This window comes from Bactrocera oleae, chromosome 3 (genome assembly GCF_042242935.1).
Source record: "Bactrocera oleae isolate idBacOlea1 chromosome 3, idBacOlea1, whole genome shotgun sequence".
NCBI classification, from domain to species: domain Eukaryota; kingdom Metazoa; phylum Arthropoda; class Insecta; order Diptera; family Tephritidae; genus Bactrocera; species Bactrocera oleae.
In genome coordinates this window covers 25,158,486-25,228,351 of record NC_091537.1, presented here as the reverse complement: position 1 = coordinate 25,228,351, position 69,866 = coordinate 25,158,486, and the positions used below count along the sequence as shown (strand labels likewise).

The 69,866-nt window shown below is 36.3% G+C and overlaps 3 pseudogenes; all 3 read left to right on the top strand.

The window, feature by feature from the left end:
- The first annotated feature begins 24,986 nt into the window (after nucleotides 1-24,986).
- On the top strand, nucleotides 24,987-26,361 carry LOC138855916 (uncharacterized; annotated as a pseudogene).
- A 4,357-nt stretch (nucleotides 26,362-30,718) lies between these two features.
- On the top strand, nucleotides 30,719-31,644 carry LOC138855915 (putative nuclease HARBI1; annotated as a pseudogene).
- A 1,479-nt stretch (nucleotides 31,645-33,123) lies between these two features.
- On the top strand, nucleotides 33,124-37,397 carry LOC118683119 (uncharacterized; annotated as a pseudogene).
- The last annotated feature ends 32,469 nt before the right edge of the window (nucleotides 37,398-69,866 follow it).

The window sequence follows — 69,866 nt, the reverse complement described above, 5'->3', positions numbered from 1 at the left end:
AGTTGAAAACCGCAATAGTGGTGATAACCGATCTATTTTTATTGTCTCGTCCATAAAAGTGTCATTTCATCTAGAGTTGTATGTATGTATATACTGATGTAGATCAACCAAAACTATGCTTCAGGAACGAACGGCATTTCATAACAAAGTTACGCCTACCTATTCAAATCAGGTTTATTATTTGTACTTTCAATAATATTTCCATTTTGTTTTTCAAAACTCGAAACTAGAAGTCTTGTTGTTTGTCTTGGACAAAAGCCTAATAAAAGGATTTTGCAGTTATCGATATCTCTATTCAACGTCATTTTAATCTTAACTTCATTGGAATGTTTTACTCACATTTTGCTCTATTATATGCTGATACTTTTATTGTGTAGCAACTCTGATTTAAGATTAACTGAAATCGAACTATACGTTTTCAAGCCCTAGATACAAAATATGGGAAGTTCCGAATGTGTGGTCGATTTTCTACCGAAATAATTAGTAAATTCGTGAGATACTGAACAGATTTGTTCTACTCGTATTCTTTATTTTATTAACAAGTTAAAATTTTTTCTCGGGTATGAATAAAGTCCTATGGATATATAATTGCAACCAAGGCAAGCTCTAGCCACTTGCAGTAATTTCTTTTCCATTTCTCCATAACACAGCAGTAGGCTGAAGCAATTGTTGCTGTTGACAAATCTCTTTATAAGCAAAATTTTAAAATTATTTCATAATACTTCATTTGAGTAGAGAATAAACTGTTTTACACACCTATATCACAACTAAAACTGCTACAAAAATACTAGAAATATATATCAGACTTTCTTTTCATTTTTCAAGCAAAATATACGACTTAAACCATACCACATTTCCAACCACCAGAGGCTACAAATTTGGTAACAAATATAAACTCAAACAAAGGTTGTTTTTGTAACCACAAAAACAACACTTACATCGATATATACTTCCGTTTCATTGGCATTTGATTCGTGTACAGCGACGTGACAATATTTTTAAAAATCTCCCACAAGAATTCCGATACTCAGGTAAACACGTGGATGACAAGCCACACACTGATAAGTATGGGGTAACAGGCAAAATGGAAGAATATACGAGGTTTGTTCAAAAAGTATTGCAAACTTTGAATTTTCGCGGGCTCTGAATGTTTGGTTAATTTTTGACAGCCGTTTTGCTCGGACGCGTTTAGGTTCGTCATCGATTTTTGGAATAAAAGGAATCAAAGAATTTCTATAAGATTTTGTGGGAAAAACAAAAAAAGTGTGCGAATGCATTCCGAATGTTGACTGTGGCATATGGTGAATCTGTTTTGGACAAAAGCAACGTTTATTGGTCCACAAAATGTTCTCAGAGGGTCGAGTAGATGTGAACGACGAAAAGCGTGCTGGGCGCCCAAGCACATCAACAACAGACGAGAATATTAATGAAGTGCAAAAAATAGTATTGGCCAATCGTCGAATCCCCATTAGAGACACATATCGATTGGTTCATGCCATTCGATTTTAACCAATGTTTTGGGTATGAGTCGGGTTGCCGCGTTTTTGCCAAAATTGCTCAATTTCGACCAAAAACAGCGTCGCGTTGACATTGCTCAGAAGATATTGGACTCAGTCCGCGACGGCCCAGATCTGCTGCAGAGGGTCATAACTGGTGACGAATCATGGGTTTATGGTTAGGACGTTATCACACTAAATTTTACACGAATTCTTTGATCCATTTTTTGGAACAAGCAAAAATCGAAGACGAACCAAAACGCATCCAAGCAAACCACAAACAAACCTCGTATAGAATATTCATACCCATTGTGGAAAGTTATGCGAATTCCCATTGCAGAAATCAGAATATTTCCTTTAAAAAATACACAAAACTAGTAAAAATGTCGGAGGGTATTAAGTTATCATTTGTATTGCTTGTGGCGTGAAGAAAATCATAAAATACATCTACAAGTAAACAAAGTTCCGCAGCCATGTAGGCACACACCGAATACAACACCCTGTGGCATATTTACTATTTTCATTTTATTGCACACAAGACTATTGGTCCCGCAGGCATATTCGAAAGAACTTTAAACTCACTATAGGCTACCGGATGTTATAAGGTTAGCTGGGTGTATTGTTATGTCAATTTACATGTTTACACATTGGTTACCATGTGATTTTCCTTGTTTTGTATATCTCACACCAAAATATTTCGTTCACAAAAGATAGCAAATCAATGAATACAAACTGGATTTTAACACTGACCAAGAATAAAACAAGGAACTTCGGTAGACAATGGTGATGGAAATTTCAGTGTCCTCTTGTTATCAAGTGCTGCATTGTAAAGTTTGGTTTCATTCACTGACTACTAGTCAAATAATGTACTCAAGGCTAATATTAACTTCAAATACTCAACTTGCTTAAGAAACAGAAAATGAAATTACAGAATTTTCGCCTACGGGAATATAAATATTTGTAATCTGTAATCTATATCCATATGTATATCTACAGGTTAGTTGGAATGTTTCTGCTCTCACTAAGAAATAGCACTACTAGCTCCAAATTTTTTTTTCTCAAGTGGGTACATCTGTCGTGAGAACACATGCAAAGTTACAAGTCATTCTGTCAATTAATTATTTGTTTACAACTCAATTGAATATCGCGCCGTGGTTGGATTCTTTGTTTTGAAAGGTTTAAAAGAAGAGGAAATTTATGAACAATTGTTAGAAGTGTATAAGGAGTCCTCACCTTCCAAACGCAGCGTTGAATTTTGGGTTGGTGCATTTAAACTTGGTCGTACTAAGGTTGAACAGGTCCCAAGATATCTGATTTCATCTAAAAGTGCGCGGTACCTCGCCTTTCGTATAATTTTGACCGCGGCTCCTATAAATCCTCGCATATCACCTTGAGAGTAATTTAGTGTCTCTGACTTATTTAGTTGTTGATTTATCGCGTTTTAAGTATTTTTTAACAGTACCGTTATATCGGGAAATGTGCGGGGCTATCATCAGATTTCATCATACTTAAAGAATATGTTCTGGCCGAATTCGGTTATTTTAGCTTGATCGGTTTGGGAGATATATACATTTAACCTTTTAGAAGGTTGGACCACGCCCATTTGTAGCACAGGAGGTACCCCGTTATACTACAATCCTATGTGCCAAATAACAGTTCAATGGCTTCATATAGTGCTAGTGCTAGTGGCATTTTATGGGGGTGGAAGTGGTCCGTTTACGCCCACCTACGAGCTCGTCTTCCTCACACGTGTACCAAGTTTCATCACGATAACTCAATTTTTACTCAAGTTACAGCTTGCAAAAGATACAGTAATAATAATATGAATCTGAAATGCATTTTATGAGTGTAATTGTTGTAAAAAAGTTTCGTTTTGAAGACGAGCCGACATATGTAGTTCATCGAACTCTGTCAAATTTGCAGAGAAGTATCTCACTTGTAAATCTCACTGATGACAAACAAGATGCAGGTAATAATAATATATTTACGAATTAGTTTACGTAGAATTGCTCTCTACAATGAATAATAATGAAGTAGACAGGCTTGATATCAGCGAAACTAGTGGACTACATTGTGCCGATGGTTAAGTAAAATTATTCAACTGGTAATACCACCAGATCCGTTACGCTCTTTAGTTTCGGGAGTGAATGAAATTAATGACTCTAAACACTTCTTCGCTAACGTCCAAAAATATAACAGTTGCAAATCACGACAAACCTCATTTAGGCAACTACACTGAAACAACATGTTGCATGAGTATAATAAAAATACGAAACTTGAATTTTATACAAAGGGTTACAGTGGATTATGGAGAGTGGAGTGCACGTCTTCGAAATTGTCAAAAAATTTTAATAATACTTGTAATAACACTAATTACCCTCTGCCTGCTCAACCAGGCTGAAGTGCGCACTCCGCGTAATATCATTAACATTAAAAGAACTGTGGATGAATGCTGAAATGATAATTAAAACCATGATATATGCGTCGAAATAGTTAGTTTAGTTCAAAATTGGTTGCTCACTTTGATAAACAAGCTGAGAGCTCATAGTGTACTTCAGACAAGAGATACGACCTTATTCATTGTGAATTTTACAAAGAACTTAATAAAAAAGAATTCCCCCTCAGTTAGTGTTATGGAGCTTTTTAGGTTTTAAACGACTAGTGGAAGTTTTTAAAGTTTGAAGTTCTCACAATTCTGGAATGTTTCCATGCCACTAAATCGTAAAATTAGTATGTCATTTTAAAACATGAGCTTAAAACGGGAAGTAGCCACCACCACCTCCAATGTGGTGGTTTTGTTTCGGTATACTAAAAGTGTAAAGACTTTTTTTTTGTCACATGAAAACTGATATAAAATTTTTAATGTACTATGGCCATGAAAAAAAAATTGACACATCAGGTTTTCTTGTGACATCAAATCCTATATTATATTTTCTTAAAATCTACAAACATTTAAAGAAATTATTGCTTAATACAGCTTGACACCACTCACGAATGATCAGTCAAAAAAAGATTATTGAAAAAAGTACCTCTACTTGGATTACTTGTTTATCTGCCAGCATTTCTGTGCTCCATTTCCCTTGATAGCACTTCTACATTAAAGAAATGTCCTGATTGAAGCTCTCGACTTGCTCGTCACTCACAGCACCCAAATCTGCCGGAAAGAAATTCAAATAAGAGTCTAGCATATCGATTTTTAAGGACATACAAGTATGACGTCCCAAAGTTTTATATGACAATATAAGTTCATTTGAAAAGTCTTTGTTATTTTCCGATTTATGGTTTCCTAAAAAAATTTGATAAAAGTTCACAAAACATTTCCAGGCGAGTTTTCCTTCAAATATTCCCTCTTTAATTTTCGCATTTAGATATACAAATCCATTGCCATAACTGGGCATAGCTTTTACAACATTTTTTATGTTGTTCTTTATTTCGTTAGAACACTGTCGTGGCATGCTTACGATGTTACAAACGTATATAGTATTATATATAGGTTAGTCGAATGCAATAGTTATATAGACGTAAAAATGAAGTAATTTCAAAAGAGACACCTATGTGTATAAGGTCAGATATGAATATTTTTTTGATGATTGAAACAAAACTATTATATAATATATTCTTAATAAGATAAAAAAAAAAACCCCATAAAGACAAAAAACAGTGTTTACCAGCGTAATGGGTGTGATAACATCCATTTCTAGGGTAAATTTAAGACATCACAAACAATTTTATCAATCTGACCCAAATTTGACACTTACTATTATTATTTATTATTCTACTAGAATTTGAAAATAAGCTAAATCCGTGTTAATCGACATCCTTCACATTATTTTGTTTTTTCGTATATCAAATATAATTAATTCAATCTCTTTAATTAGCTCAAATCATACATATCAGTTAAAGTAAACGAAATGGTTCGCTTGACAAAACTTGATATGGTAATGAAAATGTGTGATAGCGAACCACACTTTTAACGCAATGTAACAGAAAGTAAGATGAAATTATCTTTTGAAAAACAAGGTGCTGCATGTATCCAGCGTTTTATTCATAGCTAAGATTGTATTTTATTTCGAAAGAGTTCATACCACACTTTTTAGCCCATGCAATATAATGTAGGCCACTTCAATTTGCCTTGAATGACATTTAAGTGAAAGTGTTTGAATCTATCTTGCATTACAAAATTGATGGTGGAGCTCAAATTTTTACTAACATTTCGCTTCTAACACCAAATCCTTCCCTTACTTATTTTACGTCCAAAACAATATAACCCCACCGAGTCCGCTGGTTCTAGAAATGTTTATGGCTACATTTGGAACGGTTTGTGTCATTCCTTTTCGGGATTTTTGTCATAATTCCAAATTTATGCACGCATATGCTTGCCCATTCAATATTTATGAGCATGCCACTGTGGATGCTCATGAGGCCGAGGCGGTGTGCTGCAGGATGTGTGCTACGCTTTTTATGGTCGTCAACGTGCGCCAATTTATTTATCAAATGCATATGCATGTGCGAAAATTAACATGACCCTCTGTGTACCTAATTGTGAATGTTTGTATGTGGGACGTATGAAGGCATGCAGGAATTTTAGACTTCAATTTTATATGTGAACTACAATTGTATATACTACATGCAAACAGATGCATACAAGTATATCTATGTGTGTGAGTAAGAAGCGTTTTAAATACGCATTTATGATCATGCATTTAGATAAAATATAAGATTTGTTTTCAATTGCTAAGCTACTAAAATGTTTATACGCTATAAGCATTAAGTGCTATCATAGATACATATTATTTAAGCGAGAATCGAGCTTTCAATAAAAATTTAATAATAATTTCACTTAAAAAATGGAAAAAAAAACATCTGTTTGATGGGTTCTATTAGCATTGGGAAGTAAAAAACCCATTTATTTTTATTAACTCCGAGGGTTTGACCTTTGGTTTGCACACGAAAGATTTTTATTTCTTTACAAATAAAAAATTTCTTACAGCTGATTTAATCGGTATTTAAAATAATACGAATATAAAATCAAATATCTCGTAAATTGTTAGAATGGAAAGAGTGCTAAATATATCAAGACATTTGCAAAAATATATTACAACAACTAACGAAGAGTTAAGTTCGTGTGTCAGACCACAGTCTAAACCAATTTCATTCATATTCTGCGCTAAACCAGAATATTTTTAGAAAATGTTTTAACCTAATTTCATTAAAATATCACACATATTGACAGAAATAAATAATATTTCTTAGATACGGACTTATGTATGCGGTATAAAGTCAAATGATAGTTCGAAAATATTTATATTAGGTACCGTTATACACGGAGTGACCAGGGACCGGATCAACGGGATTTCAACTCATCTCGTCATCCTGATCATTTATTATATATTGTATATAACGCCATATCTATCCCCATTAGTTTTAGGTGATACAAACAACCATTTAGTGAACTTTTAAAACTATTATACTCTGTACCAATATGTTGCACGAGTATAAAAATGTTGCGAAAGTATTCAACATTCATTGTTCGACGAAATCGTGAATGGAATACAATCAAATTTGTAACTGACTAACTTAGTTTTATAACTAGATTAGATTAGATTTGCAAATGAGGTATGCACTGCGACCTAGGGTCTATTGTGCCCTCTCCTCCATCACATGCATTCCCAAAGTCCCAGCACCCTGAAAAACTCCAGATACTTGCTGGGTGCTATTGAGGCAATGTGATCCCTGGTCACAAAAATGGAACCGAGGGCCTTGAACCTGCGTCTACAAATTGCGGTGCAATCTAGGATTAGGTGTTCTGGTGTTTCCGGTCCCATGTCGCAGAATCGGCAGTTGCCACAAGAAGCTAAGCCCATGTTTGATAGGTGCTTCTTGAGCCTGCAGTGCCCAGTGTAGAGCGCGACAAGGAGACGGAGTTTGTCTCTCGGGAGGTTAATAATTGCTCTGAACCTGGCTAGGTTGAACCCTCCCAGTAGCAGTTTGGCCTGACGCATCCCTGCTGTCTGTTGCCAGTGACTGTCTCTGCTCGATCTCTCCTCCGTGCGGAGCAGTTCCTTTATTGTATGGGGCCCTACCGCAATGTATGGTTCTGGCCCCATCATTCTTGTAGTCGCAGCAGAGCGGGCAAGTTCGTCTGCCAGCTCGTTGCCGGCTACCCCTTTATGCCCCGGCACCCAGATCAGGTGTACACGGTTGCAAGCTGCTAGGCGGTTAAGCCTTCCTATACACTCCTCCACTAATAGCGATCGTATCTCATAGGCCGATATCGCTTTTAGCGCCGCTTGGCTATCGCTGAGTATTGCGATACTCTTATTCCGATAGTTGCGTTGGAGATTTATTACTGCGCACTGACTTATGGCAAATACTTCTGCCTGAAAAATGCTTGGAAAACTGCCCATGGGAATGGAAAGCTTGGTGTGCGGTCCCGCAATGCCAGCGCCAATTCCTTCTGGTGTTTTCGAGCCGTCAGTGTACCACTGAATAGTGCTACCTCTCAGCAGTTGGTCAAGTGTGGAATCGCTCCAGTTCGCCTTACTGCCGAGAGTAACTTTAAACTTTTTCGTAAAGTTTACTCTCTTCGTTATACCGTCTCTTGGAAGGAGGGCCAGTGGCGTGTTATCTTCTAAGGCCCTCATTTGTTGAGACGAGATTAACTTCCCTTTACCATACCCCTCTGCTGTCATAAGCAGCATGGTATGCTTCGCAGTCTGATTGATAACCAAATGGAGTGGTGTGAGCTCTAGCATGACCTCAAGTGCTGCGGTGGGGCAGGTGCGCATTGCCCCAGTGGCGCAGACGCAAGCAAGTCTCTGCAGCTTCGATAGCTGAAGGCCTATCGAAGTCTGCTTTGCTTTCGATGCCCAAATAACCGCTCCATAAGTAACAATAGGTCTCACGATCATGGTGTACAGCCACCTGATGATACTAGGTTTGCAGCCCCAGGATCTGCCGGCGAGGCGCCTGCACACCATGAGCGCCTTTGTGGCCTTGGAAAGCGTTAGCTCCACGTGCCTATTCCACCGCAAGGTGGAGTCTAGTGTGAGGCCTAAGTATTTTACTTCCCTCGACACTTCTAGCTCTCTGCCCCCAAGGGATAGTATTCTAAGGCCCGGAAGAGATCTTCTTTTTGTGAAAGGGATGACGGTTGTTTTTAACGGGTTAATGTTTAGCCCTACCGTGTCGCACCATCCCTTTGCTAGGTTTAGGCCCCTTTGGACTATGTCGCAGAGAGTGTTCTCAAATTTCCCTCTTGCCACTATGACGATGTCGTCGGCGTACCCCTGGCACCGGATTCCATTGTTCGTTAGCAACTCAAGGAGTTCATCTACTACGAGGCTCCATAGAAGGGGTGACAATACCCCACCCTGGGGGCAGCCTCTCGTAGTACCAAGACGTATCTTGCTCTCCCCCACCGTAGTTTCTGCAATCCTAGTGTGCAGTACGGCCTTAATCCATCTGCATATAGGAGCTTCCACGTTCCTCTTCTCCAGTGCCCTGATCACGCTTGCGTGAGACGCATTATCAAAAGCACCTTCAATGTCTAGGAAAGCACATATCGCAACCTCATTATTCTCCAGCGATTTCTGGATCTCAGCCGTTAATTGGTACAGAGCAGTGTTAGTAGACCTACCTACCCTGTACGCGTGCTGATTTGCATGCAGAGGTGCGACTTTTAGTGCTTTCGATCTTATATGGTTGTCTATAATCTTTTCCATACCTTTTAGCATGAAGGAGGTGAGACTAATAGGCCTGAAGGATTTGGCTAGTGAATAGTCCTTCCTTCCTACCTTAGGTATGAAGATTACCCTACCTATTCTCCACGTTGATGGGATGTACGACAACGCAAGGCTATCCCTCATCAGCCCAACAAGGAACGGCAATAGAGCTTGCCCTCCTTGCTGTAGAAGTGCTGGGAAGATGCCGTCGGCCCCTGGTGACTTGTATCTCGAGAAGGAAGCCAGTGCCCACTTGATTGAGTCTGCATTGAATAGATTCCTTGCAGCTGTCCAATCTGAGCGATCTGGCTTATGTGCGACCACTGGTGGAATTTGGTCGTCCCGAATAGTCTCCGGGAAGTGCTCAAGCAAGAGTGCCATGGCCCTCTCGTCTGCGTTGGTCGTATAGGTCCCATCGGATCTTTTAATGGCTAATGCTGTGTCAGTCTTACCTCTTGCCAGAGCCTTATGCAGTCTTGCAGCCTCTGGAGTAGAGGAGACATTTTCACAGAATTTTCTGAAACTACTCGTTTTTGCAGACCTAATTTCCTTATTGTAGGTTGTTAGGTGTTGCCTATATTCCTCCCAGTTGCCGGTTCTTTTGGCTTTGTTAAAAAGCCTGCGAACTGATTTTCTAATCACTGAGAGTTTACTTGTCCACCAAGGACAGCCTTGTCTTTTGGTGGTTGACTTTAATGGGCAAGCGCAATGGTACGCGTCTGTTATGAACTGGTTAGTCGCAGCCAGCCTGCTCTCTAGTCCTATCGGCGTAGCCTCGCTTCCTACCTGCCTCACTCTACTAATATTTAACTCTAGGGTCTCTCTGAAAACATTCCATTTTGTGTTTCTGGGAATACGGACTGGCAGGAGATCCTTGACCTCCACTTTCATTGCGAACCGTAAGATCCTGTGATCTGACATGGAGGGCTCTTTCGAAACTCTCCATTGTGAGATCAGCCCGGACATTAGCTCATTGCACAAAGTTATGTCGAGGACCTCCCTTCTGGTACTGGTAATGAAGGTGGGTTCGCACCCCACATTCTCAATGCTTAAGTTATTACTAATAATGAATTCAAGAAGAGACTCACCCCTTGCATTGCAGTCAGTGCTGCCCCACTCCGTGTGGTGCGCATTTGCATCGCACCCCAGTACGAGGGGGAGCTTATTTCTTCTGCAGTATTCCATTAGATGGTGAATTTCGTTGGGGGGTGCTGTGGTTGTCTCCCCTGGGAAATATGCCGCTGCAAGGACGAAGTCTGCACCTTCCTTGTCCTTCACCTGCACCGCGACCAGATCCTGCGTTAGGAACTCTGAAATACAGAAGAAATCAATATCGTTCCTAACCACTACACAAGACCGGGGTCTCTTAGATGAGAGATCCCAGATTACCTTGCTTGCTTTTGTATTGAGGCCCCTGACCTCCCCTCTATACACCCACGGCTCCTGGATTAATAGGATACCCAGGTTATCCGAAAGGAACCTACTCGCGATAACAGCCGAGGCTGCTGTAGCGTGGTGTAGGTTCACCTGGGCAACTTCTATGTTGGTAGTGGCGGTCACAGGACTGGTTCCAGGAGGGACAGATCATCGTCATCGCTGTCCTTGTTGTTACCCTGCTGGTCCTGCTCCTTCAGCCCCTCTAGGAGCTCCTGTGTGGAGGGTAGCTCCCCTTCACACTCCTTAGCACATATGTTCGGTGCTCCTTCTGCGGCATCTGTAGCATCCTGCACCACCGTAGCAGTAGCAACCTGCCCGAGTGTGCCGGTACTGGACTGAGTGGGCGCCTCATCCACCACCATTGCTTCTTCCGCCGTTCCTTCCGCCGGTGTGGTTTTGGGCCTCCAAGGCCTCATTACCACACTGCTGAACCTGAAGTTCAGCCTGAATCCCTCCTTCCGGATGAATTTGTAGGACTCGTCATCTATGGTGATGTTGAGCCTCCATCCAGCGTCCTCAATGTTGCTGTCCACTACCCTCCAAGCCGATGTACCGAGCCCATCGTTTTGGTTTCGTATGAGACCAAGTGCAAACTCGTAGGGTTTACCTGCGCTCCTGGGAAGGAATACCGTCATGCAGTGCATAGGCGGTATGTCTTCACCCCTCTTCGCGCATAGGACCGGGCCTCTCCATCCGTTTAGCTTCGGAGCGATCTCCGCAAGCCAGGTGGTCGTCCTTTCGTCTTTACAGTCGACTAGCAGCATTCCTGACCTGAAGTACACACCATGGAATGAGCCGGTGTACCCACACCCATTGTAAACCTCATCCATGATGCTATCTTGCAGTGCTGTTAGTTCCTCTGGCCCCAAGACCTCCGCCGGATAATTGCGAGGCAGCACGGCCATCCGGATGCCTTTAAGGGCTTCCGAGTATTTGCGCTGACCGCCATCACCCGGGTTGGGATTTGGAGCAGGACGTTGTCCTCCGATCGCCGGTGGCTGATTCCCCTTTTGCCTTTTTGAACTTGGGGGTTCTTGAGGCGTTATCTGCCCGCTCTTCCTTTTCGCGGATTGTTCTGTGGCGTTCCGTGGTTCCGCCTTTCCGCACCCTTGTTTCCCAGGCTGGGTTGCGTTTCCTCGGCTGAACGTCTGGTTCCCGCGTCCCGCGACGGACGCGGCGTTTGCATGCTTCTTCGCAGCCGGAGATGGGTTGCTGCCCCTGCTCCTGCTTGTGGCGAGTCTACATGCTTCTTCTGGGGATTTGCCATCCTGCAAGTGCCTGAGGTACCATTTTAGGGTGGCACCGCTCATGCCTCTCCTGCGTGGATCATCTGGGCCACCCGGGCATCCCGCTGCTGGTTCAGGGGGCATTCTCCCCCCCCGCTTCCTCTTCCTTTTGCGCACTTCTGCCCCATCCCGTTTGGATTCGTCCTCCTCCGAGCAGCTGAGCCTGCTTGAGGAGGTTGCTGCGGGTTCTACCTTATCTGCACTCGTCGCAGTAGCCGCCTTTCGAGTACCGCTGCTAGAGGGCACGTCGTCATCATCACGTGCGTGCTCCTCAAACAGTGCGCGCTCTTCTGGCGAAAGAGCGTCCAGGAAGCTGAACTTGCGCCTAGCTCCTGGGCCACTCTTACCTGCAACGGTCGCTTTGCAGTTTGATGTTGTTGTCATTGTCAATTTGGTGATTGCTGGTGTCGTCGTCGTTGTTGTTTCATTGTTTAGGGTTTTTTGTGTTGGTTTGTTGTTGTTGTCGCTCATTCTGTTTCGTACGACCCTTAGCTCAGCAGGGTGAGCATCCGGGTCTATTCTGTTAAAGGGGGAACGGAAATGTCCGCCGCGCCAGAGCCCCTTGACGCGGTAAGGCCACAGTTACTTCCCAAGGCGGCCCGGTGTTGGGAAGGCTCCGTTAAAATACAGCCGAATTTACCTCCTGGCTGCAAATCGTCCAATGGGCACGGGAGTCGCATAACACCCTGGATTAGGAGGTGGCAGCTCTTGGTTGTCGCACGCATGCGGCTTCTAGCAACCCGTGTGAGAGGTGCTGGTGCTAGACAACACTTCTCACCCCGGTTGGGAGATGCCGAGAATGCCTTGCGACCTAAGCCCCTGCACCACGGCAAGGTGCCTGCCATTCGCAGGAGAACATATTTTGAAGCAATTTTATATATATGGTATATATGAAATACTCACTGACAGATATATTCGGCATAAATGTTATGTTGTTAGAATAATAAATCATTAGAAGTAGTCTATGTGATTGGGGTTTAAGGGCCGTATACGGTATTGACCCGATTGAATCCGTTTTTGACATACATGCAGCCATGCTATTATCACAAAAGCATTCTCTCCGAATTTCAATTATATATCGCACGCATTGGCCAATATTTGCAATAAAAAGTCGATTATAGTCATTGCAATCCACATATTCGGTACCTCGGGTCGCGAACTGGTTTGGTCATAAGATGGCCAACTATAAGCGCATTATTTGTGCAAAGTCTTATCCCGATATATTCATTGATGTTTGATTTACAAAATGGAAAGTGAAAGAATCAGATAGAATTTAAAATTGTGTTATATTGAAATTAGTCATAGTTGTAGTCCGATTGTGACAAGAATGTCAGAAGAATGTTATATACCGAGTTTGGTTGAAATAGGCTGAGTAGAACCGTAGATATGTGATTTCACTTAAGCGTGGGCGGAGCCACGCTCATCGTCCAATTTGACCGTGGCTCCAATAAAGTCGTCTCATACCATCTCGGGGGTAAAATTTTATGTCCCTGGATTATTTATTGTAGTTATTGATTTACCGCGCTTTAAGTAGTCTTTAACAGTTCCTTTATATGGAGAGGGATCGGGGCTATCATCAGATTTCATCCAGTTTTACACTGTCGGTAGGGCTACTTATAGGATTTGTTCTGGGCGAAATTGGATATTTTAACTTGGATGGTTTAGGAGATATGTAAACTAAACCTTTTTGAGGGCGGGATCACGCCTATTTTTCCAAAAATTTTACCTCACAGGTACACCCTTACTACTGCGATCCCCTGTGTCTAATTAGATTTCTATGGCTTAATATGTATAGTATAGTAGCCAATCTACGAACTAGCCCTTAGTTCTTTGCCAAGGGATATGAGCACCAAGTTTTGTTACGATATCTCAATTTTTAATCAAGTTACAGCTTACGCAGACAGACGGACAGACGGACGAACAAACAGATATCCGGATTTCAACTCGTCACATCTCGTCATCCTGTTCATTCATATACATATATCCATCTCAATTATTTTTAGGTGATACATATAATCGAATAGCGCAGCAGGTGATTGCCAAATATCAAATTTAAATCGGTCAGTGAGCTTTAACCTTTGATTGCTATGTAATGTATAATTATAAATATTAGAAATACGAATGCATTTGTAGGTAAAATCAAAAATTTTAATGCGAGATTACGTGCCTCTATGACATGAGCAATGAGCAGGAAATTTAGATAAGCACCAATGCTAATGACGTTCACAGGAACTATCACACACTCACCTTTATTTATAACAAACAACAGGTGTGCGAGATATAATATGCGTCATTGCTCTCTTGTTCTGTCGTACCAAGTTTAGTTAATATGCAGCATCGCATCAATTCGATAATAAGTGCCAGAGATATCACTCACAACTAATATTGGTTTACGCTCACAGTGACCCGAATTTCGACACTTAATTAGATTTGACAAGGTAATGTAGATTTGCACATATGTACATTAAAGCGAGTCCCTGTAATCAAAAAAAAAAAAAAAAAAAAACAAAGGAAAAATCGGATATGCGGAAAATGTCCAACGGAGCGACTTTGCTTAAGAATCTATGGGCCTAAAAACGGTTTCGAGCCAGCGATTTTTAAAGCGAAGTTTAACTTTAGGGATTATAAAATTTGTTCGTCAGTTCTCTAATGTATAAGTGCATTATTATTCTATTGATGATTTGTCAAAATCGAATACCTAGCTTATGGTCTTAATTAATACTCGTATTTTTTTCGTTTTACTTCTTATGATCCTGTAAGAAGTTTGGCTACCGAAATGATGTCGTAATGGGTGAGTTTTGAATATTTTCCTTTGAAAATATGTACCTTTGGAATAATAAAAAGTTTATATAAAATATTTCATTATATATGGGCAATAAAAAAAAGTTATTGAAAATAGGCCGCTTTTTGCGCCAGGCAACCCATAAAACGCTTTAAATGTCCCAAAATTAACAAAATAATGAACCTAAAATATCGCTGAAGGTATTAATTTTTTTGCATTTAAAAGTTATATGCCCCTCAGAAGCATCTAGAGGTTAGGCTAGATATGTATATTGATGTTTTTATTTTTTAAGTAAAAATAGAGTTATAAATAATGTCAGAGGACCAGGAACTTCAGTGTTTTTCTTTACCCAATGATCACTTATTTGACTCGATGTGAAAGTTGAAATAACCTGACAATTTGACATACTCTTGCGAGAAATGAGCTAGATACCGCAACAAACTAAATTAGCATTTTACGTTTTATCTTCAATATACTCTTTCTATTCAGCGATTGGTTTCGAAACGTGTTCAGAAACTTTGGAAATAAACAAAAACAAAAAAAAATATGTATATTCCTTTTTCAATAATATGGATATTAAAATAATAATTTGAATAATCCGAAAACATAAAAAATAAAATAATTTAGGAGACTTAAGAAAGCATTATAGTATTAATAGACTGTGCAATACAAACTTTGTACTATCACGATTTAATTCTCTCAGAGTATGTTATAGTAATTACTATTTCTGATCAGCTCTTTTATAGAATGTATAAGTATATTATATACATATTAAATTGATTTTAAGCACAGCTGATAATTAACTTTGAATAATTATCGCTCTTTCTTCAATGAAACCAAGCTAATCAGCTTTGTTTGAGCACCATAAACAAAACAGCCACCATACCACAATCGGTTAACCACAAGTTAATTTATGCAATTGCACCCTCTACTCGTACGTTGTACATCTCAGTCTTCTTCTATAAAGTAGTACCCGCTGTCATTATAATACGCACTAGTGGATGACAAAGAACGTCTATGTACATGTTCAAATTAAGAGTAGAAATTTTAGCCCCTGTTTGTATAACTTTTAAATACAGTATTACATAAACCAAATAGTTAAAGTCTACAAAAATATGCACACTACTGATTGTGGTGCTATAATTCTGGAAAAGCGTTTTTGTTCCAGACCATATTAGGATCAATCTACATATTCCATAATATCGAGCTATATCATCCTAACAATGCGACAATACAACGATCGGATCTATGTAACCAAAATACCTAATTTATATTCCGCCAAGGACTGCCAAATCCACAGAATACAAACTTATTTAAACAATTTACACCAAAAATCGTACAGGATATGTACATTACCTGTAAGTTACCCTTCGAAAATGGATAAAATCGGATCATATACCAAAAATAATATAATAATAACCGTATTAACTTTTATTAATTTCTAATTTTATTATATTGTATAGCAAATTTTATGTTATATAACTATTTATTTTTAAAAATTATGGACCGTTATTTAAAGTATTCAATTATCAAATTAATGGACTGCTTCAATTCAGTCATATTTCTGGGTATTGTTTTGTACACCTTTTGCTTGACACGACCCCATAAAAAAAGGTCTGCTGCAGTCAGGTTAGATGACCTTGGGTCCGAGCGGAAAGTGAAGTTTCTTGATATTAATTGGTTTTAAAATTTTCGTTGAAGCTCCTCAATAACCGGTGTGGCTATGTGCGCAGCTGCTCCATCTTGCTAATACCAAACGCTATTGAAAGGGACATTTCTCTTTATAAAAGCTCATTAAACATCTCTAAATAACGGTGCCCATTAACAGTTACTGTTATACCGTTTTCTTCAAAGAAGTATGGCCCGACAATACATCTTGATGAAACTGCGCACCACACAGTGACTCGTTCTGGGTAAAGTACCATCTCATGGACTATTTCTGGATTTGATTCACTCCATATATGGTAGCTTTGCTTGTTTACATTTCCGTTTAGATCAAAATGAGCCTAATCAGACATAAACATGTAATTTTTCAAGTTATTGTCTTCTTGGGCCATTTCAATTACTTTGTGTCAAAATTTATGGCGAAAAGCAAATCTGGAGGGTTTAACCGACTTGTTATTTGAACTTTGTACGAAAACACGTTTAAGTCATCATGAATTATCCGTTATAATGACTGTTTGCTAACTCCAAGGTGCCCCGATAAGTTGCGAGTCGAAATTCTTGATTCTGCCTGAATTGATTGTTTCTTTAACACGAACATACGAATCTCGATGGTACGGTCTTCTTGCAATACTTTCAGGCTCGAAAAATATGTTTACCATTCTCATTATTACGGTTTGTTTTTGTAGCACGATTCGTGCGCCACCCTGTACTTTCGATTAATCTTATGGCTTTTATTGTAGAGACAGAGAGCATTTTCCCAAAAAATTTGTGGAAATTTGGACATTTGGACAAATCAGTCCCTTTAATTTTGTGTATTCCTATTTTGCCATGATTTTTATACCACTCACATCACACCACAGTTTGCAGACAACACGCAATAAATTTCATTAAAGCTAATAAAGTAGATCGCTTAAAAACATCCCCTTAACCACAACATGGTTGATAAGTAAAGGTACTAAAGTTGATTGTTTGCTTATTGTAAAATATAACTATATTCGTATTGATTAATAGGTTTTGTCGAGGTGATAAATTAATATGTAAAATCCTAGGCGTCAGATTGTTATGGGCTGTATTCAAAAACAAGTAAACTGTTTACATGGTGACGATAGATCCATTGTCAAAAAAAAAAACTGTTTAACTGGTATTAGGTGCACCCCGTTTCCCCTGCAGGTCAAGAACTACCGAAAACTGTCAAGCAAAGAGAAAGTTCCAAAAATTCGTATCACATAAGCATCGCATTTACTGTGTGATATATAATTTCTTGAGATGGTTTGGGTATGAATGTGCAGCCATCGAAGTAACAGTTCTGATCATGAAAAGAAACTAAGTTCGATCAAATGTTAAATTTGTGTTTACATTTTTCTAAAAAAATCTAAAATCTAAACAGGGTCCGGTGTATCGTCAAAATAACAGCCGTTGGCCGAATAAAATCCGGGTCAAATCCGGTTACATAGAACTGGTATTTTCTCAAGTATACACATGGAATACATAATTAGTTCCTATCACAAACGCATGGATTTATTAAATAGGGCAATTCGCGTAAAGCAAAACAAAAAACAAGTTTCAAATTGTAGATCACAATAACGCCTTAGTTTCCGTATTCACTATACTCTTGTGGATTTTTCGTTTCCTAACCTAAGAAAGATTATTTGAGGCAAGTAACCAAGGCAAGTACAGCGTTTCGTATTCACTTATTTTAAAAGGTGTTTTTTTTTAGACAAAGGGTTTTGAAAAAGAAATAAAACGTATATGATTTAATGTTATGAACAAGAACTTAGCTTTAATCCGCGACGCGAGATTATGCGCTCACCAAAAGTTTTCTTCAATAAATTGATTGTTTCATTGGCTGCATGACAAGTAGCGCCGTATTTTTAGAACAAAAATGAACATGGGCATAAAAAAGTGATTAATCATTGCTCTAGCTCTCGCAACTTGTTGCTACAGAGTATAATAGTTTTGTTCACCTACGGTTGTTTGTAACACCTAAAACTAATCGAGTTACATATAGGGTTATATGTATATATAATATATAAATGATCAGGATGAAGAGACGAACTGAAATCCGGGTGACCGTCTGTCCGTCCGTCTGTGCAAGCTGTAACTTCAGTAAAAATAGAGATATCTTTATGAAACTTGGTACACATGTTTCTTGGTACCGTAAGACGGTTGGTGTTGCAGATGGGCGTAATCGGACTACTGCCACGCCCACAAAACGCCATTAATCAAAAACAAATAAATTGCAATACCTAACCTCCGCAACAAGATACAAGACTGTTATTTAGTACACAGGATCACATTAGGGAGGGGCAAATGTTTTTAGCACCTCTACCCACAGGGTGAATATGGGTGAAATTAGTTGACAACCCCGCCAACTCCCCATATAACGGTATTGTTAAAAACTACTAAATGCGCCATAAAGTAAGCACTAAACACGCCAGAGATATTAAATGGCTCCGCCCACGCTTAGGTGAAATCACATATCTACGGCTCTACCCAGAAATTTTCAACCAAACTCGGTATATAACATTCTTCTGACTTTCTTATCAAAACTGGCGAAATCGGACTACAACCACGCATATTTCCATATAACACCATTTTAAATTTCATTTGATTTTTTCTCTTTCCAGTATGCAAATCAAGCAACAATGATTATATCGGGGTAAAACTTTTCGTGAATAATACGTTTAAAGTATGCCACCTTGTAATCAAAACTTGTCGAAATCGAACAAAAACTGTTCAAGCCCCTAAGTACTAAATATGTGGACCCCAGTGCCTATAGTTGACCTTCTACCGAAAATATCGGTCAATCCACAAAGAAAGCTCAACCGAGTATACCATTTGACTTTGTGAGAGTATAAAATTTTCGGTTACATCCGAACTTAGGCCTTCCTTACTTGTTTTTATTAACTAACAAAATCGAGATCAGTAGCCATCGTGTTTTTGGCCCATTCATTGAACGCGAATTACGTATTTGATTCTGTTGCTTGATTAAAAAAACTGCAGAAAAGTACCGTACTGTGCGGCTTACCGTCTACCTTATTAATAATTTTTCCACGTATTATAAAATAACATTTTGCTTAATTTACTTGGAGCCGTTGTGCTGATTCGAAGTTTCTCAACATCAACGACTCGGCATAATTTAAAAAATATTCCTTATGTGGTAATATGATATTAAATGTATATAATAATCAATATGAAATATATATATATATATATATATTGTATATGAATATGTATATATACCCAACGGTGGCATCGAATTTCATAATGCTATTGTAATATCATATTACAATGTGTAGTGCCTAAACAAGTTGGTATGAAACATATAAAAAACAAGAAAAAACGTTAACTTCGGTTACACCGAAGCTATAATACCCTTCACAGATACAAAGGTTCCTTACAATAACTTGATTCAGATCTAATTTCGTGAATCGGCAAAAAAAAATAAAGTTTTTTTCCATGCAGGCACTTTACTCCGATCGGTTAGTTTATATGATAGCTATATGACATAGCGATCCGATCTAAACAATTTTTTCGGAGATTCCATTGTTGCCTTAAATAATAATCCATGCCAAATTTCGGAAAGATACCTCGTCAAATGAAAAAGTTGTTCATACAAGAACTTTACTCCGATCGTTCAGTTAATATGGCAACTATATGTTATAGTCATCCGATCTGTTCAAGTTTTTCGGAGATTACGGTGTTGCCTCAAATAATAACTCATGCCTACTTTCGTGAAGATACCTCGTCAAATGAAAGAGTTTTCCATAGAAGCACTTAATTCCGATTGTTCAGTTTGTATGGCAGCTATATGTTATATTGATCCGTTTCGACAAATGAGCAGCTTCTTAGTGAGAAAAGGGCACGTACAAAATTTCAGATCGATAGCTTAAAAACTGAGGGACTAGTTTACATATAAACAGACGGACGGACAGGCGGACATGGCTAAATCAACTCAGCTCATCATACTGATCATTTATACATATATTTTATAGGGTCTCCGACGTTTCCTTCCGGGTGTTACAAACTTCGTGGCAAACTTAATATACCCTGTTCAGGGTATCAAAAATACTTATTTTAGGATGGACTCAATCGCGCCGTCTTCGATACCCGCCTCCACAGCAACAATAACATCTTCGGGGCGCACTGCATGGCGTCCCTGATGATACGCATTATCCACTAGTATAATGCGAAACCAAACCATTGCTTTCGTAATAAATTTGCATGATTTGCAAACGTTGTTTCGGAGTAGGTTTTATTATGAAAAGGCAAACCAGATTGAGTATAAGTCAAGTAACAATTGTCAAAATTACCAACTCCAAAAAGAGAATTCAGAGCATTGCTTATTTATACACACTCTTACAAATAACAATAACTACAATTATTATCTTGAAAAATATAAAACATTATAATTTCCTCTCATTATCCCATTCCAATCTAAGTTATTTTAAAATTACCGAATTACCCATTACCATTACGTATTCATTGACATACTTCGACGTAGCATGGATTAAAATGCATTTTGGCTTAATAACAATATGTAATAAGAATAATAGTGGACCATAACGATACAGAAAGTTGAAAACTCTAATAAACATGTACACATACCTACTTAAATGTACATCCATGCTTCCTCATCCGAATCCGGTCATGTACATACATATGAACATAAACTCATAGTTTTGCTGAAAAGTAATTCAAAATTCAAATTGTTTGTAACTGTGGTACAAATGTATAACGTCCCTAACATACGAGTACACATATGCACTAGGCGGTCCCACCGCAAAACTAAATGAATATCAGCACACACGCATTTTAATGTCACTCTAACATATTAAATAAGTTTACGTTTGTTTTTTCAGCTTAAAATTTTAATGGCCGCTCACGATAGCAGAAACACAACGCTAAGTGGGCATGTGGGTCTGCAGTCCCAAAAAGACAAGCGTATGTACTCAGAAGTGGCATATGTACATATTTGGAATTTTAAAAGAGATTAGGTTCAGATTTGATATAAGATTTAATTAAAAAACGAGCATTTACTAAACAGCGCAAGTTAGACCCCTACTAGGAAAGCAGACAATTCAAACTAGGTTTATTCGTATTCAATAATAATTTTGACTCTCGAAAATTTTTCCTGAAGAGTATATATGACATAGTTGCTAACGTCGGTGCCACCCCGAATATGACCACCTTTTTACATTTTGATTACATACTTAGTACAAATTGTCAGGACTCAGTCTCGACGATTCGCTCTTCTTTGTAGCTAAACTTTCTTTCCAGAAAGCATTATTTTGAGGTCTAAGAAACACTATATAAAGGAGTAGTAGTAATAGGAGTATATTAGTTGTAACAGCCAAAAGAAAACGTCGGAGATCCTGCTAAGTATATACATAAATTGTCTAGCTGTCCGCCTGTCTATCCGTCTGTCCTTTTCTCACAAAAAAACTGCACATTTGTCGAAACCGTCGGCATCGGACAACTATAGCATATAGCTGCTATACAAACTGAACAATCGGAATCCGAATGAAGATATTTTGATACCTTTTTATGCTCTAAAAGATTCACCTTTATTATGATTTTATAAATTTTCTTTTTACAATAGCAAAGCTAGTGTCACTCCAAGTGCTACGACGGAAGAACCAAACTTCTAATCGCTAATAAATATACCGCCGTTGAAAAATACTTAAATAAGAACGATTTACTAGAGTTAAAATTTAATGTTGCCGTATGCGAAAGAACATTTACCAGTGATTTGGAGACTTCATTGTCTTGTTGAACCAATCCAATCCGAACCATTCTCCTTGTGTTGCAAAAAATTTTTTTGAAAACAATGTGATCACTCTTCTATACTGGACATCGTCGATTGCAGATTTAAATCCAATCGAGAATCTTTTAAGTTACGTAAAAAATACGCCTTCTGCTCATATACGGTTTTTTAGAAAATATTTCTTTAGTCAACGCATATAAATTATTATTGAATATAATCAAATTGGATGAGAACTGAACTAAAAGGATGGAATGACGAAGATTTGTTGGATAAGTAATATCACCTCAAAGTAAGCTCTCATTTCTGCTACTACATATATACATTTTATATACATATTACGCATACTCCTGTATTCTTAAATTAAAATCAAACTATTTTAAGACACAATAAAGTGCAAATGCAATTGTTCTTCTTTCATATACGGAATTTATATTTTGATACATTTTGTTGTTTTTCAATGCAATAGATCTGAATCTGAAATCCATGTTGCCACTGGAAATACGTAGTTGTTGTTTTTCCATCGACTGTAAATTAATGAATGTCCAGAAAACTTTTGCGTACTTCACATAAAATTTTATTCATACTACATCTTACGCGCACGTTAGTATACATCTGTACTATAAACTACCTATGTATAATTTTACCGTACATATTCGACGAGTATGGGCGAGAATGAACTTTCATTGGCATCATTAACGGTCCGATGTCAGTCAGTGCATTTCAATGCAACATGAAGGCAATAATTATACTCAGAGAAAATGCATTACTCTAATTGCTTTTATTGATTCAAATAGAGCAATGCACGGTAATGCAGCCGAAACGAGCCGATTGCTGATAATACCCAGTCGACATCATTGAAAATATGAAATGCAAATAAGTATGTAATCCCTGTAGCAAGCTTAAGAACGGTATCGACCAATGAATACTTTCATGTGTATAGTCCTTTTACATTATTCATTCAATTGAGGCCAGCGTTTTTGAGTAAATAAAAATCGTAGAGACACAGTATGCATTATTGTCTCGTGCAAGTCCTCTTCTTTAAAAGATCATACAGTTTTTTCCTGAAACCGTGGCTTACTTGTTCAGTACAAGTTTGATATACAGCCATTAGAGTATACAAAATAATGTTATTACCAGTTGTATGTATAAATCGATTATTAACTCGCTTTCATGCAAAGAGTGCAATTTTTTTATTTCATAGTAAATTAAACTTCATAAAAAAAACATTCGATTATTAAATTAATTGATTAACAGTAGCGTACAATAAATCATTTATATTTTGAATTTTATTCAAACTGAAGAATAACACAATTAATTTCAGTTTGTTACATTAGTTTCTTTGTTGGAGTTTTTTTTATTGATTACTACACTGGAGCTACACCAAAAATAGGAGAGCATTTAATATTATAAGATTATAATAAGGATAAATTAAAAAAATAATGGAAATTTTCTATTTATAATTTAGAGTAGTAGTAGTACAACAATAAAAAATCAACCAGCAACGCTCGAGAAGCTTTAAGAAAACATTCAGCGCACTATTGCCAAATTCCAGCCGAAATGATGCACCGGGTCAAGGAAAATTTACGCAAACGGTGGCAATTTGGCCGACATTTTATTCAAATCCTAAATGGCATAAAATTTTCTTCATAAAAAAAAAACCACAACAAAACAAAACAGATTTTGACCAAATTTGAATAATTTATTTCATTTTAATATCACGTCGTTCTTGTTGGTAGACCCTTTACGAGTACAAGTATAATAGGAGAGTCTCGACATGCGGCAACACCAATCGACAGAAAAATAGTCACTACCGTTCATTCTTAATATTCGGCTTAAATCCGACAATAATAAAGTGATATGTTTTGAGAATCTCTAAAAGTGTTCGCACTCCAAGCTTTTGAGGAGGATACAAAAAAAAAATAAAAAGATAATTTAAAAATACATAATAATAATGAAATAATCGAAACAGTGATATTATTTGATTTTTATGTGTGGCTCGTCCATTCGTATGCCTGTGCAAGCGATAACTTGTGTATAAATGAGTGCAAATGGACAAAATCGTACTCAGAGACAAAGAGATGCAGAGAGTTGTCATTGGATATTGAGAGCGTAACTGACTTTAGTAGTTGATAGCATAAACACAACACTGGTGACGGCGAATATTCGTCGTACTCGGCGATGCTGTCGGTGATTCGAACACACGATTACATATGAAGATTAACACAATACGCGACGGCGGCGAATTTCGCCCACCATGACGATTTTTGAGATAGAACTATTTCTAATTTTATCGCCGACCGCGGCGGCAAAAACGGCATCACCATATCAAAGAAAGATTCTTTTCAGTAAAAATATTAAGGATTTTCAAAAAAAATGTAAGAAAATTTCTTTGTTGGCAATATAAAGATTGTTTATGCTGAATATACACTAGCTTCGAAGAAAATCGTCCGTATTGTGTTTTACACGGCGGCAACACTCGGCGAAAATCCGGCGTCGCTAAGTGCGACGAATATTCGTCGTCGCCCGTATTGTGTTTAAGCTATGATACGATCATGTACAAGAATCGGCACGAGCACGACTCTCACAAAATTACATGTACAAATACATGCGTTTACAGTGTGATACAAAAGCTTAAACACAATACGGGCGACGACGAATATTCGTCGTACTCGGCGACGCCGTCGGACGGATTTACGCCGAGTGTTGCGGCCATGTAAAACACAATACGCACGATTTTCGCCGCAATTGTCAGTGCTTGTCAACTGCTAGTGCTTGTGAGTTTAAGAAAATATGAATCCGCGTATTTTTCGATTAATTAAAGTTTTAAAAATGTTAAATATAATGCTAACCATGTGCGAGATATATAAAAATTTTAAATCGCGTTCAAGAAGAAGATGGATACGACCAGTGAATTTAACAAAAAAGGAATTAGGGTTTTATGGTACTTGTTTTAAACCGCTTAAATCTTTGGATGAAGAGCACTTTTTCCAAGCAACAATGATGAGTGTCCACAAATTTAATGCTCTTCTTAGTTTATTAAAAGACAAGCTCCATCGCTGTTTGAGAAGAGAACCGATAAATAAAGAAACACGTTTGGGAATTACATTGATGTAATTATTATTTATAATTTATATTGGAATTGTAAATACCACGAAGTTATGTTTAGGTATTTGTCTCAAGAATGCTGTCTTAAATTTCTGGCATGGTCTAACAAAATTGGACTTTCTACGGTAAGGAAAATTATTTACGAAACTTGCGCTGCAATTTGGAATGAATTAACCACAGTGTATGTTGCTCAACCAAACCAATGCAAATGGAAAAACAATTCTGAAAGGTGCGCTTTACATTTTTGCTAAAGAATAAAAATTGATTCTATAAACTAATTTTTTTTATATTTGTAGATTTTATATAAAAACCGGAATGCCGCACTGCCTGGGTGCTATTGATGGCAAACATATTAACATAGTTTGCCCGAGACGTAGTGGTTCACTTTTTTATAATTACAAAAGAACATTCAGTATTGTTCTAATGGCAGCTTGTGACTCCGACTATACATTTACTTTTGTTGATGTTGGAGCAGTAGGAAGTCAAAGCGATGGCGGAATTTTCGCCAAAAGTGCTTTTGGGAAGATGATATTAAGAGGAAACATCGTATTGCCTCGTCTCGATCACCTTCCGGGTAATCAAATAATCTGAATTTTGGAAATAACTTAATTTTTTATGATTGCAATTATTTTCCTTATTTAGGTACAAATAAAGACTTCCAGTATTTATTTGTGGGGGACAATGCTTTTCCACTTAAGGAAAACCTTATGCGTCCATATCCTGGCCGCAACTTGTCTCCTCTGAAGCAACACTACAATAAAAAGCTATCTTCCGCCAGAGTGTACATCGAAAATGCGTTTGGTATATTAGCGAATAAGTGAAGAAAATTACATAGCAATATTCATGCAGCACAAAAAATATTGATAAAATAGTGTTAGCAACAGTTGTGCTGCATAATTATCTCATGCTAAATAGGAGCTCGGGATATTTTACTGAAGAGTTGGTGGACCATTCGGAAAATGGTGCTTTCGTTCCTGGAACTTGGAGGCAAACCACTTCGCAAAGTCTAATTTTTCGAATTTCGCAAGCCAACCGTTCAACGACGGAGGCGTTTGCATCGAGAGACGAATTGGCGGAGTATTTATTTAATAATTTGTGAAATTTTATTAATTTTTTATTAAATTTCTTTTTAATTCAGTAAATATCATATAAAATAACAAAAAGCTTTATTTCAAAATAACAATTGCACGACACAGTAACAAAAAACAATTCATAAGAAATATGTAAATGCTTGTATAATGTGTAAAAATTCAAATTAAATACGAAGCAGACTAACGCATTGCACTAAAAAATTAAAAAATAATACATAAATAAGAAATTATTGCGGTCAAACACATGTAATTTCTAGTTTCCTAATTCACTCTACACCAAGCTACCACTTTTGCTGCAATTTATCTTATGCGTTGAGGGGTTAGGTAAGCCTCACTTATGTTCCTCGTCCAGCTTTTAAATAACAGTGACGTTGCATCCTCGTGTTCTGTGGGAACGGCTGCAAACCCTTTCACTGTATCCACGCACTCCTTCATCATGTCAGTGAACACATCTCTAACCACATTTATTTTGCTTAGCCCTTCCTTACTTGTTAGTAGTATATTTGAAATATTCTTAAAATAACTCAAAATCTCAGTCGAACACACTATAACTAGGTAAACTATATTTAAAAGTTGGATTTTAGTTTTGAGCTTTTACATTATGAAAAATTATAACTAACAATTAAGGAAGGGGTAAGTTCGGATGTAACCGAACATTTTTTACTCTCGCAAAGTCAAATGGTATACTCGTTTGAGATTTCTTTGTGGATTGACTGATATTTTCGGTAGAAGGTCAACTACAGGCACTGGGGTCCACATATTTAGTACTTAGGGGTTTGAACAGTTTTGGTTCGATTTAGACAATTTTTGGCCGCAAGGTGGCATACTTTAATTGCATTATTCACGCAAAGTTTTACCCCGATATAATCATTGTTACCTGATTTGCATAGTGGAAAGTGAAAGAATCAGATGGAATTGAAAATGGTGTTACATGGGAAGTAAGCGTGGTTGTAGTCCGATTTCGCCCATTTTCACACTATGACATAGAAACATGAAAAGAACGTTATGCACCGAATTTGGATGAAATCGGTTGAGCAGATCTCAAGATATGGGTTTTCACCTAAAAGTGGGCTGTGCCACGCCCACTGTCTAATTTTGAACGCGATTCCTATAAAGTCATCTTATACCATCTCAGAGATAAAATTTAATGTCTCTGGCGTGTTTAGTGCTTGATTTATCGCGCTTTTAGTAGTTTTTAACAATACCGTTATATGGGGAGTGGGCAGAGTTGCCACCCGATTTCAACTGTTTTCACACCGTCAATAGAAGTGCTAAAAGCATTTGTTTCTAGTGAATTTTGTTATTATAGCATTAGCGGTTTAGGAGATATGCACATTAAACCTATTAGAGGCTGGACCACGCCCACTTTTTAAAAAAAAGTTTTAACTGCAGATGACCCTTCCTAATGTGATCCTGTGTAGTCTTGTATCTTATTGCGGAGCTTTGTTATGGCAAGTTATTTGTTTTTGATAAATGGCGTTTTGTGGGCGTGGCAGTGGTCCGATTACGCCCATCTGCAATACCAACCGTCTCACGGTACCAAGAAACATGTCTACCAAGTTTCATAAAGATATCTCAATTTTTACTCAAGTTAGAGCTTGCACGGACGGACGGACGGACGGACGGACGGACAGACAGTCACCCGGATTTCAACTCGTCTCTTCATCCTGATCATTTATATATATAATATATAACCCTATATCTAACTCGATTAGTTTTAGGTGATACAAACAACCGTTAGGTGAACAAAACTATTATACTCTGTAGCAACAGGTTGCGAGAGTATAAAAACTACATGTGTGAAAAATCGTGTATTCAAATAGAACAATGACAAGATTGGTGAAATGAAAACAAAAACAAGAAAAAACGTTAACTTCGGTTGCACCGAAGCTATAATACCCTTCACAGATACAAAGGTTCCTTACAATAACTTGATACCCTTCACAGGTGCAAAGGATCCTTACAATAACTTGATTCAGATCTAATTTCGTGAATCGGCAATAAAAAATAAAATTTTTTTCCAAGCAGACACTTTACTCCGATCGTTCCGTTTATATATAATAATAGCTGTATGACATAGCGTTCCGATCTAAACAATTTTTTCGGCGATTATATTCTTGCCAAATTTCGTGAAGATACCTCGTTAAATGAAAAAGATTTCCATACAAGCACTTTACTCCGATCGTTCAGTTTGTATAGCAGCTATATGCTATAGTTATCCGATCTACAATTTCTTCGGAGATAGCATTGTTGCCTTATTTAATAACTCATGCCTAATTTCGTGAAGATCCCTCGTCAAATGAAAGAGTTTTCCACGCAGCACTTGATTCCGATTGTTCAGTTTGTATGGTAGCTATATGCTATAGTGGTCCGATATCGGCCGTTCCGACAAATGAGCAGCTTCTTGGTGAGAAAAGGGCAGGTGCCAAATTTCAGAGCGATAGCTTAAAAACTGAGGGACTAGTTTGCATATATACAGACGGACGGACGGACGGAAGGGAGGAATGTCGGTGGCTGTTTGTGCTATGAATGTATGTAATGTATCAAAACTAGTATGATTTTAGGTTAAGTGGCGATTAGATTATAGTTGGACGATTTGGCATTTAATAAAGAGACTATATGAAATTTTATCCCAGAAGAATTTATTTAGTTTCATCCGTAAAATATACATACACCTCCGTCCGAACCAACCAGTTCAGTCAACTGCTGATTGCAAACTGACTTCATCGTCGCTTTGTCGCATCGTAATAATAATAACCCAACGATTACCCTCCTCCCGCCCAACCGAAGCGAGGGGCGCAATCCGCATACGTGCGGAATTAGCCGAGTCAGAAAAGGCAAGAGAGTTTTTTAAGTGTTGAGATCTAAAACTGCTCAGCTACAGAAACAAAAATTTCAACAGCCAAGATTTAAAGTTACAATATAATAAATTGTTACATTTTCATTTATTAAGAGAAAACAATAAAGTATTTTTAATTTTGAAAAGTGAGAATTAAAATCATGACTTATACGGCGGAATGGCTCGTTTAGTTCAAAATTTGATCTACAGGATTTTAGCAGTAAAGGTCTAAACTGCCTCGAAAGGCGAAGCGGGATATTAAATTTAATTTCAGACAGAAGAAAAGAACTGCAAACTGTTCCATTCAAAATTTTCACTAAGATTATTATGCCAAGCATTTCCCTACGACTAGAAAGTGTAGTTAAATTAATAAGTTTTAAACGACTAGTGTATGGAGGTAGACTTACCCTAGAATCCCATCGGAAATGCGCTTAGGCGAAAAGTAAAAATTGTTTTTGAACAGACTCTAACTTGTCAGAATGGATTTGGTAGCTAGGGTTCCATACAACAGAGCCATATTCCAATATAGGTCTAACCAAAGTTGTATAAAGTGTTTTAGTAATATACGGATCTCTAAATTCTTTAGACCAACGTTTAACAAAACTGAGGACAGCTTTTGCTTTCAAGACCATGGTGTCAATATGAAGACTAAAATTAAGCTTAGGGTTCATATTAACTCCCAAATCAACATAATTAAAAACTTGCTCTAGAATATGGTGTTTTATTACATAAGAAGAGTGGTGCACAGATCTACGGGAAAAGCACATCATCTTGCATTTATTGAAATTCAATGGTAAATCATTTCTATCACACCATGCAACCAAATTGTTTAAGTCTGTTTGCAACAGACGCCTTTTTTCAGTTGAAGTGTATGATTTAAAAAGCTTTACGTCGTCAGCGTATAATAAAATTTTTGAGAATTCTATTACTGAAGAGATATCGTTAATAAACAACAAGAACAAAATCGGGCCAAGATGACTACCTTGCGGAACACCTGAAGAAACATTAATTGTATCTGAAGGTCTATCCTCAAATATCACTCGTTGTGTTCTATTATAAAGATAGGAAGCTACCCATTGAAGGAATCTTGGCTGAAAGCCCAGCAGATCAAGCTTATGTATGAGAATCGAGAGATTTGCTTTATCGAAAGCTTTGCTAAAGTCTGTGTATAATGCATCAAACAGCCACCGACATTCCTCCTTTCCGTATTTACTGCCCGTATTAAACAAAATGTGTCAAAAGTTATGCCCGTAGTGGCAACGTAGAAATCAGTTGTTCTCTTTTCTTCACAACCAAAACAATTGTTGTTGCATACAAGGGTGCCCCCAGAGGTATTTCACTTGCTTCTGAACTTAGTAAGGAAATCATTACAGAAGCCAAATCAGCGGATTGGTCCCGAGGAAAGGATTGTTGGTGTTGCTGTAAGTTGATTGGTAGTGTATTCTAAAATAATATACATATACTTACTTTGATGTGCTTTTCTTATTATTTATTATTAGCTATTTGTCACAAAGAATATTGGTGCAATGAAGTATTGAATGGAGTTATAAATTAAGTAAGACTAGAGACGTGTGATTTCTCCAGTTTATATAATATAAGCGAGCCAACAGAGTTTCAATTCAAGGAAATCACAGATTTTTTTAATATGTGGAACATTCCGATTTGTGTCTGTGCAATTCTTGACCAGCACGTTACTATTAAGTACTCGGCTAAATCCAATTCGATGTTCTACAATTATAAAAAGTTCTATAGCATGGTTTTGATAGCTGCATGTGATGCGTAATATACGTTCACATCAGTTAGTATTGGCAGGTATGGAAGTCAAAGTGACGCTGGTACAGTCTACAAAATTCTATTCTATACGAGTATAATGAACTTCCATTAGTAAGTATTTATATAGGAATTTTTTAATATACTCCATTTGGTCTTGCGTGAATGGAACACTCTCTACCTTTGCCACACTTTTCCACACTGTTTCGTTGGAGATGCTGCATTCCCGTTACGGAGTAATTTAATGCGCCCTTATTTCGAATTAAATCCGACCGTCACGCACTCGCAGAGTTATAGAAAATTCGTTTGGAATATTGACTGCTCGATGGAGAATTTTGAGAAACGATTGAATGTAATCCTGAAAAAATAGTGTTGGCTTGCATAACTTTGCATAATTTTATAATGTTAAACGATCACGATCGTTGGTACTGGCCGGAAAACTTTGTGGATCTAGTAGAACGAGATAGAATTTTCAAGTAGGTGATTGGCGAACTTCAGTGCATAGAGGTCTTTCAAATGCGTTTAACATACCAGACAGGCTCGCAACCTCTTTTATCAATGAATGATCTTTACCATACCAGGACAACATAGACATTGCGATAGGTGGACCATATGCATAATAGTATTAAAAAATCACTTACTCATTACTTCTTGAATTTAATGCTTTATTTTTTCTTTATTTATTTTAAAACATAAATATCACATACATATATAGAAATACTATTAAATAAAAAGTAATAATAGAGACATAAATAATTAAATTAACTATTAAAAATAGAAAAATAAATTAACTCACTTCAAAACAAACACATTGACTATTACATAAAAATTTATACTAATGACACAAATATTTAAATTAACTTAAAAAAAAATGTTTACGATCTACTCTGGCTCCTGCTGGACCTCGAAAGCTACTTCTAACATTCCTGGCATAGCGTGACTGCTTTTCGCCGTTTTACGTGGATTTAACCTAAATAAATAGATAAGTACAAATTTGTATTATATAAAAAATCATTTGGGTCGGCTTTAGTATACCATCCCACCAATTCAGATGGATATGGTTGGATAGAGGAGATACTCCAGATCACGAATATACAAGTATATATATATATTATATATATATAGATATTTGCATTTTAAGTTGAAACTTTCACAAATTTTATCTTACAATTTCTCGATTTATGGTTAACTTTTCTTTTGTATTATGCACATATTATACAGTAACCGTATTCATTTTATATTAATTATTTAAATATTTGCTTTAAATAAGCATTTTATTTTTACACAATTTTCGTTATATGCACAATAACAAATGGGTTCCATGTTGACAGATAACAAGTGTTGCCATATCTATTATATAATATATATATATATATATATATTTATATTTTGTAAACGAATTAAAGTGAATAATATAAGTAGAGTATACCCCAAATACATGAACCATAATTTTGTTCATTCCCTTCTCTTGACAAAATATGGTATTGGACCGACCAGGGTTATTTTTTTGAAGCGCGAACGAAGGCCGACAGTGCAAATAGGAAATCTAACCAAAAAAAAGTAATGTCAAAGAGGGTATGTAACTCTCTTTAAACTTCAATTCTTATAACGGAATTTTCTTCTTAACTGAACAAGGTACCGTTTCCTTTTTGGTCCGTTTTGTCATTATTTTCATATTCAAATTGAATTGGTAAATATTGTGCATAAAAGTTATTCCGCAAGTTTTTATATTTTTTGTGATAATTTTTGAAAAAAATTAGTGCAAGTTCATCAGGTATGTTATTATAAACTTAAAATTGTTACAAATATTACTTAAGACTTTTAAATAGATTTTAACGAACCGTCAACCAGGCGTGGTGTGGTAATAAAAACCAATGTTCTCACAGTGTCCGAAATCAAGGAAATGTGGAATTTCGCTAAAATAATCCAAAATTTCGACACTAGTGAGAAATGGTTATCGTTTGCAGACGAGAAGGGCTTATTATAAAGCAAAGTATGCCGTACGCATAGCATACCTCTGTTGGTATCGATATCCGATAACAGCACGGTTGGCGTATTTCGATGCCAGAAAGGTGCCTGCAGTAAACGAACTGCGGTGTCGAGGTCGAATGGGACATGGTTCGAAAACGATAAAATACCACTGGCTCAAATTGTTTATTTAATGTATGCGTTTGCATCGCACTGGTCGCATGCGGATGTGCGAAAGAACAGTTTTAGTAGGGAGCCGATTTTATCCAGCGCTACCATATGTGACTGGTACAATTACTTCCACGAAGCGGTAGTTTTATACCAGGTTGATCACCAGGCAGCGGTAGGTAAAATTGGCGGCCCAGGTAAAATTGTTCAAATAGACGAGAGCGAATTCGGGAAACGAAAATATAACAAAGGTAATAATAATTATTACTTATTTTTGTTTATTTTTCATATTATTTTATTTTTAATTTTTTTCTATTTAAGGACGGAGAGTGGAAGGCCACTGGGTTCTAGGGATGGTAGCGGATGGGAGTGACGACCTTCGGCTGGAAATGTGTCCTGAAAATGTGGGGTCTGCTGAAGTGCACATACACTTAATTCAGAGACACGTTGCACAAGGAACCATAATACGTACTGAATGTTGGAAGGCGTACGACTGCCTGTCCAGTCACGGGTATGAGCACCGACGCGTTAATCATAGCGACCCAGACAATCCGTTTGTTGCCGAGGATGGAACACATACGCAAAGAATAGAGTCCTAGTGGCGCGTTATCAAACGGATTTTAATTAAGGATAATTATAATAACAGTGAAGATTTTTCAAATTTGATATATGAAAACATATGGCGTAAAAACATAGCAAATCAGCATCAGGATCCATTTCTGAAATTATTAGATGCAGTAAAACATACGCATAAGCCATAAAACATTTTTTCTTTAATTAAAATGGAAAATTTAGTTCATAATATTTTGAAGAGGGTAATTGGGTTTTTTATTTATTTTGATTGCTTTCATTCGTTTGGATATGGCAACACTTGTTATCGGTCAACATGGAACCCATTTGTTATTGTGCATATAACGAAAATTGTGTAAAAATAATATGCTAGCTTAAAGCAAATATTTAAATAATTAGTATAAAATAAATTAGTAGAAACATTGCAGTGAAGTGTTAGTGTATAATAAGTGCATAATACAAAAGAAAAGTTAACCATAACATGAAAAGTTGTAAGATAAAATTTGAGAAATTTTCAACTTAAAATGCAAATATCTTTCCAATATTTATATATATTCGTGATCTGGAGAATCTACTCTATCCAACCATACCCCTCTTAAACCTGAAATCGTGGGATGGTTTTCTAAAGTTTCCCCAATCATTTGCATTTACCTTCTTCTTTGTTTAAAAGAATTTTTTTAATTTTTAGTTATATTTACCATTTCCCTTAATCTTTCGCTGTTATTCACATAAAACGTGGACTTTATCAATCTACCATTTTGTTTTGATTAAACAGCTGTTCCCCGCCTCGTTTTCTCCATTTCGTTTTGCTTTTGGTTGTGGCGTTGCCAACCATTCAAACCGTAAGTAAGGTTTTAGCGTTAGGGTTTAAACATACCCATTGACAGGTGTACCTAAAGTGTTCTAAGGCTGAGGTATGACCTCTGAGAATAATATGGGGCGTACACCAGAGAATCCTTTTCGGAGGAGTTTCAAAATTTTGAGAACACCACCTAATGGAAGAAATGAGAAATCCACCGCTGTTGGATAAACGTTTAATAGTAAAATTACTGACCAGGCTGAAGAAAAATAGTGAAACTTCTGATTATTTAAAAAAACTGGGTAGTAAACTAAAAGAGTTGGAAAATATAATGGCTGGTCAAAGGCACGTTAACCAAGCTGTGCGAGATCTACTGAGTAGCATATTGAGCCTGTATAACAAAGCCGAGAAACTGCAGAATAAACCGAAAAAACTCATGGTTGGGAAAGCAACCCAAGCGTCTTCCATTTATAAAGAGATAAATACCCCTAAACGGCTGCGGGAGACTTCGTTGTACTTACCCCCACAAAAAAACCAAAAAAAAAGCTGTTGAAAAAGTGCAGCCAACAACAGAAAAAAATAAGAACTAAACCGGACGCCATCATAATAACCAAAAAGAAGGGCGCGTCATATGCTGACATTCTGCGGAAAATAAAAAGCGACAGCGGTCTTGAAGGGTTGGGCGTGACCTACATACGGAAAACTATGAAAGGATACCTACTGATTGAATGAAAAAATCAGGCAGACAAGAAAGCCAAATCGTTCCAAAGCGTCTTAGAGGGAGCGGTGGGTGAAATGGCGGTGATACAACCAAAATCCCACAACGTTACAATAGTGTGTAAGGACCTAGACGAAATTACAACTCGTGAAGAAATCTGCGAGGCACTACAAAAGGAGTGTGGGATCCAAAACCTGGAAAAAACAAGCGTCAAAAGTATGAAAAAAAACTCTTAATGTCCCACTCTTGTATGCCTGCGTGCTCAGAATGCCAAGGCTGCACTAAAACTGGACAAAATTAGGATAGGGTGGTCGATCTGTCGTCTCCGGGAATACTTGCCTATACCGAGTTGTTTTAAGTGTTTCAACCTTGGACATATGGCACAAAAATGTTGCAACCCGACTGACACGCCTTCTCTTTGCACGCGTTGTGGAACTTTGATGACTTTCTCCTGGAACTGTCCACGTTAATGAATAGCGACACGAAAAATTCCTACAAAAAGGGAAATAAAGGTTCTTTAATAGACCTAATGTTTACTAATGACACTCTGAGCAGACACATTAAGTGGGAGGTGTGAGACATCTACACAAATAGCGATCACTCTGCTAATATGGTCAACACACCGTAATAAACGAAGGCCAGTATATTGGTGGAACGAACAAAAATCCACGCTCAGGAAACTTTGTCACTCATCCAGATGTCGCCTACAGCGTAACCAGAGTGGTTTAAACGAAATTGAGTTCAGGGAAACGTTTAAAAGGCACAAGAAGCTCCTGAAGTCAGCGATTACCCGCAGCAAAAGAAACAGTTTCGAAAAGCTCTGTAATGAAGCGAACATAGACCCATGGGGAACTGCGTATAAAATTTCCATGTCCAAATTTAAAAAGTCCTAGCAGCCTAAAAGCGCATTCTTTGTGAAGAGTAGTCGGATCATTATTTCCGACACACCACCCTATCTCATACGCTAAGCCACGAAACAATGCTGCAGAACCACCATTGTTGGTCACTGAAGATGAAATATTGACCATAGCTAAAAAAATAAGAAACAACAAAGCGCATGTAATAGATGACATACCCAACAGCGCCCTAAAGGACGACATGACTATAAATACCAGTTCGTTTGCAAAAATGTACAACACGTGTATAATAGAAGAGGTGTTCCCGACCGCTGGATTATACAGCGTTTTGTACTACTTCTAAAGCCAAAAAAGCCACCGGGCAAACCTTCATCATATCGACCATTGTGCATGCTCGACACGATTGGTACAGTGTACGATAGCTATCCAAAAAGCCGGCTGATTATCAGAAAGACAATACGGCTTTATAAAGAAGTGGTCCACTATTGACGCCCTAAGAGAAGTCGTGATACTGTGAAATGTGCAGTAAGTGGCAAAAGATGGAAAGGTGGCACAAAAAAGTATTGCACGCTAATTACTCTGGACGTGAGGAATGCGTTCAACTCCGCAACTAGACTCCAAATTTAAATTTAAGGAACACCTGGCGTATACTTTCGGTAAAGCAAACAAAATTTATAACGCCCTATCGAGAATGATGGCCAATAAAGTCTGCGTGCGTTCCAGCCGGCGGTTTTTAATAGCAAAAGCAATGAGTTCCGTGATATTATATACAGCACCAATATAAATACAAGCGCTAGATATAATATAAAATCATATGCTAGATCAATAAACGCAGTGCATAGGGGGACGAATTCGCGCGTCTGTACTAGCTTTCAGTGCCGTCTTCAAAAGTTGAAAAAAAGGAGAGAACCAACAGCCTAACAATGTGGCAGCAGTGGTGGCAAACTTCATCTAAAGGACGATGGATCCACAGACTGATTCCGGACATTCATTCGTGGATAGACAGACGAAATAGGGACCTGAATTTCTACCTAACCCAAATACTGAGTGGGCATGGATGCTTTAGAAAGTATCTCTTCAAAATTCAGAATGATGTTAGTCCGTATTGTCCAACGTGTATAGAGTGCATAGAAGACTCTGAGCACGTATTTTTTTAATGCCCCCGTTTTTTAAATATTAGGAAAAAGATAAAATCTACATTTGACGGTAGTCTAACGGTGGAAACTTTGACAGCATATATGTGTCAGTCCTCTGATAAATGGAAAGCTGTCAGCGAAGCGGCAGTTCTAATTATGACAAAACTGAGATACTCAGATACTTACAACAAATTAGGAGTCAGTCAGTCCGTACCGTAGAGGAGGCTTAAATGTCCTTTTCTCTCCCATGAAGTGGTTCCGTGGGAGAGACATGAGTTGGGAGTAGGTTAGATTGAGCGGATTAAAGTTCCGCACTTCGGCTTTCGATGCTTCCCCCTACTATACACAAAAAAAAAAACTTGTGTGCATCTCCTTTCCGATTTGTTCTCACAACTTGTCCTTCTTTAACAAAAATCTATAGTAGGGACTACTATTGTCATAAAGCTCCTTTCGACCAAATACATACAATTTTCGTCTTCCATATTTTGAAATAAATTTATATTATTCTCTTCAAAAGGAATTTGTGTTTACTTTTAAATTTCTTTTGACGATTGTTTTCATTTGTCAATATTGCCATATCTCAATTTGTATACATGGCTTTGCACACATTTAGTTTTTTGTTATAATTTTTCAGAATGTAAAAGCTCGAAACTAAAATCCAACTGTTCAAAATAAATAAAAATCCTTAAATAAATATATTCGACTGGAATTTTGAGTTAGTTTAAGAATATTTCAAATATATTCAAGATTATTTCTTCATTACTACAAAATATCGAGACTGGCAACCCTGCGTTGCAAGAGAGCAATCAGCTAACTCGTTTTTGCGGATATCCTACAGTCTGTAAAAGCGGACGATAGAAGAATTGGTTAGTGTTCATTTACATTGCGCTCTCATAAGATAGGTCGTATCAGCTAATTCGGTCTACGGTTTTGCGTCGCTGACTGTTTCCAGCATAAATACTCGTTTTACGCTCTTCGTTTGTGCGTGTTAGGGACAATCCGGGTGTATACGTATATGATCACTTACGCTCTTTTAACACATGCTAAGGTTTTGCCCTTGCCTGATTGTTAAGCTTAATTTCTATTGGAAAATACTGATATCTTAGAACATATTTACGTAATACGATAATATTTACGTAAAACTAAAAATCAACATTAATTTATACTAATTTAAATCGATTGATAAAAATATTATCTAAAGTAAATATGTGGCATTTCGTCCCTGACCCCTGCTTGCCTACGATCGTTCAACTGCTTAGTTCTAATTGTTGAGAGCAAAAGTGAAGAGTTTAAAATATTATTTGCGCGGGGTAAGGAGAAGTAAGCGTCAGCGTACGTGTATTTAAAAATCTAAATAAGTATACGCATCCATAATTAATTTAAGAATATTGAAAAACATGCCACCCAACTTTACAGGAACACTCTATGGGCCATTCCGAAGATCGCCCTAAAATTTCATTAAAATTGGTCAAGCCGTTTCGGAGTTTATAAGGAACATGCATACAAAATGTATCTTTCTCTTTTATATGTATACATATATAGATTGAAAGTTTAAAAACCGGCTGATTTAAATACCCAAAAGTGACGATGTACAATGTTATATAAAACGCAAATTTTTAGACGCTTTCATCCTGAATTGAGTAGGACATCCCTGTGTCCCTGTTTGCACTACTGTCTAGCCCACAAATTTACGTTATTTGAAGGAATGGATGTATGTCACTCTCTACTATGCTTAACATAATGTATAGCTCATCCCGTCTAAGCTAAGTTTTAGTAGTGTTCTATATTTTTCCAATCTGAATACATAGGTATGTACTTTTCTTATCATTTACGGGTTAACTAACAACAATTCATAAAATAGTAATTTTCAAGTGTTTACATGACCGCATCAGTAAGCTTCGCGGCCAGATGGTAGTGAAATTTACGAGCAAACTGCTCTCCGCATTAATAGAAGGCGAACGAGGAGGTAGCGCAATTGAAAGTGTCTGCAGGAAAATGTCTCTAACAAACTTCGAACCGCAGTTGATAGCAGGACAGCAGTCTTCCGCTTTGTTTTTACTGGCACGCCGTCAGGGACATTGTATGCCTCGTCCAATAAAGTGTCAAATAATAGTATGAAGAAAAACAACGGTGGTGAAACCATTTGAAATACCAAGGATAACAAGGGGTGTAGTAAAAACTATTTTAAATTAGTTTTATATTTTTGCTATCTACAAAAAGTGAACTCTGCGACGTTTGCGATTTTTTGTTGGTAACCAAGCTAACGGCGAAAATGGCTGGTATCATTATGGGACCAAAAACATTTGTGCTCCCATTTGCAATATTTGCAATGCAAACTAATTAAATTAATTAGTTAAGCGGCAAAAGAGGGTCTCCACAACCCGCATCAAGCGCTCACGGCTCCACTAATTTGCACACCCATCAATTTAAATACCTACCCGCTCAGCTCCTATTAGACATTGGCAGCGGTAGTAGAATAAGCAAACGAGACAGGCAATTAAATGCCCGCTCAACTCCTGTTTGGAGATATTGTTTTTTAATGCTTTTTCGTGAATTCACTATTTTTATGTTATTGTTGTTTTTGTTGTGGGTGTTGTTTGCATTTGTTTACAATTGTCACTGTTTTTTGTTCAGTGGGCGAGAAAGTTGTATATTTGTTTGTTCAACAACCGAGCAACATGCAGCAACCAGGGCGAAATCAAAGACAAAAAAAGCAAAAATTAAAACACAAAATGAAAAAAGTAACACCAAAGCCATACACAACAAATTAAAATAGGTTAACAAAACCACTGACCTCCGCACGGAAAAATGTATATCAATTTTTACTGCACCTCAGCCCAACAGCATGCTGGCGAGCATCTAGTCCACGGAGTGTCGTTAAAGTTTATCCATTCGAGAAGGAACGAAACTTTTATTGAAAACAATTTTTCTGCACAACAACGAGCACGGCGACAGCAGCAGCAGTGTCCTTTGCTTAAGTATTCCAGTTGTAATGTGGATGCCTGTGTACCAGTGTCTGCTTACGAGTATAAAGATACCTGTAATAACTGGCGAAATTCAAGTATTAGTCTGCTCGGGCCAAATATTCGGACACCAAGGTTTTTGAGACATTGAAGATTTTTCAAAAATTAGATGTTGTGGATGTCAACTGATTACACCATAAAAGGATTAAAAAGCGAACCAACTTTTTAGGAAATATTTTAATTGTTAGCAGAGGTATTAGTTAATATGTCGGACGACATTGTTTACAATGAAAAACGTGAATTCATGTTCTGGTAAACATTGCTTCCTATTTTCTTTCTGGCATACTCTAAACATGCCTTGCATGGTATCGAAATACTAGAAGACAAAATGCATTACTCTAGTTGGAGAAAAATAATCAACCCATATTTCTTTCTTTCATAAATAGGCCAAACGCTTTTTAGTAATAATATAACTTTAGAAAGATATTAAAATACATAAAACAAACCCGAATCGAAACTTCAGCCATACCAAAAAGGAAAAATGCTTGCAGTTATCAAATGGGTTATTATCACTACAAGTAATTACATGATACCAAGGTCGACAGGTCAGCTAGCCTTATACTTGTAAATTAAATTCGTAAAACTTTTCGGAAATAAATTACTTTGGTTGAAAATCACAATTCTGAAGGGCGATCTGCACCAATCTTTTAGAGGGCTCCAAAAGGGCAATCCCTTTTTTTTAAATACATATAACTTATGTTGGAATGAATTTCGAGTGACTATCTGTCTGTTCGTCCGTGCAAGCGATAACTTGAGTAAACATATTTTGATATTTTGATGAAATTTGGTCCCATTGGAACACTGTCACGCTCACAAACCACCATTAATCGAAAACCTATGAAGTGCCCTACTTAAGCTCTACAAAATGATACAAGGCTTTTATTTAGTACAACGAATTGCATTAGTTGAAATTTTTTTTTAAAAGTTTCCGCCCTCTAATAAATTAATGTAATATATACTGAATCACCAAGTTCGCTTTGAAAAAGAATTCCTGTCATCCCTATCTATTCTGTGAAAATGAAGGAATTCGGATTATAACCCCGCCCACTCCCCATTTAACGGTTTTGTTGAAAACAATTAGAAGTGTTCTTGAGATGCTAAGTTTTTATAAAAAGCCAACAATTAATTTTGATATCTAAATCGAGGCTCACTCAGGTAATACTAAAACTCAGAGCCTATTTAGGGAATGACCAGGTGTTTATCAATTGAGTTCTTCCTCCAAATTTCAGTAAAACGTTTTTTGGATGTTCGACTTCTATTGCAGGTATGCTGACCCTAATACTGTTCTGAATGTATACCAATAAATAGCATGTATGAGCTTATATGAATGTGGAGAAGTGTATGCGAAACAGCTTTAATGCACCTTTTAGATGAGTACGCCGATAAACGTGCCATTATGGGCAATGCGAATGCAGCAAAAATTGCTTTTGAATGCGCAACCATCAGTGAAATGCGCAACGTCGGCGAAGCAAAAGAAATCTTAATGAGCACAAAAGAAAGACAGAAAGATCAGAAGGAAACTAATAGGAACATTGGTAAAAGCAAGAAGTAAGCTTACTTACACTAGTAGCTTGGTGGTATCTTTACCTTACTAAGCAGCCTACTTTTAAGTAGTCAACTTTTCACACTGTCAACAGCTTATGATTCAGTCGTGCATTGAGACTGTCTTAGAAAGTCGGCGCGTCATCTTAGACATCACGAAAAAACCCTTCATTAGGTTGGTAAAAATGGCACCATTTTTAAGCGTCAATTCCTCCTCAGCACTTCAGGTGTATTGGAAGTAATTTAATGGTGATAATAAAATAAAGGATATTTTATTTTCCTTTTAGGAAATTACCATTATCCTCGACTTCATTGTAAACATATTTTTGTGTACAAAATAGCTTAAAATATTTATAGGTAGTACTTGTGGATTCCGAATTACGTAGGTGTTGCAATGCTTGAGTGAAGCTGTTTTTTGGGAAAATCAATTGATATTACTAGACTGGTGACTTTAAAATTCTATATCGTGTGCGGTTTTATCTTAATTAATAATTATACCTTGAATGGAATATATTAAGTTTGCCGCGATGTTTGTAACACACAAAATAAAGACCCTATAAAGTATATATACAATATGATCAGCGATTTAGCCATGTTTGTGTGTCCTCTCTCTTTCAGGAATACCTACTTCTCCTCTCTAACTGTGAATATAATATTACTCTCCAAGAAACTTTAGCTCCGCTGTCAGCAGGACACAGTAATAAGCACTCAGAAACAGAGTATCATTTCATTAGCACTCTTCCCTAGTGACGATATTACCAAAAGAATTTACTTTAAAAAGGAATCCAAAGTCTCACTGGTCTGCAAAAGTGAACGGGAAGACTCCATCATTGAGAAATGGTATTAGCCCACCGTGAGCGTCCACACTTCACAAAAGGAGTTACGGCTGGTTCTGGGAGAGTCCGATACAAAACGGTTCAAGAAACTCGTTGCTCTTCCCAGAAACAAATTAAAGCAGCTTGTACGATTGTATACAGATAACCTAAGAGCAGAGGTCCCAGAGCACATATTCTGGGCTTGCTCCGCAATCACAAGAAGATGGAGTCAGGCTATCGGGCAAATGAATCAGATAAGAAAATATATTACAACCATTAACGTAGAGGCTTTACTAAGCCTCTTTCATTTAACTTGGTTAAACGAAATATTGTGATAACAGGAGAGGGCACAATATACCACTGGTTGCAGTACATTCCTCAAATTTTAATCTGTGTATTATTTACCAACTCAAAACGAGGTGGTCTCTAAATTTATTTATCAAAGGGATGTAAATGTAATGCAACCAGATCGGGAAATTTTAACCTTGAAGGTATATGCAGCATGTATTCTCACATTATACTGATCTGCTTTGTTGTTGTTAGAAAAGTACAAAGCACTTGAATTATATGCACTTGTTTTCTCATGAAGGGACAGTCTGCAACCCAATTCTTAATATTTGCAAAAGCGCTTATTCTCAGAGATTAACATTCTTGTGTAAAAACAACTAGCAAGTGTACTTAGAAATTATATATAAATAAATTTTTATATAGTATGCGTACATTTATATGAGTATCAGTGCTCTCTATGGATTGACTGTCGTGAAGGAAAGGATAAACAAGTAAGGAACGCCTAAATTTGTGTGAAGTCGAAAATTCAGTACTCTTGTAATTTTGTAATAGTTATCATTTCCAGTTCATCAAATATATGTTATAAGAAGTACTATCATTTAGAACCATTCTCAATATTTTTTATACACAAAAATATTTATTTCATATTCGACAAACTAGAGCACAGGCGAGCAGAGAAAAATTCTCCCTCAATTGAAATTTGATATACAAGTATCTCCTTCACTAACCGGTTTATGAATAAGAGCCAAACAAAAGTTGAAAATTATTATAATAAATACGAAGGCTAAAGACAGGTAAAAATTACAGATATTTTGCAACAAAATCAAATTGTTGAAGCATTTTATTGGTAGTATTCCAGGTTTTATAAGATATAAGAACCAGTTTTGGTTAAAGATGCTCAAACAGTAAGTGAGACGCGAAAATTTGTCTAAGGCTGGGTGGGGTCACACCCATAATCCACTGGTTTCCCTATATGGAATTTAAATTTTGTTGCTGAATTGGTGACTGACATAACATTTCATACTTTTTCAATTAGGTCCATTTTGTAAACGTTTATCACATTGTTTTTGTCTTTCTGGAATGTCAAATTCCTCAGGGAGTTTCATAAAGATATTTCTGCTATTTTGTCTCATTATTGAGGTCATTTTGAGGCATATAACCATACATAGGATCTAGGCTATATTTAGGTATTACTAAGAACCGTATAAAACTGTTATACTGTGTGCAACATGTGGCGAGAGTATAAAAACTATTAAAGTATCAACATCACCGCCACTCGCTCCAGTTCCAACGATGAACACAGTGGTATGTACTGACGACGTTTGTGATGACAAGGGCGATTTTCTGCAAGTTGAAAGTTGTTGCAACGAGCAACAGCTGTTGGTAACTGCGTTTGAAATTGCAAACAGTAATGGTGCAGTAACACCACAAAAACATCTCTACGCAAAGAACAAGCTATAACTACAAAACAAAAATGACAACAACAATGGAAAACAATAAACGGTGCTGTGACAGTTGCAGCCACGTTGACATTGACAACAGAAGTCAACAATGGCAATGCCAACCTGAACGACAGCAACAACTTTCAAAAAGCCGAACTGCATGAGTAGGCTTTAAAGGGTAAGAAAGCCAGCGTACTGTGTCTTTTACCCGCTTCGTTTTCACCCTTGCTCTGCAAAGGCCTTGCATATATTGTAAATTTTTGACAGTTTCCCTTCATGTGTATGGCATTTCATGTTGCTACCTCGACGTCGTACAGCACATCTGTATGTAATTGTTTTAATTTTGTTAAACAAACTTTGCACAAGCCCATCTCCCCTTTTCCATATAAACTCTAAACGTAGTCGACGCGAGATTCCAACACTTCTCACCTCTTTAGTGCGTTTTTGTTGGATTTTATTTTTATATTTTCTTCGGTCTTATGTTAATTTTGTTTTCGTTGTTGTATGTTCGTAACCACAGCACTTTTATCACAATGGCGCCTGTCGTCTGCTCTTAAAGCAATCACATTTTCACGACGTCCGTTTGTATGTGTTGCTGACAAATTTAAGCGTTTGCTTTATTGTTAGCCACGAGGATAAGCCACTTTAATGTTGTTCCGCCATAATCACAACTATTACCGTGCCAGGATTTTATGTGGTCACAATATTTGATACCTGAGCATTATGATACTCTCGCAACATGTTGTTACAGAGTATAATAGTTTTGTTCACCTAAAGGTTGTTTGTATTATTAATCGAAACAGATATTTAGTTATATATAAGTATATATATAATCCGAGAGATTGTCCGTCCGTCAGTCCGTGCAAGCGATTACTTGAGTAAAAATTGAGATATCTTTATGAAACATAACATAAATATATGTATCAAATATTATGGCACCCAATGAAGGTTGGCATTACAGATGGGCGTAATTAGTCTATTTCCACGTCCACAAAATTCCATTAAACGAAAAATAAAGTGCTATAGCTAAACTCTAAATTAAGATATAAAACTACACTCATGAGCTGAAAATTTTTAAAAGTGCGTATTTCAACCAATTGACAAGGTTAAAATGGCTATAATGAAATCGTACTATAACCATGCCCACTGCTCATATAATGATTATGTTGAAAACTACTAAATGCGTAATAATTTATATATAGACTTATGCCAAAATCATTAAATTTCACATCATATATGGCACGAAAGATTTTCACTGGAGTTGGTGACATGAAATCCATCTCCAATTCTATCAACCTAATAAATAGAATTTTAAATTCCATATACATATTTCCTTCATTTTGCAGTATATAAATCTAACATCAACAGTGTTATCGAAACATAACTTTATACAAACTTGTCCGTAAAATTTGACATCTAACGTATTAATTTGGTAGAAATCGGAATATAACTTATCAAACCACCTGATACCAAATATGTGGACCTGAGCGCCGAAGCTAGCAGTCAACCTTTAAGATCAGTAACGAAACTTAAAGGGCATGTTTTTCTTGTAATAATGTGTCCTGGTGCTAAAAATGAATAAAATCAGACTATGGGAACCAATCGGACGTGACAGAAGAAGTTTAAAAATTCCGGTTGACTTTATACCATCTATATGGGTCAATATGTGAGTTATCTTAAACACTGAAACTTGGGGAAAATCTTTCTCCAGTAACAATATGTTTTTACGTCAAAAATGGGAAAAATCGGTTTAATACTCTAGTCTCCGTATACCTAATATAAGTATTTTCGAACTTCTGGTTGACTTTATACCGCATATATCGGTCAATGTGTATGTTATCTCTCTAAATTGAAAACATGTTCCAAATTCCAAATGTACTTGAGTTATGTCAAAAATAAATGCAATCAGTCGAGATCTTCCCCTATTCCTAAAATACCCGAAATAGTGATTTTAATTTTCCATTTTCACTTCTCATCTGGCTTTAAAGCGTTTATATTGGTCACCGTGTGTGATATTTTAATAAAATTAAAGGGATAAGAGCAGAATATGATATGGCCTAGATCTTGGTCTAAACTTTATACTCCCAATATAATATAATATGTTGATTTCCCATCTTCTGGTTAATATCTTCCTCATATACACCCCTTATGTTAAATTTAGCCCTTTTGGTTGAGTATATATCACATATATTTCATTTTCGTTAATATGCTTGATTTTAATATAAATAGTTCGGGAAGCCAAACTTGGTGAGACCACTAATTGAGTCTATGATCAATGCTATAAGCTAATAAGATACCAAATTTGATTGTTATTTTATTATATTAGGTTACACCCGATCTTAGCCCTTACTTACTTATTTGTTTTAATTGCTTTTTAGCTTGATAAGCCATTTGGCCGTTTAAAGTTTGAGGTGCCTTGAGTGGTTGGATATAAGATAATATTTTTGGAAATATATATATTTATATACAATATTTTTTTATAAATACTTTCTTACATGCACTCAACACTATAAAACTTTTGCTAATTATTCGCAAATAACGATAGCCGAAGAACCTGGACTAATTACCAAGATAAGTTGCCACTTATTGGTATCACCGAAGTAAGAACGAATTCATAGTATACCATAATATACACGTAAAAGGAAAGTACTGTTAAAACCAAGAATTCAACTAGTCGAAAATGGCTTTCAGATATTGGTAGTATAGAGCGATTAATCCAAGTTTAATGTATTTGGTTCTGATAGTGGTTCATAAGCAATTCTAGTAAGAATACAGTATTTCAGCGCGATTCGTTATCACTGGGTCTGCTTTACTATGACCACCTTGAGATCGTATTAGATAGTCGTATGTTAAAAGATCATTTTGGAGAATAGTTTTGTACAATATTTAAAAACGACAACCACCCGGAACGTACATCCGGAGATTTATTGGCCAGTGCAGAGTTTCGATAGAAAACTCACATAAAATCGATAGGGGATATTAAATAGACGGTATTATCAACGAAACCAGGTAACAGAAATTGACTTTCGGAAAGGTTTTGAAGGGTATGACATAGCCCAACTCCTCGACTTTTATCATGGCAATGTCATAGTGTGCTGAATTAATTCGCCGTAAGCGATATCCCATAAAACTCTAAGTTAATTTAGAAAACAGCAATAATACTAAAACTACATTAACATAATTATTTTGCTTCAAAAAAGCTAATAATAATCTTTTCCAACAACTAATTGAAATACGAGTGACTTAATGCGGCACAATTGTAGGATAAAGTACTTCAGTTTAGGTTATCTAGTACTGTGTACGAGTAACTAAATAATTATAGACAAATTGAGTTCCACATAACACATTTTGTGTTGAACTCTATTTTAAGTCAATTCTGCAGAATATCAAGTATATTCTCATTAATGTTTAATACTGATTATCATTATCGTCAATAACTGATTTGTGTAGTAAAATGTTTAGACACGCATTTATAAATTTTGCATTAATAATTTTTGCAAAGATATCACTTTATACTCAGACTACCGCTATTACAAATATGTATGCAAACTCGTTATCTAGCTACACACCCAGACCAGCGATAGATGTCAAAGTGCCAATAACGAGAAATAAATGAATTTCTGTCAACTTGGGCCGCCACTTCAGCATACAAGAATAAAATGCCTATCTGAAATGTAGACTACGCATATTATATAGAATTTACAATAAATTTCATGTCAATGCTGGTATAATCTCCTAACAAAATCAGATGAAAAGCGCAGTGCCAGCGAAAAATGAAGTGCGCTTCAAAACGGCGACCAAAGCGACCGCTTTCCCTAAAGTATTCACTTAGATGGTATTATGCCGCAGTGACAGGCATTGTTTGTGTAATCACAAGTTGCAACAGCCACAACGACGGCCAACTACACAGTAGGGAGTATTTGAGGTATTCTACACTGCCGCAGAACACTACTTATTTCCATTTGGCTGTGCTCTGCCCACACACAAAAAAAGGTACAAAAAAAGAGACTGCTAAGCTTAAAAAATTACATTTTAATATGGTGGAAGACGCTCGCTTTGTTGGGGGTACAGCAACAAAAGTTTTGACAAAAGCAAGTAAATTTGCCGAGTTTTATAATATGAAGGTACGGAAGTGGCGGAAATACAATAGGAAGCAACAGCAACATCCATTTAAATGGGGTAGAAAAAAAAAGAAGATAAGTAGAAAGAAAGTACACAGTAATGCGCTCTGAAGACAGCAACTTTGACACATAGGCCAGCCGCATCGATCTTCTAAGTGAATTGAGGCAGACAAAGAAGCCGATGGCAGCTCTGATAAAAAGAAGCCATAAAGTATTTAATTTAAATAATACACAGACGTAAACAAATAAAATATACATTTTCTTTATTAAGGTTATCGGTCCCATTTGGTCAAGCAACGAACTCAAATATTCTTTTGTGCGGCGGTGTGAGTAAATGAACTTGCGAAAAATCGCTTGATACGACTAAAATTATATAGCATAAGGCAAATTACAAGGGCAACTAGCTGTTGTGCAATATCAATTCATGTATAGATTATACATTTCTTCAATATTCTTTTATCGCTTCGAATATTTTTTAAATATCCTCCGGCCGGAAAGGAGCCTTAATCAGCAGTTTTATACGAAGGAAACATCTTGCATAGTATACAATTGTTCTATTCACTTTGCGGTTGTTTCTAATCTTAAGTGAATCGGGACAAGACGAACAGATTTCCGATTGGCCTTCTATCTTATAAACGTTCTTTGAAGAAAAAACTATGTGAAATCGGTTCACACCTTTCCTTATGCCTAATGTTTTGAATTCGGTTCCCGTTGTTTACTTTGTGCCGTACATATCGATTAAATTTAGTTCTATCCCAGTAAAAACCAAAAAAACAACATTAACTGTCGTCACACCGAATTTATAATATCCTTCACAAATACAAAAGATTTTTACAAGAACTGGATCCCGATCGTTCAGTTTGTATGCCAGCTGTATCTTACTCGAAGGTTGAATCTTTGCATCAGACAATAATCTATACCAAATTTCCTGAAGATATCTCGTCAAATGAAAAAGTTTTCCATACAAGCACTATTTACAGGGGTTTCTTCGTAGCCAACTTAATATACCCTGTTCGCCCTGTTCGGGATGTAAACATTAAATGTTTTGCTTAGCATATTGTTAATCGATACCTTTGTGAGTTATTGGTACACTACTTTTGCCAGCATCTGACTAAACTAAATCTTATGCTTTTTTGTTAGAAACGGATAGTAGCCATAATGAACCGAGTATTTGAGTACCTTATGCTATAAATTAATTTCAAAATGAAAACAAGCGGCAAAACTTGGTGCAAAATACGAATGTTGAACTCCAAGTCTGGCTGCTAGCCGGAACTAAATATTTCCCATGTCTTGTATTAGGCATAAAAATTGCGGGAGCACATCTGGCTGCACGAACTTAGCTCTTTCTTGTTTTTGTTTTTTTATAAGCAAAAAAGGTTGAATTTGTGACTGCTTAATGGAGGCGTTTGCGTACCATTCTTTTTTTTTAAGAGCTCGTCGCTACTGTGCTACTGTTTTTTTTTAAATTTAACATTTGCGCGCTTCGTTGATTTTAATCAATATAAACACATTTTTTCAGCTTTCCGTTCGCGGGCGTTTATTGTGTTTTTAAGATTTTATCGATAGCAAACGTAAAGATTTCCCACGAGTATTCGAAAGTTTAAACTTTGAAGTATTAAATGGTTTACTAAAAGTGGAGGCGTTGAACATGTATTAAAAATATTACTGACCAATATAGAAAAATAAAACTGTAAATGTGTGCTATACAATCTACTTTAATTTCCGATTAGTTTTTAGCGTCATTTCCCCAGTTGATAGTGACCTTAATTACGATTCATATTATTAACGAAAATAGAGTAAACACAAGCTCGGACGTTAACGCCAGAGGTGAGTCACTTTTTGAGTTCATTTATAGTAAAGATCTATTTAGGGGAAACTTCTCAACTTTTGCAAGACCTCACTTTGGCCTCACGAGAAATAGCTCCTTTAATCTCTGGATGGAGGGTTCTCAATGGCCACTCTTTCTCTGATTACTGGTATATTAGCTATAACCTGGACAGAGCAGGTCCGGTTAGGGACCCCTATAAGAACTTTCACAATAAGAAGCTTCGATCAGGTTGAGGCTAAGTGATATCTTGCAGCTCGATTGATGAATGCATCGAGATTTTCAGTTCTATATGTAGGTCTGCTCTTCATAGCTCTTCTCCTATGAAAACTCAGATAGGAAAGGGAAAACCCCTTTGGAGAACACTGGAGTTATAGAAAATGAGATTTTCATGCAGAATTTTGTTCAATAAGCCCCATAGAAGCGGATTTAGGAAAGATTGGACATTGTATAAAGCGGGACTTTTTATATACAATTCTGAGATTAGGAAGGGTTTTCATGAATTCTCTAGGTTTAGGCGTATTCTCGCAAAGAATCCGAACCCTTTAGGTTTTTTTTTAGAGATGGGGCTGGAAACTGAGCTGTGAGTAGAGAGAAGACGCTACAGTTACTGCAGGACTCTCACTTTCTGCTAAATCTATCAACGGAAAAAGTACCGCTTGGAAAGCATCAATAAGGTTATACAGTCTTCTCAGACCTTTTGGACGAGCGCGTCTTTCGTGGGCTATGATCCCATTTAACAATACAGTTATTAAAAGGCAGGCTAACTATTACATTCATTTTAAATCACGTTACTCCATAAATCACGCTACAAAACTGATCCGCCTTTGATCCTTTGGAAAATATAAAAAGATTGGCTAAACTTGAAGTTAGCCTTTACTTACTTGTTGAGAATTTATCATATTTATAACAAAAGATGTGGAAGTCTTTCCCTTATTGATTTTGCTTCAAAGATACTGACGTGCGACCCCATATAGGTATGTGTCAAATACTTTAATTAATTCCGTTTTGTTGGACTTACAATAGGCTTATAGGTTTATGTGAAAATTATTATCTATTAAACGTACGCTGTATTAAGCGGACACCCTCGACACTAATAACAGGGCGCTCCTATGTACGGATTAAGTTATTAATGCTGTCGAAAAATCTGCCGGTTAGAAGTGCAGTAAATGAATTCAAGATCAGCAAAATCCAAGATGCCGAAATATAAAAAAATAAAAGAAATTTAGAATGACAATGGTGCTCTGGCGGAAATTTAAGCACCAATCGGTAATTTTTGGTTCTACTGGGTTACAAATAGACAAGCCTTGTCTAAATTGGCACATGCAAAGGATAATATTATATATGTAATTCCAATATCAAAGCCCTCGAAATTGCGCAGCAGTTAGGTGTAAATAATTTTCAGGCCTCCGATGATTGGCTTTAAAAGTGGAAAAAGAGAAACAACATCCATTTCAAATGCCTTTCAGGTGAGGAATTATGCTTTCACTATTCCGAATACTTATATATAAACATGTAAGCATATGTTTTAAAATCTAAGGCGAAGCGGGCTCTGTTAATTTAAAAGATGTTGAGCTGTTTGTGCGAAGAAGAGAAACTTGTGTAGGTGGAAAACTAGCCAAAGAACAGTTTAACTTCGTGTAAGCATGGCTGGCAAAAAGCAGCAGATATTAGTCATTGGAAAAGCAGCTCACCCGCGTGCCAGCCGTTTGGTAGTCAAATCAAACGTCCTGGATGACTCGGGAGATAATGACGGAGTGGCTGCACGAATTATATAGAAAAATGATAAGAGAGTTTAGAAAGATTTTGCTATTTTTAGATAACGTCACTTCACATACCAGGGCCATGACACTAAACAATATAAAGTAAATATTTTTGCCAGCTAACACAACCTCTCTTTGCCAACCACTTGATCAAGGCATAATAAAAAACTTCAAATTGCATTATCACTCTATATTAAAAAAAAAGTATTGTTTTAAATTGAGAGTTCAAAAAGAGTCACAGAATTCGCAAAATCAATGAACACGTTCTATTTTATTAAGAACGCTTTATATTTTATTAAGAATGCTTAGGAACAAGTTTAAGCTGAAACTGTTTTCGCAAAGCGGAATTCGTTAAAACTGGGTGGCAAAGTAGTGACACTGACAATGAATTGCCATTGGAGCAACGAAAACTTTTTTTATTCAGGAATTACAATATTTCTTCTGCTTAAGAGTTGTTAAAAGTGAATGAAGCAGAATTGTCTACATTCATTGATTTTGATAATAATTTGTGCACCGAGACAGAGTGTGTTGAAAAATAATTACCAAGTCTTTGGACATTAGCTTTAAGCGGACAGCTACTATAAAATTTCTGATTTAGTTAGAAACCAAGCCATTGCCATTAGCCAACGTTACTCATACACATCATAATATGTAGAATAAATCCAACCACGAATAACAACGAAATGGAATTCCTGATAGGTATTGCCTAAAGTGAATTCGGCTTCACAAGTTTTGAAAACCATCCAAAGCCTTCTATGTATTTTACTTTAAATGTGTGCAATCGACATTGAGAATTATACTTTATACTTATATACTTATTATGCACCAAAGCTGTTAGGCATTCCCATGAGCGTAAGTAGTCACACAATTTTACAAATTTTTATAAATGGATTAAAATAAAATAAAAACGCTTTGCACAAATGAAATAAATTTGAGCTGTTTGTATTTGCATTACCCTGTAAACTCGCCTTTTGGGATAATAACACGTCAGACAATTTTCTCTGAATTATTATTATTTGACAATTGCCTTTTTTTCTTGTGCTTCAGCGCACTCTTCCATCAACCATCGCTGCCTTTGCCTTCTGTTTATTCACTCTCATTTTTTGTTCTAGAAACGATTGTCCACGAAGCAGAATGCGTGTATTTCTTAACACTTTACGCTCAATTAGATTGTTTGTGTTGGAATGGTTATTCAAATGTTGGGTAAGCAAATGCATTCAAATCATTTGCGTTATTGTAAGCTTCAACAACAGATGACAGGTGTTTTACTTTCTTTTTTGCCTTCAATTATTTTCAGGCCTATTAATTTCAATTGAAGGACGATTCCGGCAAATACCTAATATTTTTGCAATAAATTTGTAAAGAAGGGTCTGATTTGTTTGTCCTTAATTAACTTTTAACACCTTCTTTATACAATTATTTAGGTCTTGCGCTTACAACTTTATTCGATATCAGACACAGGTGTTTGAATTTTAATAAGTTTTTTGTCTGTTAATTAGCAGTTCAAAGGTATTATTAATTATGAATTGAGGATTTCGCTTTTATTCAAAGTTGAATTTTTTACCACTTGAATTCTCAATTTTCCCTGGAAGTTGAATAATTTACATATACGTAGGTTGCCTTTTGTGTTTCGGGATTTAGCGACTCTAGTGTTGCTATCTGGTAATGCACATCTTTATTGTTAAGTTTGACAATTTTGATGTTATAAATACTCAGAACGTTTTGACATAAAAGCACTATTTGTGTTGTTTACAGTAACTTAAGAGATCGTGACCTATCGTGAGATTAAAACAACTATAGGTATTAGTGGGATCAGCATACATTCAATATTGCATGAACATTTGAGTGTAAAAAACATTTCTTAAACGTTAGATCCCACACAACACAGTAGTACGTATTATTCACAGATATGTCTACTGTTGCCTTTCAATAAATCAGGAAAACTAACAACCGAAGACGGATCACTCTTCACCTCGACAATGCGAGCTCTCACACATTGACTGAAACAATTGCATTTATGAGTATAGATCTTAGTGGAGAATATTTGGAAATACAATGAAGTGATTTTCTATCATTAATATTTGTTTTTGTTCTCTAATCACGAAATTTAAAAGGCAACCCTCGTAATCATAATCAAATTATGTCTAACCAAATTAAAACATGAAATTTAGTCAATTACCTATCCATTATTTAGTTATATACAGCTGATAGATGTATACATATTAAGGCTTAAAACGAGATGTAGAGTAACATATGTATGTATATTGTATAGAAGAGGAAAGTTAATGTGCAGCAACAATGTCTCGATGAACGTAATATGATTTATAAACACTAATTTATAAATACGTATATACCATATATATATATTGTGTTAGGGTGTCCGTTAATTCCAAGCCGGTTTTTGCGAACACCCGCTGAAGATTCAGGTTTTGTCCTAAAAAAATTATCCAATATAAACAAGAAACAAGTAAGGAAGGGCTAAGTTCGAATGTAACCGAACATTTTATACTCTCGCAAAGTCAAATGGTATACTCGTTTTAGATTTCTTTGTGGATCTTGCCGCCTTGTTCTATGTTGACCGATATTTTCGGTAAAAAGTCAACTATAGGCACAACTATAGCCCTTCCTTACTTGTTATACTCTCGCAACCTATTGCTACAGAGTATAATAGTTTTTTTTAAATTAATTTTACACAAGTAAATGTATCGAGTAAGTGTATAATTGTTCAAAGTAGCGCATCGGTGTCGTATTAAATTGACCGGAGCGCGCGGGATTGTTGTCGTGACGTTTATATCCAAAAATGAAGTTGATGAAGGCGAAGGTTACTTTTACGGTGGAACGATGTCTATCGGAATCGTTGATATGTTGAATAAGGTTGCAGAACGAGTCTGGTTTTGCGAAAAATATCATGTGGCGCTCAGCAACGTGGACCGCTGTATTGACGCCGCGCAGTGTACGAAACGAGTCCGTTGGGTAGAGTTGCGCGCAGGCTCGCTATTCCGTCGAAAGAGGTGAGAAAGCTGCGCTAATAATCCCTTTTGTTAGCTAGGGATGTACACGCGCGGTGTTGTGGTGTGCTGGTGAGTATGTGGTGGGCATTATTAGGGTGCGCCAGTTTTTTCCGAGTAGAGTGGTGTACTTGGAGGAAGGAGTTTAAACTCATTTAAACATGTCTTATTGAGGAGCCTTATTTGTTTTTGACTAATGACGTTTTGTGGGCGTGGCAGTGGTCAGATTACGTCTATCTGCAATACCAACCGTCTTACGGTACCAAGAAACATGTGTACCAAGTTTCATAAAGATATCTTAATTTTTACTCAAGTTACAGCTTGCACAGACGGACGGACAGACGGACGGATGGACAGACAGTCACCCTGATTTCAACTTGTCTCTTTATCCTGATCATTTATATATATATATATATGCATATCTTTAACCCTATATCTAACTCGATTAGTTTTAGGTGATGCAAACAACCGTTAGGTGAACAAAACTACTTGTATTGCACTCCGTAGCAACAAGTTGCGAGAGTATAAAAAAGGGTGATCCAAAATTCAAAATTGTGTTTTTTTAAAAAGACAACAAAATGGTGTGTGTTATACAAATTCGATGTGTAATAACAAATTCAGAGAGATCTTAAATACAATATTTAAACTCATTTGAGGGCGATTTTAAGCAATTATCGACGTTCACAGAAGCTGCTGAAAGAAATCTTAGAGATTTTGCAAATAGGAAGCAGGAAGTGCTTAGGGTAGTTTAAGACCTCAAAATATCAGGAACAGGTAAAAATTATTTGCATCTTGCCCTACGACCTAAAAGCAAATGTGTGCATTGGATTCAATTAATTTAATTATGTTTTTTATCAGTTTTCGTTGTCGCCATGCAAAAAATACAATTGCTTATATGAGAATAACTAGTTGCACTTGCTCGTCAAACTAGTTGTAAGGTGATTTATAACTAGTTCGTAGCACAGCACGAATGTTAACGCCCCAGAGGGTTTGCTGCGTGAACGATTGCTCTCCAAATGTAAACGTGACATGAATTTTCAATTGTTTCGAATGTAAAATGTTACTTTCAATTATATTTGTATTTGTATAACATTTTTACTTTGTTGCTGATTGCAATCCTGCACATGGAGCAAGGGACAGCAAAAGATTGAATTAAGCGGAAATAAAAAATATAAAATCAATAGTATTGTGAGTGAAACGAATGTGTTTCCGGTGTTTAAATTTTTGCTTACTACATAAATATATACATAAAGTCATGTTGTGGTTGTTGTTGTAACATAAATGCGTGAAAGCAAAGAAACGTCTTAACGTGCTTATATGGAATACAAACATGCAACAAAACGAATAAATGCGACCCATTTCACTAGTAGCCCGCATCCCCTCCATTACCTTTCAACGACCTCAAACTTTTGTGGGTGGAAATCGTAAACTTTAACTTTCGCTTTTTTACGAAGTGTTTTGCTGTTATTCTATGCTTTCAAGTGGTCATCCTTTTGCTTATGTGCAAGAAAGGTCAGATGCGTTTGGTAGCGACAACGAGATTTACTTGCTTAGATATTTCGTATGGCTTAGAAATCCATTAGATGGGACACATGATGCGATTTCTAATTAAACGGCACATTCTTTAACAGTTTATGTCATTTTACGTTCAGTGGGCAATTAAAAAGATTTTTGTGGTATTCACTTGGCATTACGCTATTAGATTACAGAATTAAGGAAGTGGAAACTTTGAAGTTCATAAAAAATATAAATGTTTCAAGATTGTGGAATTAATATGAATATGTCGACTTCCGCAGTACCAAGCAATAAGTTTATATTCCCAGCGCTATATCACATATGAATATTATATTATATTTAAAAATTTTGTTTTTCAGTTTTGAAAGCAGGCACAAGAAACAGTTGATCAGGGCTAGATCCAGTGGACACGGTGTTGTCTATCGACCCCAAAATGAAACTTCAAATCCTGTCTGGAATCATTAATTTTAATTAAAGATATGTCGAATACGTCGAGAGACCAACAACTTAAACGGCCATCCAAAATAACCCCTAAAGTGTGTTCGTTTGGTCTGTGAGGTATTTTACGAACCACATACACACAAACGATGCGAAGTTTTCAGCGTAGCGTAGTACTGTTACTAGAGCTCTAAAGCTTTTCGATAAGTAAATGTCAAATAATGGGGGGGTTTCTTAAGGGGGTGTTCTAGTTTAAAATTAAAGTTTATTTAATTTATAGAATACCTCTTCAAAGCATTTCGAATTTTTTTAACAGTTATAGCCATTTTACTGTCATGGCAATTCTGCCGGTTTAGTCCGAACTTAAAACTTAAAACACATTTTTCTCGAAATAACTATTTTCGAATAGTTTGTCATAAAACCTCTTCATATATACTTTGTTATGGGGATACTGTGCAATAAAAACGAAAATTTTGATATGAGTTATGTAGAAAAAATTTTATAAGAAAAAATTAAGAAGGAAACGTCGGAGAAATATATATATAAATGATCAGTGGGGCGAATTGTGTCGAGTTAGTCATGTCGGTGTGTCTGTAACTGAGGGACTCGAATCTTTGAGTTATCCATATGAAACTTTGCATACGTTCTCTTCTACGCAAGAAGCTGCAAAATTGTAAGAACCGCTATAGATATGGCTGCCATACAAATACAATCAAGTTCTTGTACGGAAAACTTTTATAATTAATGAAGATATCTCCTTCACGAAATTCGTCATAGATTATTATTCAAGGTAATGGTGCAATCCTCGAGTTCAAATTGTTTAAATCGAATTAGCTATATGCTATAGCTTCCATATAAACTGATCGATGAAAATTTTCCCGCCAAACTTAGTATACCCTGTTCAAGCTATTAAATAAATATTTTTGTACTTGAAAGTGTTCGATTCAAAACCGTCATGGACCTGCGCGAAATTAATATCAAGTACTCGCTAAATGTAATCTAAAAAATTAACTCGGTTTCACATAAGATAAGGCGAAAATCTATATTCCTAAATCTGTAACATTTAAATAAAGCTTAGAAAATTTGAAGTTGATTTTTACTTAATTTTTATAATATACACTGGATTGAAAATCCAACGTAAACCTAATATTGCAAAGTTAACTGAATATAAATACTTCAGCGCAGGTTTCGGCTGTACGTGAGTTGAGTGCACAAGCAAAATAATATGCATAAGCCAAAATATCAAAATAAATGTATTTACAGGCAAAACCTAACACACACGGGCTACATATAAATACGTACTCTAGACAAGCTAAAATGTGCGCCATGGAATATACATATGTATGTACAATATATAAAAGGCATCAGCGCACGATATATTCGATACGTTTGAATGTGGAAATCCATAAACATATACGCATAAATAAAAGCTACGTGAAGCCTATTGGTGCTATGTTAGTGCAATCATCATGAGCACAATCAGATATGTCAAGTCTTGCTCCAGTGGAGGGTGCTTCATAAACCTTTGATGGTAGCATACGTACACGCGCACACACAGTCGGAATGAACTTGAATGAAAATCGGCAGTCTATTTGTACCTTTCATGTGCATATATATATATATATATTTATAGTACAGATGTATTCTTATTGCCATTCCGCCAGCGAAATAAAATGAAACTGAAATACAAATATTAAATTAGAGTTATCATTCGGTTGGTGAGCTGAAAAAAGGGGATATCAAATATCGACGTTTAATCCGAAACATTTTGTGCATACGTGTGCTAATCGTGTGCATAAATTTGAAATACACAAACACATATATACATATATATGTACATATTTATGGCAGAAACTGAACCATTTCGTGAAAACTTTTGACGACACAAATCTACGAAAGCTCTGGCTGGTTGGTTGGTTGATCGTATGCATGCCGTTAGTGATGTGCGTGAATCTGTGTGTGTGTTCGTTTAGCTTATTAAAAGTTATGTTTAGCAAGCGCAAATATTTATCTTTTTCGTACGAGTGCGAGTTTTCATATATATGTGTATTTCCCGTTTATTCTCCCGATTTCCCATTGCCGCTGGTTGATAAGTTGTTGCGAAAGTTTGTTTGATTTTCTAGCGCAAACTTGGTGTAATTTACCATTTTATAAGTAATTTATGCGGTAATTAACTCGATTCGAATTATGCGGGAAATTGTGAAAGTTTGCTAATGATGAGTGTAACGTATATTGCACACCTAAGTAGCTTTAGCTACCGTAACGATATTAATGATAATATCCAGAAAAGTGTAACACGGCGTATGAGCAACTAAAGTTTTAACATACGTTGATAAATTATTTGTTTTATTTATATTAAGTAATATAAGCATATTTATATGTATTAAGCAACACTTATTTATTTAATTTATTCTTATCACTTTTAAGCCTATTTGTTGTAAGCTCTAGTTATCATTAATAATCAATTATAAGTTAAAATATATGTAATCCAGTGTTAGGAGCACAAATGTGGCACTAATAGATTCATATCACATCGGTTAAAAGCGTATGAAGCGATGAACAAAAATAGTTTACATTTCTTTAAGTGTCAGCAGAATGCACAGAGAAGAAAAACTGTTATGAAATGTTTACTCATTTTCTCACCACATAAACAGTAAATATTTTATTAATGAATCCTTATTATATTATTTTAACTGATATATTTATACTAAATAGAGCAGGAAAACTCATAATATGTAGCATTTCGAGAACCTGCGTAGATCGGAGATTGTATGCACCCAAAAATTACTATGTAATTGGTTCGTTTAAATTTATAAATGCTTTAAATTATAGAGAAAATTTCTTGAAGTAGTGAAAAATATTTGCAATTTCTTAATGCCTTTTTTAATTAATGTCCCTTTATAAAGCCAGCAATGAGAAGTTAATTCAACGGAAATTTTTAAATATTATCTTAAATTTTAGAAAACAAAATGCTGACATCAGATAAGAGATACACAAAATTCCTATTGCTATTCGATAGAAGGGACTGTGGGAACATGATTGCAATAAAAACTGGTCGCAGTCCGGTGACGGCAGAATGGAGCTGGCAGAGCGAGGACTGCAGGAAATTTCTAGAGCAATGCACCAGGGAAACATCTTTTGTGGATTGTCCCGCATTGACAATCCTATTTTTCAAGCATTTAGGGGTCCCACGGTACGCGACACTGGTAGAGGTATCGTAAGTGAGGCCACAGAACCTGTTAAAGTTATCTGGTTTAAATATCTACATATCTAAAATAAATCAGTAAAGACTTCATTCATGATACTATGGAGCTCTCATACTCACGCACTGAATAACCAATATAAGTATACTTGGTTTTATGAATATTTGGGTGCTTGCCTCGCTATCATCATCGATTCTTAAGTGATGCAAAGTCAACTTTAATATACGTAATGCCAAATTCTAAGTGCTATTTTGTGTTAAATTTGAATGATTCTGACCAACTGTTATATTTGGTACTAGGGAAGCGTCCTCCTTACTTGTAACTAAGTCACCTTGTGATAGATTAAGTAATTTATGTGATGTCTAAGCTCGAAAAGCAAGACAGTGTTAACTTGTTCTTATTTATGCCATACATATATGAATTCGCTTTGTTCTTGTTTGCATAATCATAAAACTTTGAGCCAATAAAATTTTGTCGTTGAATTATTTGATACTATTCGGCCTAGAACGCAATAGTACACATGCGGCAACCTTTATGAAGATATCTTAATACTTTAGCTTACTAGAAGCTCATTTTATGATTTCACATATTTACATTCCCAATTTAATTTTTGATAACTGTGGATCTAAATTTGTCATATCCTTTTATAACAAATTCAAAGTTTCGTTAAATCACTTTTTCTGTATTTAATTCAAAAATTTTGGATTAAAAATTAAATTTTTATTTTGTAAACTCGGTATGTGAAATTAAAATTGATTTTTTGTTAAATCCGTATTCGGATTTACAAAAAAAAAATTAATCAAAAAGTTGCTGGTGTTGTTTATCACTGTAGAGAAACTACTTTTTTAGATTGGTCGAAAACTGGGCTCCAGTCCGGGAATTGCGAAATGCTAGTTCCCAATCTTAACAATTCTACCGTGATGATCACTGAGATTGTTATAGTAAAGTTGGATTGCCTTTATTTCTAAAGTGTTTCAATTATCTTACTTAATAACACAACAAATTTCAAAACCACTAAGACATTTAATTGGGCATATTTAATACTAAAACTTCGAATTCACGTATTTAATTTTTATGTCAAATAAATCAAAAGTACCAAACATTCTTCCGTTTAAGAGCTATTACGAAAAAGAGCCAGCAATAAAAATAATGCAAAAACTTTAACCTTCAAATTGTGATGAAAAAAGACGAGCAAGTAAAAGTTTGCTTGGATTCATAAAATGCGAACGAGCAAAGAAGTCACTGTCCCCTAGCTCTTTCCAAGCAAATTCGGCACGCAAACGCCAATATGCAATGCATACAAATATGTATATACAAATATATCTATACATGTATTTGATGAACGCATACCCATACATATTTACTCAGGCTTACACATAAATAAATAATGCAAACAACGTCGAAAACTTTATTAATTTGGAGATTACGAAATGAAGATTTGCATTCCTGCGGCTATACCAAATAAATTTCTTTCCAAATGAAGCGGCTGCTACATTCCTACACTTCACTACACCGTCTATTCACCACTTTTAGACTAGAACGGAACGCCTGCCCCACGCCCGACAGACAGCGTGCGGAGAGACGCACAAAACTATAATAAAAACTTGGCACTTTAATTTAGTTTTCGTGCAGCTGCAGGGATACAACTAAACCAAAGGAGTAAAAGAAAATGCGAAATGCGAAATAGGGCATGCAAATCCAGACAACAAACAAGCAAACAAACATACAGAGGCGAAATTAGTGACGAGCGCACAGCAGCGAATTTATCCAGTTAACTGCATCTTAAATGCGCGCAAACGCAGAAGAAATAACCTGCAATAGCTTGCAAAAAGCAAAAACAAGAAAAACTCACAGATTTATTTTTCTAAATATTGTTAGAAAAATGGAAAAAATTAAGTGCATATCAAGCGCGGCGTTGCCAAAGAGCTCTGCATTAAACAGAATTGTAAGACATCTTAGTAAGGGCGTCTTTCGAAAATAAAGCAAATTGGCTAATGAAATAGCTTTTTATGCAAGTCAATGGCACTGGTGCATTAAAGTGGTACGCGAAAAGTAGAAACAGGTGGAGGAGTTTCTTCTAAAAGTTAGGTAGCAAAATAAAAATCAGTTTATTTCACTTTGGAAAAGCGACGTGCAGATTGAACTTAATCTATGTATATGTGCACACCTTAAAATTTAATGAATATATATTACACAAATTTGGATAAACATATCTTTAGATTTTTCGTCTAAAAATGTTCGACAAAAATTTAAATTGCGTAAATTACATTTATTTACGAATATAATATAACTCAAAGCACATCACTGCAATTGCAATGCGTTGAAGATCTTTGAAGACAAAACATCTTCGTTCTTACTTTTCAAGCTACCCAAGAAATACAGCAAACAGCCACTAAAAGAGCAGTACATACTTGTAAATGCAATATCAGTTCTACTAATTGCTATTTAACTCATTACTTTCATATGAAGCGAGCCGTTTTAAACTATTTAACATATAGTAAACAAGTTAAGTCTCTCACTTCAAATTTTGTATGTCAATACTGTTATATGGTGGTCTTTGGCAGTGAACTTTTTCATGGATGAATCGCAGCTCATCCGCATCTCTAGCTGTCAAAGTGGGGTTATTTGCGGCCTCACGAGAAATAAGCCTATTTACTAAACTTAACCTAACCTAAACAAGTTAATTAATTATATTAACATGAGACAAAGTTATATGTATAGGTTTTATTGCTACTATATATGTATAGTATGTGCGTAAATCTATCTTTCAGTGCGCTAAATTGGGTATGTTTCTTATACTAGTAGTTCAGTGGTTCTATGCTATGCTGTGCTATTTGGCGGATCTTCTATAGGTCTACGATTCCTCCCCTCATCTATCATTTATATTGGTAGTATATATATATATATCCAAAGTTGAAAAAAGGAATAGGGAGGGAAGAGAAGTGCTAATAAAATAAAATAAATATATTCTATACTTCGATTAGAAACGGAAACTGATTGAAATACATCCAACTGAACTGATTTTAGCATCTAAAATTATTCGAAATAGTTGTAGAGTTTCATATACCATTTATATATCACAGTCCTGTTGGTATTCCTCCACTTGTCCGATCAAGAAATAAATGTCTAATATACAACATTAAACATTTTTTAATAGTTCGAAGGAAAAATTGGAACTCGCTTATACTGCATAAACGCCATTTTAAAACCCAAACTTTCGTTTATTAAGAAACACTCAAACTTAATGGAAGATATATAATAAAAGCAACCAAAATACTTCATATGTCTATGAAATTAAATGGTAGTATTATGCTATTATAATATTAGCTGTTTTTGTTTGGTAATTTCTATGCTCGCTTCCGCTCTCTTGCCAAAAAATTTACATGTAAAAACAACAACAAAGTTATCGAGTTGAACTGAAGTGGTATAGCTTCTATCTTCAATGCTGCCAAGTTTTTTTTTTGCATAATTTAGCTAATTTTTACTATTGTGAATAGTTCACATAACAAATAAAAAAATACAATTTTTTTCTTGTATTTCTAAAACTTATGACTTGAAGTCAATTAGAGTTTAGAAAACCCAAAATAAAGAGTTACAGCAGCGTTTTTTAACGCGAAAAAAGAATTTTTCCACTAAGAAATCATCGTAACGCCATGGCGCATGTGTCAGAAGACATTTTAGCGCAGGGTTGCACCACAAGTGCTTGTGCCCGTTTGTTGGAGCATCTGGCATAGTTGGTTCAATTAGCTGGAGAATAGCGCTTGGCGAATCGAAGACAGCTATTATTTGACTTGATGCTGCCTTAGTGAGCATATATATAACTATAACTAAATGTTTTGCCGGCTTTAATTATTACAAATCGCGGGAGTATATATGTGTATGTTCGAATTACCCTTTTTTACTTGATTTTATATACTGTAATACAAACGACAACAAAGTTCAACAAGAAAGTGTCAATAAGACACAACCATGGCACACTGAAATATCGCTAGATTATGAATGCGCTCGTGATGAGAATATAAGTTTGAAAACTTATAGCAGTAAAAGAGAATCTGTAACAAAGAAAAATGCGCACAAACAAAGACAAGTTTGATATTTATATTTATATACACCTGTATATTTTGGTTCCGTGACGCCGCACGCCGGGTTTATGCCGCCTAGTACAAACTCCTTCCACTGTCCCAATGACCCCATTCGATAAAGCTTTCGCTCATAGTTCTAACGCCACTCGTATGTGGCAAACTACTGGCTACGTGCATCTAAACATTAACCCAAATCGCAGTTGGATAACGTGCTCACTAGAATTTTTCCATTTTCCACAGTTATTTTACGCGCTTCTGCTTTCCACCCGCTTACAAGTATACTGTGTCGCCATCGTCGCCGCGGTCGTAAAAACATATCTGCATAAAAATTGCACTTTTATCCTTGAAAATCCTTAGCATAAACTTTTTCGCGCCGGTTTTTCAACTCACGTTTTGTAATATTTTTTTATTCAATGTAGTACAAAGTGGCATTTGAAGAGGGCGCAAATGCGAAAAGGTAAAGGCTTTACTTCAACTGAGCGATAGACAAAAACAAAAAACAAATAGTTAAAACTAAGTTAACGCTTTTGCACTGCATTTGTTAGTTGTGTGGTTTACGATTTTGTATAATTTAATGCCTTTGACAGGCGCACCTTTGCTACGCTAGTAATATTCACGTTGAAGTTAACTAGAGTTGTCCAACAAAACCGTCAGAGAGCGTTTCATGAAAACCAAAGAGAATTTTTTAGTCACGTGCCTCAACCATAAGATATTGCAACTTTGTGGAACTGGATAACATCGTAATAAATCAATTGATAATATTTTAGTATTTTATCGGCATTTTCCATTATTTTGTCATTGGAGCTTCAAAGTAGTGTTTAACTCAAACACGTAAGAAAAACATGGAAGTGGAACCCACCGAATTGGAACGGAATCGAACATTCCATATTATTCCAAATCTGGCAATATGTGTTAGAAGACGTACATATGTAATTGTGCACCAATAGCACTTATTTTGGAAGCCTTCTACTAGAGTACTACAAAACCAAAATTATTATTCAATATTATTAAGTTACTTTATCAAACATACCTGTTTTATAGCAAACTTACTAAGTGTTATATATTGTATTTTAAAGTAGATTGAATCTTTTTTCAACACGGCGAAAACAATAAACTGATGTTGTAGATAAATTATATCCATTCTTTCAAATGTTGACCGTGACCACGTCTCGGATGGTTCATCCGTTGAGTCCAATTTTAGATGACTCGTTGGAGCGATTCGACGGCAACTGGAAATTACACGCGTGATGTTTTGATCCAAGGCCGAATCGAAACGGGATTGTCCGCATAGACTTTAGACTTTATATATACATACAGGAAAAAGTCTAACGGTGTTATATCACACGATCTTGGTGGCCAATCAACTGGCCCAAAACGTGAAAATATTTGCTCTCCGAAGTGAGTCTATCAATAAATCCATTGATTGATGCGATGTGTGAAAAGTGGCGCCGTTTTATTGAAACCCAATGTCGCCAGAAATGGGCCTCATCGCTGAACAAAATTCGGCACGCAAATTTCGGATCTTCTTGGAACTTTTTAAGAGCCCATAGAGCGAAGCGATGTCGCTTGGGAAGTTTAGCGGCTTCAGTTCTTGCACAAGTTTAATTTTGTTCGCTTTTAATCTAAGACCTCGGCGTAAAATTCGCCAAGTCGTTCCATTTGTCAGTCCAGCTTCTGCGAACGGCGCCGAATCGAATATCCACGGTCTTCGTGTACAGTCTCAGTTACGGCCGCTATAATTTTATCACTGCGTGTTGGACGGGGTCTATTCGATCGAATATTATCCAATAATGAATGCTGGGTCTCAAGATGGGTGATGGTGTTGCGAATAGTACGCTCAGTAAGCCAATTAGGTTGACGAAAGGTGAAGGAGGGGCGCAAAACACATTCTTTACAGAACATGAATTTTCATAATAAAGTTGAACAATTTTTTAAGGTTATTCAGGCGTAAGTCTTTCCATAATGAAATGCCAAACAATAGTGAACAATAATAACATGACAAAAAAATACTATTGAAAAATGTATCTCTACTTGTATCACCCGTTATAATTTCGATGCACAAAAAAGATAGAGAAAGAGAGAGTATGATGTTTCATCATCCATTAATTCTTTCAATTCCAATAAATTGATTGTTTCGTTGGCTGTGTATGATATATTGTAGCGCCGTCTTTTTAGAACCAAAGGTCGTGCACATCCACATACTCCAATTCAGGCACGAAAAAGTTCTTAATCATGACTCTATAGCGTTCTTCCTTGACTGTAACATCATGGCCGGCTTTAAAACTTTATTGTGCGTTCAAACAAATGAAAGACAAATAACATAGCCATGGCATTCTAGATTCAATACTTTGTCAATATCTGCACTCTATATAAGTATATGTTTCCATAAACCAAGTTTTTCGAGGGACTAAAACTTTGAGACGTATTTTTTTGTCCACATAATCTCATCGAAAAGCCATTCCATTTTTCATAATTCAAAATGAATTGCGTTGAAGTGTTCGTTTGTGTGTTCTGTAATGCCCTCCACAGGAATACTATTAGCTCACTTTGAATGATCACCCATATTGATGCCTCATAAGTATTTGTTCAGAGAAATTTTCAATTTTTAATTAGTTAATGCTGTCGAATTGTTGTTACCGACTTATTCGGGGGGCGCAAACTACCGCCATTGTGGGCGGTGCTGAAATGAGGAAGCCTTGGAGCCACGATTGTTGACAGCAAACACAGCGCAATTATCGCTCTTGGCATACCCGCGTGTGCTTAAGTATGCCTTTCTACATGTGCCATATATTGTCAGTGGTAGGCAGAGTAAAGAGGCTTGTTGCAAGCTAAATGCAACGAAGTGAATCCAAGCACACCTCATTTAAGTCACTTCAATCAATTTGCATTAATTAAAGTGTCGCCTCGACGGCAATAGCAGCGAACAGAAGCAAAGGCGCTCTGATGTGAAATGCAATCCAATAGAGTAAAATGCCAAGTGAAGTCATCGAATGAACTATAAAAGGTCAATAGGCCAAACGACGTTTACATATGTCACTCATGTTCTTCATGTGTGCAGAATATTATATATAAATACATGTAGGATGTATGTACAATATATACTACTATATAGGTATACATAACATGTAGTTTGCAATCAAAGCACGCCGATAAGCAATTTGTGCAATGTGTTGGCTGAACACCAGTAAGCCACTCTCCAGGCAATTAGAATAAAATGCTCGTCTGCATAAATTATAGGATCGTCTGGTTACATTGCACAATAATGGAGTACTCTATAATACAAGTATGCTCTTCTTTGATGAATCAGCGGCACAATTTATACCGTAATCTAACCCATTTCTGTGCTGTAAGATCATTGTTCGTGTTTTAACGATCGTATTCACAACATGTGTAATGTATTATTCTAAGGGCTTTACAAATTAATACAACAATAAATATAATATTTATTAGAGTAATTATTCCAGAGTAGAGTTTCCCTCAGGTACTGAATGGTACCCAAATTCCAAAACTCTTAAGCTTAACCTCCTTGCTTACTGACTGATTCCAATGACGAATTAAATGACATTCGTGTTCATGATATATCATATGCTTATATAAATATATTAAAGTTTTCGACTTACTGATCGATTTAAATGATTCGACTTTAAGGCAAAAAAAATTCGATTTTTTGAAAATACTTGAATGGCCTAAACCCTTAAATTAGTATCAAGTAACAGTTGTGTCTTTAAATTCTATAAAATTCCGCTTCGCTGATGATTAAATCTACTTGAAGAGTTAATTTTCAATTGCTGTGTGAATCAAACCGATTTCCTCATTCACATACATATGCCAGTGTATTTCGGGTTGTAAAATTAAACTTTAGACGTTAAAGAGATGTTGATGCTTAGGATATGATAAAATTTCCACACAATTTTATTGATAGAACTCGAAAATAATTTTCTTAATCCCTTCTAAATAGAAACGAAACTTTAATAGCCTAAAGCTTAGTAAAAGAAACCTCATCAACGCACCACGTATGAATCCGACTTTGTAATTTCGATGAACTTTACCTTTTGTGCAAAGCTATGCAAATTCTCTTGATATTTTGAAATACTTTGCTTTAATATGCGTATATGCGCAAGTGTGCTCCACTACCAACAACCACAAAATTTAGTATGCGGACAAATGAGAGCGTCATGTGATGAGGGGCGTATCTATGCTCTTGAAAAATTTTGCGAATAACATTAATATGGAATCCGATTAAATTGCGTCACACTTTTCACAACAACCCTCCTTAGTAGTCTCCAACCCACAGTTGAGGATTATCAACTGGCTTTTTCGCTTGTTCACAACTGAGTTCCTTGCTGGTCTGGTATTAAAAATTTGTTATAGAAAGAAAGCTTCTTAGTAAATCGCAGCTTCATTAGGGCCGATAAAAAGATTTTGTACTACAAAAACTTTGGTGGAATAAAATCAATTATATTGAAATTTGAATAAACCTGCGATTCTTTTGTGAGAGGAAAAAGTTATTATGAAGTTTAAATCCAAAATTCTATTATATCAGTTCATGCAAAGGACTCGTAAATTTTGAAATAAATTCACTCACTATCCTGGACATATTTTAAAACTTATAAATTGTGTAGTCTTCATATATCTTGTATGTAGTTCTAATAGAGCTGAAGCTGGTTTTCAGGGTATGTGTAGTAAGAGGAATGCTGGAGTCCGATTTGTAATTAATGTTTATACCCTCAACAGGGTATATTAAGTTCTCCATGAAGTTGGTAATACCCAAAGTAAATGTAAGAGACCCTAGAAAGTGTATATATAAGTATAGCTAACTTTTGTATATGACGAGATGTCTTCACGAAATTTTGCATATATTATTATCCAAGGCAATGGTAAAATCTCGAAAAAAGTTTTTCAGATCCGTTCCCATATGTTTTATTATTCAAAATTCCTCCCGTGGGTCAATCTGTGGATGTGAACTGAAGAATCTGAATGAAATAATAGATAAGATCTGTAACTAGGTATCTACAAGAATAACTCTACTACTTTAACTACTAAAGCAGATCTAGCATTTGTGTGTGTAGACATTTCTATATTTTTTTTTTCTTTTTGAACCAACTTCAAATATTATATAAGTGATAACCCTACAGCGAGCAACAGATATGGATGCCTTTGCAGCCTAGTATCTGAATAATATTGGCGTGACTAGTAACAATACAATTTTATAGAATATAATTCCAATTTCGTAAGTTCTGTTTTGGAAGTATTATAATAAAAGCATAAATTCCAAATTAATACATATATGATTCCTACAGTTAAACTGAACCAACAATGCGAGAGTTATCTCTGACACCCATTATGGAATTGAAGTGCTGCTGCACATAACATAAGCTTAATATGGCAGAGCGAGTGAGCAATGACGCGTGATATACTCGTATAGTATTATATCTCGTACCCTACAGTGCACATTTATAGCTCTGTGAGTGAAGGTGATTATGAGCTTATACCGGTGGACGCCATTAACACTGATGGTTATGTCAATTTCCATATCGTATGCTCGCACAACAGCGCCCTGTAACGTATTAAGATTTGGGAACGGGCAACGGCAAGATTATTATTTGACAAAATATTATTAAAA